The 72,089-nt window shown below is 42.5% G+C and overlaps 4 protein-coding genes across 5 annotated transcripts; 1 reads left to right on the top strand and 3 right to left on the bottom strand.

The window, feature by feature from the left end:
* Window positions 1-45,348: 45,348 nt before the first annotated feature.
* On the bottom strand, window positions 45,349-46,585 carry LOC124667350. Its single transcript, XM_047204642.1, has 3 exons — window positions 46,473-46,585; window positions 45,772-46,017; window positions 45,349-45,540 (listed from the first exon to the last, which is right to left on the bottom strand). Exons 1-3 carry the CDS (start codon window positions 46,558-46,560, stop codon window positions 45,392-45,394), a joined length of 483 nt encoding a protein of 160 aa, XP_047060598.1. The 5' UTR covers window positions 46,561-46,585; the 3' UTR covers window positions 45,349-45,391.
* Window positions 46,586-46,810: 225 nt separating this feature from the next.
* On the top strand, window positions 46,811-50,279 carry LOC124660142 (pentatricopeptide repeat-containing protein DOT4, chloroplastic). The gene has a single exon (XM_047197932.1). The coding sequence runs from the start codon at window positions 46,889-46,891 to the stop codon at window positions 50,135-50,137; it is 3,249 nt and encodes a 1,082-aa protein (XP_047053888.1). The 5' UTR covers window positions 46,811-46,888; the 3' UTR covers window positions 50,138-50,279.
* A 2,000-nt stretch (window positions 50,280-52,279) lies between these two features.
* On the bottom strand, window positions 52,280-56,107 carry LOC124665041 (WD repeat-containing protein 53). 2 transcript variants are annotated; one of them, XM_047202434.1, is made up of 11 exons: window positions 55,967-56,107; window positions 55,060-55,156; window positions 54,899-54,960; window positions 54,722-54,778; window positions 54,517-54,573; window positions 54,183-54,239; window positions 53,991-54,033; window positions 53,767-53,844; window positions 53,091-53,421; window positions 52,874-53,021; window positions 52,280-52,723 (listed from the first exon to the last, which is right to left on the bottom strand). In XM_047202434.1, the coding sequence occupies exons 1-11, from the start codon at window positions 56,105-56,107 to the stop codon at window positions 52,634-52,636; spliced, it is 1,161 nt and encodes a 386-aa protein (XP_047058390.1). In that variant the 3' UTR covers window positions 52,280-52,633. The 2 variants fall into 2 exon arrangements, with proteins under 2 accessions (XP_047058390.1, XP_047058391.1); XM_047202435.1 differs by lacking the exon at window positions 52,280-52,723 and having other exon boundaries at window positions 52,893-53,010.
* Window positions 56,108-58,794: 2,687 nt separating this feature from the next.
* Window positions 58,795-61,055, bottom strand: LOC124665040 (G-type lectin S-receptor-like serine/threonine-protein kinase SD2-5). The gene is made up of 2 exons (XM_047202433.1): window positions 60,955-61,055; window positions 58,795-60,856 (listed from the first exon to the last, which is right to left on the bottom strand). The coding sequence occupies exon 2, from the start codon at window positions 60,705-60,707 to the stop codon at window positions 58,971-58,973; it is 1,737 nt and encodes a 578-aa protein (XP_047058389.1). The 5' UTR covers window positions 60,708-60,856; window positions 60,955-61,055; the 3' UTR covers window positions 58,795-58,970.
* Window positions 61,056-72,089: the final 11,034 nt, after the last annotated feature.

Raw genomic sequence — 72,089 nt, 5'->3', positions numbered from 1 at the left:
TGAGTCGGTTCACCTATTTCTCTCCACCTCAAGAAGCAAACACTTGTGTGAACTGTGCATTGATTCCTACATACTTGCATATTGCACTTATTATATTACTCTATGTTGACAATATCCATGAGATATACATGTTACAAGTTGAAAGCAACCGCTGAAACTTAATCTTCCTTTGTGTTGCTTCAATGCTTTTACTTTGAATTATTGCTTTATGAGTTAACTCTTATGCAAGACTTATTGATGCTTGTCTTGAAGTACTATTCATGAAAAGTCTTTGCTATATGATTCACTTGTTTACTCATGTCATATACATTGTTTTGATCGCTGCATTCACTACATATGCTTTACAAATAGTATGATCAAGGTTATGATGGCATGTCACTCCAGAAATTATCTTTGTTATTGATACGTCCCCGACGTATCCATAATTTCTGTTGTTCCATGCTTGTTTTATGACAATACTTACATGTTTTGCTTGCACTTTATGATGTTTTCATGCATTTTCCGGAACTAACCTATTAACAAGATGCCACAGTGCCAGTTCCTGTTTTCTGCTGTTTTTGGTTCCAGAAAGGCTGGTTCGGGCAATATTCTCGAATTGGACGAAATCAACGCCAAACCTCCTATTTTTCCCGGAAGCGTCCGTAACACCGAAGAAGAGCCGGAGAGGGGCCGGGGGCCACCACACCACATGGCGGCGCGGGCCAGGCCTAGGCCACGCCGGCCTAGGGTGTGGCGCCCCTGTGTGCCCCCTCGCGCCGCCTCTTCGCCTATAAAAGCCCTTTCGACCTAAAAACGCAGGACCAATTGACGAAACTCCGTAAAGACCTCGTGGGCGCCGCCACCGTCGCGAAACTCCAATGCGGGGGACAGAACTCTCTGTTCCGGCACCCGCCGGACGGGGAATTGCCCCCGGAGCCATCTCCACCGCCGTCTTCACCGCCATCTTCACCGCCATCGCTGCTTCCATGATGAGGAGGGAGTAATCCACCCCGAGGCCGAGGGCTCCGCCGTAGCTATGTGGTTCATCTCTCTCCCATGTACCTCAATACAATAATCTCATGAGCTGCTTTACATGATTGAGATTCATATGAGTTTTGTATCACTACTATCTATGTGCTACTCTAGCAAAGTTATTAAAGTAGTTCTATTCCTCCCGCACGTGTGTAAAGGTGACAGTGTGTGCACCGTGTTAGTACTTGGTTTACGCTATGATCATGATCTCTTGTAGATTGCGAAGTTAACTATTGCTATGATAATATTGATGTGATCTATTCCTCCTACATATGCATGAAGGTGACAGTGTGCATGCTATGCTAGTACTTGGTTTAGTCTTTTGATCTATCTTACACTAAAGGTTACTAAAATATGAGCATTATTGTGGAGCTTGTTAACTCCGGCATTGAGGGTTCGTGTAATCCTACGCAATGTGTTCATCATCCAACAAGAGTGTAGAGTATGCATTTATCTATTCCGTTATGTGATCAATGTTGAGAGTGTCCACTAGTGAAAGTGTAATCCCTAGGCCTTGTTCCTAAATATCGCTATCGCTGCTTGTTTACTGTTTTATCTGCGTTACTACTGCTGCAATACTACCACCATCAACTACACGCCAGACAAGCTATTTTCTCGGCACCGTTGCTACTGCTCATATATATTCATACCACCTGTATTTCACTATCTCTTCGCCGAACTAGTGCACCTATTAGGTGTGTTGGGGACACAAGAGACTTCTTGCTTTGTGGTTGCAGGGTTGCATGAGAGGGATATCTTTGACCTCTTCCTCCCCGAGTTCGATAAACCTTGGGTGATCCACTTAAGGGAAAACTTGTCTGCTGTTCTACAAACCTCTCGCTCTTGGAGGCCCAACACTGTCTACAGGAAAGGAGGGGGAACGTAGACATCAAGCACTTTTCTGGCGCCGTTGCCGGGGAGGAAAGGTAAAAGGCACTCATACTTCGGTTCCAGGTAAAGTACTTTTCTAGCGCCGTTGCCGGGGAGGAAAGGTAAAAGGTACTCACACTCCGTATCTCGGCTACTAAGCTATTTTCTGGCGTTGTAAGTACTCGAAGCTATTTCCTTTAGATCCTGCAATTGCAACTTTTTGTTTCTTGTTTACACTAGTAAGGCATAATGGAAAACATCTGTGAGCTTTTTATTCTATTTCCTGAGTCAAGACATGAATGGTTTAATGCGAAAATTAAAAAACCCATGGAATCTTATTTGCATGCTAGTAGCAATGATATTAGTATGAACGCTTTGAACACCATTGTTGCTAATGATATGGAAAATTCTAAGCTTGGGGAAGCTGGCTTTGATGAGCATGATATTTTTAGTCCCCCAAGCATTGAGGAGAAAATTTTCTTTGATGATACTTTGCCTCCCATATATGATGATTATAATGATAGTGGTCTTTTGGTGCCACCTACTATGGAGAGTAAATTTTGTTGTGATTATACTATGCCTCCTACACTTGATGAGAATAATAATGATAGCTACTTTGTTGAATTTGCTCCCACTACAACTAATAAAATTGATTATGCTTATGTGGAGAGTAATTATTTTATGCATGAGACTCATGATAAGAATGTTTCATTTGATAGTTATATTGTTGAGTTTGCTCATGATGCTACTGGATATTATTATGAGGGAGGAAAATATGGTTGTAGAAATTTTTATGTTACTAAAACACCTCTCTATGTGCTGAAATTTTTGAAGCTACACTTGTTTTATCTTTCTATGCTTGTTGCATTATGCTTCTTGAACTTGTTTATTTACAAGATTCCTTTTCATAGGAAGCATGTTAGACTTAAATGTGTTTTGAATTTGCCTCTTGATGCTCTCTTTTGCTCCAAATACTATTTCTTGCGAGTGCATCATTAAAACTTGCTGAGCCCATCTTAATGGCTATAAAGAAAAGAACTTCTTGGGAGATAACCCATGTGTTATTTTGCTACAGTACTTTGTTTTATATTTGTGTCTTGGAAGTTGTTTACTACTGTAGCAACCTCTCCTTACCTTAGTTTTGTGTTTTGTTGTGCCAAGTAAGGCCGTTGATAGAAAAGTAAGTACTAGATTTGGATTACTGCGCAGTTCCAGATTTCTCTGCTGTCACGAATCTGGGTCCACCTCCCTGTAGGTAGCTCAGAAAATTAAGCCAATTTATTTGCATGATCCTCAGATATGTACGCAACTTTCATTTAATTTGAGCATTTTCATTTGAGCAAGTCTGGTGCCATTTTAAAATTCGTCAATACGAACTGTTCTGTTTTTGACAGATTCTGCCTTTTATTTCGCATTGCCTCTTTTGCTATGTTGGATGAATTTCTTTGATCCACTAATGTCCAGTAGCATTATGCAATGTCCAGAAGTGTTAAGAATGATTGTGTCACCTCTGAATATGTTAATTTTTATTGTGCACTAACCCTCTAATGAGTTGTTTCGAGTTTGGTGTGGAGGAAGTTTTCAAGGGTCAAGAAAGGAGGATGATATACTATGATCAAGAAGAGTGAAAGCTCTAAGCTTGGGGATGCCCCGGTGGTTCATCCCTGCATATTTCAAGAAGACTCAAGCTGTCTAAGCTTGGGGATGCCCAAGGCATCCCCTTCTTCATCGACAAATTATCGAGTTCCTTCTCTTGAAACTATATTTTTATTCGGTCACATCTTATGTGCTTTACTTGGAGCGTCTGTATGCTTTTGTTTTTGTTTTTGTTTGAATAAATGCTTGTGTGGGAGAGAGACACGCTCCGCTGGTTCGTATGAACACATGTGTTCTTAGCTCATAATATTCATGGCGAAGGTTGAAACTTCTTCGTTAATTATTATATGGTTGGAATTGGAAAATGCTACATGTAGTAATTGGTATGATGTCTTGAATAACTTGATACTTGGCAATTGTTGTGCTCTTGTTTAAGCTCTTGCATCATATACTTTGCACCCATTAGTGAAGAAATACATAGAGCTTGTTAAAATTTGGTTTGCATGAGTGGTTTCTCTAGAGTCTAGATATTTTCTAGTAAGATGTTTGAACAACAAGGAAGACGATGTATAGTTTTATAATGCTTGTAATATGTCTTCTATGTGAGTTTTGCTGTACTATTTCATGCTTGTGTTTGCTTCAAACAACCTTGCTAGCCTAAACCTTGTATCGAGAGGGATACTTCTCATGCATCCAAATCCTTGAGCCAAACAACACTATGCCATTTGTGTCCACCATACCTACCTACTACATGGTATTTTCCGCCATTCCAAAGTAAATTGCTTGAGTGCTACCTTTAAAATTCCATCATTCACCTTTGCAATATATAGCTCATGGGACAAATAGCTTAAAAACTATTGTGGTATTGAATATGTAATTATGCACTTTATCTCTTATTAAGTTGCTTGTTGTGCGATAACCATGTTCACTGGGGACGCCATCAACTATTCATTGTTGAATTTCATGTGAGTTGCTATGCATGTCCGTCTTGTCTCGAAGTAAGAGAGATCTACCACCCTATGGTTAAGCATGCATATTGTTAGAGAAGAACATTGGGCCGCTAACTAAAGCCATGATCCATGGTGGAAGTTTCAGTTTTGGACATATATCCTCAATCTCATATGAGAAAATTATTAATTGTTGTTACATGCTTATGCATAAAAGAGGAGTCCATTATCTGTTGTCTATGTTGTCCCGGTATGGATGTCTAAGTTGAGAATAATCAATAGCGAGAAATCCAATGCGAGCTTTCTCCTTAGACCTTTGTACAGGCGGCATAGAGGTACCCCTTTGTGACACTTGGTTAAAACATGTGCATTGTGATGATCCGGTAGTCCAAGCTAATTAGGACAAGGTGCGGGCACTATTAGTATACTATGCATGAGGCTTGCAACTTGTAAGATATAATTTACATGATACATATGCTTTAGTACTACCGTTGACAAAATTGTTTCATGTTTTCAAAATAAAAGCTCTAGCACAAATATAGCAATCGATGCTTTCCTCTTTGAAGGACCATTCTTTTACTTTTATGTTGAGTCAGTTCACCTATTTCTCTCCACCTCAAGAAGCAAACACTTGTGTGAACTGTGCATTGATTCCTACATATTTGCTTATTGCACTTATTATATTACTCTATGTTGACAATATCCATGAGATATACATGTTACAAGTTGAAAGCAACCGCTGAAACTTAATCTTCTTTTATGTTGCTTCAATACCTTTACTTTGAATTATTGCTTTATGAGTTAACTCTTATGCAAGACTTATTGATGCTTGTCTCGAAAGTACTATTCATGAAAAGTCTTTGCTATATGATTCACTTGTTTACTCATTGCATTTACATTGTTTCGAATCGCTGCATTTATCTCATATGCTTTACAATGGTATGATTAAGATTATGTTGGTAGCATGTCACCTCAGAAATTATCTTTTATCATTTACCTACTCGAGGACGAGTAGGAACTAAGCTTGGGGATGCTGATACGTCCCCGACGTATCCATAATTTCTGTTGTTCCATGCTTGTTTTATGACAATACTTACATGTTTTGCTTGCACTTTATGATGTTTTCATGCATTTTCCGGAACTAACCTATTAACAAGATGCCACAGTGCCAGTTCCTGTTTTCTCGCTGTTTTTGGTTCCGAGAAAGGCTGTTCGGGCAATATTCTCGAATTGGACGAAATCAACGCCAAACCTCCTATTTTTCCCGAAGCGTCCGGAACACCGAAGAAGAGTCGGAGAGGGGCCGGGGGCCACCACACCACATGGCGGCGCGGGCCGAGGCCTAGGCCGCGCCGGCCTAGGGTGTGGCGCCCCAGGTGCCCCCTGCGCCGCCTCTTCGCCTATAAAAGCCCTTTCGACCTAAAAACGCAGGACCAATTGACGAAACTCCAGAAAGACTCCAGGGGCGCCGCCACCGTCGCGAAACTCCAATTCGGGGGACAGAACTCTCGTTCCGGCACCCCGCCGGACGGGGAATTGCCCCGGAGCCATCTCCACCGCCGTCTTCACCGCCATCTTCACCGCCATCGCTGCTTCCATGATGAGGAGGGAGTAATCCACCCCCGAGGCTCGAGGGCTCCGCTGTAGCTATGTGGTTCATCTCTCTCCCATGTACCTCAATACAATAATCTCATGAGCTGCTTTACATGATTGAGATTCATATGAGTTTTGTATCACTACTATCTATGTGCTACTCTAGCAAAGTTATTAAAGTAGTTCTATTCCTCCTGCACGTGTGTAAAGGTGACAGATGTGTGCACCGTGTTAGTACTTGGTTTACGCTATGATCATGATCTCTTGTAGATTGCGAAGTTAACTATTGCTATGATAATATTGATGTGATCTATTCCTCCTACATATGCATGAAGGTGACAAGTGTGCATGCTATGCTAGTACTTGGTTTAGTCTTTTGATCTATCTTACACTAAAGGTTACTAAAATATGAGCATTATTGTGGAGCTTGTTAACTCCGGCATTGAGGGTTCGTGTAATCCTACGCAATGTGTTCATCATCCAACAAGAGTGTAGAGTATGCATTTATCTATTCCGTTATGTGATCAATGTTGAGAGTGTCCACTAGTGAAAGTGTAATCCCTAGGCCTTGTTCCTAAATATCGCTATCGCTGCTTGTTTACTCGTTTTACCGCGTTACTACTGCTCGCAATACTACCACCATCAACTACACGCCAGCAAGCTATTTTCTCGGCACCGTTGCTACTGCTCATATATATTCATACCACCTGTATTTCACTATCTCTTCGCCGAACTAGTGCACCTATTAGGTGTGTTGGGGACACAAGAGACTTCTTGCTTTGTGGTTGCAGGGTTGCATGAGAGGGATATCTTTGACCTCTTCCTCCCCGAGTTCGATAAACCTTGGGTGATCCACTTAAGGGAAAACTTGCTGCTGTTCTACAAACCTCTGCTCTTGGGGGCCCAACACTGTCTACAGGAAAGGAGGGGGAACGTAGACATCAGGGACGAGCAGAACTAAGCTTGGGGATGCTGATACGTCTCCGACGTATCGATAATTTCTTATGTTCCATGCCACATTATTGATGATATCTACATGTTTTATGCACACTTTATGTCATATTCGTGCATTTTCCGGAACTAACCTATTAACAAGATGCCGAAGTGCCAGTTCCTGTTTTCTGCTGTTTTTGGTTTCAGAAATCCTAGTAACGAAATATTGTCGGAATTGGACGAAATCAACGCCCAGGTTCCTATTCGGAAGCATCCAGAACACACGAGAACCGCCAGAGGAGGGGCACAGGCCCACCAAACCCTAGGCCGGCGCGGCCAGGGGGGGGGCCGCGCCCCCTATAGTGTGGGCACCCCTTCGACCTCCTGACGCCGCCTCTTCCGCCTATTTAAAGCCTCCGTCGCGAAAACCCTGATACGTTCGACGAAACCCACAGAAACCTTCCAGAGCCGCCGCCATCGCGAAGCCAAGATCCGGGGACAGGAGTCTCCGTTCCGGCACGCCGCCGAACGGGGAAGTGCCCGGAAGGCTCCTCCATCGACACCGATGCCATCTCCACCGCCATCTTCATCACCGCTGCTGCTCCCATGAGGAGGGAGTAGTTCTCCATCGAGGCTCGGGGCTGTACCGGTAGCTATGTGGTTCATCTCTCTCCTATGTACTTCAATACAATAATCTCATGAGCTGCCTCACATGATTGAGATTCATATGATGATACTTGTAATCTAGATGTCGTTATGCTAGTCAAGTGAATTTTACTTATGTGATCTCCGGAGACTCCTTGTCCCACGTGTGTAAAGGTGACGAGTGTGTGCACCGTGTGGGTCTCTTAGGCTATATTTCACGGAATACTTATTCACTCGTTATGAATGGCATAGTGAAGTGCTTATTTATATCTCTTTATGATTGCAATGTGTTTTGTATCACAATTTATCTATGTGCTACTCTAGCAATGTTATTAAAGTAGTTTTATTCCTCCCGCACGGTGTAATGGTGACGAGTGTGTGCATCCGTGTTAGTACTTTGCGTAGGCTATGATTATGATCTCTTGTAGATTATGAAGTTAACTATTGCTATGATAGTATTGATGTGATCTATTCCTCCTTTCTTAGCATGAAGGTGACAAGTGTGCATGCTATGTTAGTACTTGGTTTAGTCTTATTGATCTTTCATGCACTCTAAGGTTATTTAAATATGAACATTGAATTGTGGAGCTTGTTAACTCCGGCATTGAGGGTTCGTGTAATCCTACGCAATGTGTTCATCATCCAACAAGAGTGTAGAGTATGCATTTATCTATTCTGTTATGTGATCAAAGTTGAGAGTGTCCACTAGTGAAAGTCTAATCCCTAGGCCTTATTCCTAAATACTGCTATTGCTGCTTGTTTACTGTTTTACTGCGTTACTACTCGCTGCGTTACTATCGCTTGTTTACTCGTCCCGGGCAAAGCACTTTTCTCGGTGCCGTTGCCACTGCTCATATATATTCATACCACCTGTATTTCACCATCTCTTCGCCGAACTAGTACACCTATTAGGTTTGTTGGGGACACAAGAGACTTCTTGCTTTGTGGTTGCAGGGTTGCATGAGAGGGATATCTTTGACCCTTTCCTCCCTGAGTTCGATAAACCTTGGGTGATCCACTTAAGGGAAAACTTGCTGCTGTTCTACAAACCTCTGCTCTTGGAGGCCCAACGACCGTCTACGAGGAAAAGGAGGGGCGTAGACATCAAGCTATTTTCACGGCGCCGTTGTCGGGGAGGAAAGGTAAAAGGTACTCACACTCCGGATCTCGGCTACTAAGCTATTTTCCGGCGCATTGTAAGTACTCGAAGCTATTTCCTTTAGATCCTGCAATTGCATCTTTTTGTTTCTTGTTTACACTAGTTTGGCATAATGGACAACCATGAGCTTTTTATTCTATTTCCTGAGTTAAGACATGGATGGTTTGATCCGAAAATTAAAAAGCCCATGGAACATATTAGCATGAACACATTGAATACCATTGTTGCTAATGATATGGAAAATTCTAAGCTTGGGGAAGCTGGTTTTGATGAGCATGATCTTTTTAGTCCACCAAGCATTGAGGAGAAAATTTTCTTTGATGATACTTTGCCTCCTATTTATGATGATGATAGTAGTCTTTTGTTACCGCTGTTATAGAGAGTAAATTTGATTATGATTACAATATGCCTCCTATATTTGATAATGAAAATAATAATGATAGCTACTTTGTTGAATTTGCTCCCACTATTACTAATAAAATTGATTATGCTTATGTGGAGAGTAATAATTCTATGCATGAGACTCATGATAAGAATGCTTTATGTGATAGTTATATTGTTGAGTTTGCTCATGTTGCTACTGAAAGTTATTATGAGAGAGGAAAATATGGTTGTAGAAATTTTCATGTTACTAAAATGCCTCTCTATGTGCTGAAATTTTTGAAGCTGCACTTGTTTTATCTTTATATGCTCGTTGCATTATGCTTCTTGAACTTGTTTATTTACAAGATTCCTTTGCATAGGAAGCATGTTAGGCTTAAATGTGTTTTGAATTTGCCTCTTGATGCTCTCTTTTGCTTCAAATACTATTTCTTGCGAGTGCATCATTAAAACTCGCTGAGCCCATCTTAATGGCTATGAAGAAAGAACTTCTTGGAAGATAACCCATGTATTATTTTGCTACAGTACTTTGTTTTATATTTGTGTCTTGGAAGTTGTTTACTACTGTAGCAACCTCTCCTTATCTTAGTTTTGTGTTTTGTTGTGCCAAGTGAAGCCTCTAATCGAAGGTTGATACTAGATTTGGATTTCTGCGCAGAAACAGATTTCTATCTGTCACGAATCTGGGCAGTTTTCTCTGTAGAAAAATCAGAAAAATATGCCAATTTACGTGCGTGTTCCACAGATATTTACGCAACTTTCATTAGTTTTGAGTTTTCTGATCTGAGCAACGGAAGTATTTATTAAAAATTCGTCTTTACGGACTGTTCTGTTTTGACAGATTCTGCCTTTTATTTCGCATTGCTTCTTTCGCTGTGTTGGGTGGATTTCTTTGTTCCATTACCTTCCAGTAGCTTTGAGCAATGTCCAGAAGTGTTAAGAATGATTGTGTCACCTCTGAACATGTGAGGTTTTGATTATGTACTAACCCCTCAAATGAAGTTTATGAGAAGTTTGGTGTGAAGGAAGTTTTCAAGGGTCAAGAGAGGAAGATGATATACTATGATCAAGAAGAGTGAAAGCTCTAAGCTTGGGGATGCCCCGGTGGTTCACCCCTGCATATATCAAGAAGACTCAAGCTGTCTAAGCTTGGGGATGCCCAAGGCATCCCCTTCTTCATCGACAACATTATCAGGTTCCTCCCCTGAAACTATATTTTTATTCCATCACATCTTATGTGCTTTTCTTGGAGCGTCTGTGTGTTTTTGTTTTCTGTTTTTGTTTGAATAAATGCTTGTGTGGGAGGGAGACACGCTCCGCTGGTTCATATGAACACATGTGTTCTTAGCTTTTAGTATTCATGGCGAAGTTTCTTCTTCGTTAATTTGTTATATGGTTGGAATTGGAAAATGATACATGTAGTAATTGCTAAAATGTCTTGGATAATGTGATACTTGGCAATTTTTGTGCTCATGTTTAAGCTCTTGCATCATATACTTTGCACCTATTAATGAAGAAATACATAGAGCATGCTAAAATTTGGTTTGCATATTTGGTCTCTCTAAGGTCAAGACGAGTCATCCGACGATCTAAATCCTTTATCGTGGTCAAGGAAGAGCTGTACAAACGAAGCACATCACAAGTATTGCAAAGGTGCGTTACACCTGAGGAAGGAAGAGTTATACTGAATGATGTACACAAGGGAATATGCGGCCACAATGCAAGCAGTCGAGCAATAGAAGACAAAATTTTCAGGGCAAGTTTTTATTGGTTAACAACAGTAGAAGACGCAAAAGACATAGTGCGCACCTGTGATGCGTGCCAAAGATTTACCTCATTCTCCGGCAGCAGAGCTGATGCCAATACCATTGGCTTGGCCCTTCGCACAATGGGGTCTTTACATGGTGGGAAAACAACACAAGGCCTGGCTAGGAGGATACGTGTATTTGCTCGTGGCTGTCGACAAGTTCATCAAGTGGATCAAAGCAGTACTAGTAACTTCGGCAGATGCAGCATCGGTAGTGAGCTTCATCAAGGGCATAGTCTTTCGATTTGGTGTCCCTAACTGTAGGCATTCGTAGCATAGAAAACAAAAATTTTCCTACCGCGAGAACGCAATCGAAGCCAAGATGCAATCTAGAAGATGGTAGCAACGAGGGGATGAACGAGACTAACCCTTGAAGATTTCCAAAGCCTACGAGATTAGATCTCGTTGTTGCAGAAGATGATCACTTGCTGCTTTCAAAAGCACGTAGAAGATCTTGACGGTGCCACAATCGGGCAGCACCTCCGTACTCGGTCACACGTTCGGTGTTGATGAAGACGACGTCCTTCTCCCCGTTCCAGCGGGCAGCGGAAGTAGTAGATCCTCCTCGAAATCCCGGCAGCATGACGGCGTGGTGGCGGTGTCGATGGAGAACTCCGGAAGGGCTTCGCCTATGCGCTGCGGGAGTAGTATGTGGAGGAGGGGCGCTAGGGTTTAGGGAGAGAGAGGGGGTAGGGCGCCGGCCATGGGGGACCTAGGTGGTGCGGCCAAGAGTGGGAAGACCCCTCCCTCTCCTCCTCATTATATAGGTGGAAATCCCCAAGTGTTGGTATCCAAGTCTTCGAATAAGACCCGAAACCAAAACCTACAAAAGGGACAAAACCTACCCAAGGGGGGAATCCCACTCAAGGTGGGACTCCCACCCCTTCCTTGGGGGGGTTGGCCGGCCACCTATGGTGGAGCCCACCTAGGACTCCTCCCCTTAGGGTTTGGCCGGCCATGCAAGGTAGAGTCCCTCCGGGACTCCACTTTCCATGGTGATTTCTTCCGAACTTTTCTAGAACCTTCTAGAACCTGCCATAAATGCACCGGATCATTTCCAAACTTGGAATATGACTTCCTATATATGAATCTTATTCTCCGGACCATTCCGGACCTGCTCGTGATGTACTGGATCCCATCCGAGACTCCGAACAAAACTTCGAACTCCATTCCTTATTCCATATCTACTTAAACGACATCAAACATTAAGTGTGTCACCCTACGGTTCGCGAACTATGCAGACATGGTTGAGACTTCTCTCCGACCAATAACCAATAGCGGGACATGGAGATCCATAATGGCTCCCACATATTCAATGATGACTTAGTGATCGACTGAACCATTCACATACGATACCGATTCCCTTTGTCACGCGATATTTTACTTGTCCGAGGTTTGATCATCGGTATCTCTATACCTTGTTCAACCTCGTCTCCTGACAAGTACTCTTTACTCGTACCGTGGTATGTGGTCTCTTATGAACCATTCATATGCTTGCAAGCTAATTAGACGACATTCCACCAAGAGGGCCCAGAGTATATCTATCCGTCATCGGGATGGACAAATCCCACTGTTGATCCATATGACTCAACTCATACTTTCCGAATACCTAATCCCACCTTTATAACCACCCATTTACGCAGTGGCGTTTGATGTAATCAAAGCACCCTTCCAGCATAAGTGATTTACATGATCTCATGGTCGAAAGGACTAGGTAACTATGTATCGAAAGCTTATAGGAAATAGAACTTAATGACGTGATCATATGCTATGCTTAATTGGGTGTGTCCGTTACATCATTCATATAATGACATAACCTTGTTATTAATAACATCCAATGTTCATGATCATGAAACTATGATCATCTATTAATCAACAAGCTAGTTATACAAGAGGCTTACTAGGGACTCCTTGTTGTTTACATAACACACATGTATCAATGTTTCGGTTAATACAATTTATAGCATGGTATGCAAACATTATCATAAACACAAAGATATATTATAATAACCATTTTATTATTGCCTCTTGGGCATATCTCCAACAGTCTCCCACTTGCACTAGAGTCAATAATCTTGTTTACATTTGTAAAGATATAACACCTTGGCCTTCCGGTATTTTATCATGTTTTGCTCACGGGAGAGGTTTTAGTCAACGGATCTAACATGCTCAGAAACGTATGTATTTTGCAATTCATCTGCGTCTCAACGCACCACTCATTTTCCAAATGAGTCGGCATAATCATATATGTTTAGTCCTCTGGTGGAACCTTAATTCCACGGTCTGAAATATGTCACTAATATTGTCATACACAATATAGCTTCAAAGTTCTGACACTATCGGAACTACACCAAGTTCTCAAAGAACTCTTCAACTTTAAACATACTCAGTCATTGTTAAAACAATGACATACTCTGCCTTCGTTTGTATAATCCGTCACAATATTTAGAACTCATCTAAATCTAGCATAGACAATTTCTAGCTCAACTATTTGTAAAGCATATGTAGTGAATGCAGTGATCAAAACAATGTATATGACATGAGTAAACAAGTGAATCATAAAGCAAAGACTTTTCATGAATAGCACTTCAAGACAAGCATCAATTAAGTCTTGCATAAGAGTTAACTCATAAAGCAATAATTCAAAGTAAAGGCATTGAAGCAACACAAAAGAAGATTAAGTTTCAGCGGTTGCTTTCAACTTGTAACATGTATATCTCATGGATATTGTCAACATAGAGTAATATAATAAGTGCAATAAGCAAGTATGTAGGAATCAATGCACAGTTCACACAAGTGTTTGCTTCTTGAGGTGGAGAGAAATAGGTGAACCGACTCAACATTGAAAGTAAAAGAATTGTCCTCCATAGAGGAAAAGCATCGATTGCTATATTTGTGCTAGAGCTTTGATTTTGAAAACATGAAACAATTTTGTCAACGGTAGTAATAAAGCATATGCATCATGTAAATTATATCTTATAAGTTGCAAGCCTCATGCATAGTGTACTAATAGTGCCCGCACCTTGTCCTAATTAGCTTGGACTACCGGATCATCACAATGCACATGTTTTTACCAAGTGTCACAAAGGGGTACCTCTATGCCGCCCGTACAAAGGTCTAAGGAGAAAGCTCGCATTGGATTTCTCGCTATTGATTATTCTTCAACTTAGACATCCATACCGGGACAACATAGACAACGAGATAATGGACTCCTCTTTTATGCATAAGCATGTAACAACAATTAATAATTTTCTCATTTGAGATTGAGGATATATGTCCAAAACTGAAACTTCCACCATGGATCATGGCTTTAGTTAGCGGCCCAATGTTCTTCTCTAACATTATGCATGCTTAACCATAGGGTGGTAGATCGCTCTTACTTCAGACAAGACAAACATGCATAGCAACTCACATGAAATTCAACAATGAATAGTTGATGGCGTCCCCAGTGAACATGGTTATCGCACAACAAGCAACTTAATAAGAGATAAAGTGCATAATTACATATTCAATACCACAATAGTTTTTAAGCTATTTGTCCCATGAGCTATATATTGCAAAGGTGAATGATGGAATTTTAAAGGTAGCACTCAAGCAATTTACTTTGGAATGGCGGAAAATACCATGTAGTAGGTAGGTATGGTGGACACAAATGGCATAGTGGTTGGCTCAAGTATTTTGGATGTATGAGAAGTATTCCCTCTCGATACAAGGTTTAGGCTAGCAAGGCTTATTTGAAACAAACACAAGGATGAACCGGTGCAGCAAAACTCACATAAAAGACATATTGAAAACATTATAAGACTCTACACCGTCTTCCTTGTTGTTCAAACTCAATACTAGAAATTATCTAGACCTTAGAGAAACCAAATATGCAAACCAAATTTTAGCATGCTCTATGTATTTCTTCATTAATGGGTGCAAAGCATATGATGCAAGAGCTTAATCATGAGCACAACAATTGCCAAGTATCACATTACCCAAGACATTAATAGCAATTACTACATGTATCATTTTCCAATTCCAACCATATAACAATTTAACGAAGAAGAAACTTCGCTATGAATACTATGAGTAGAAACCAAGGACATACTTGTCCATATGCTACAGCGGAGCGTGTCTCTCTCCCATAAAGTGAATGCTAGGATCCATTTTATTCAAACAAAACAAAAAACAAAAACAAACCGACGCTCCAAGAAAAAGCACATAAGATGTGATGGAATAAAAATATAGTTTCAGGGAGGAACTCGATAATGTTGTCGATGAAGAAGGGGATGCCTTGGGCATCCCCAAGCTTAGACGCTTGAGTCTTCTTGATATATGTAGGGGTGAACCACCGGGGCATCCCCAAGCTTAGAGCTTTCACTCTCCTTGATCATGTTGCATCATACTCCTCTCTTGATCCTTGAAAACTTCCTCCACACCAAACTTAGAACAACTCATTAGAGGGTTAGCGACAATAAAAATTAACATGTTCAAAGGTGACACAATCATTCTTAACACTTCTGGACATTGCATAAAGCTACTGGACATTAATGGATCAAAGAAATTCATCCAACATAGCAAAAGAGGCAATGCGAAATAAAAGGCAGAATCTGTCAAAACAGAACAGTTCATATTGACGAATTTTAAAATGGCACCAGACTTGCTCAAATGAAAATGCTCAAATTGAATGAAAGTTGCGTACATATCTGAGGATCATGCACGTAAATTGGCTTAATTTTCTGAGCTACTTACAGGGAGGTGGACCCAGATTCGTGACAGCAAAGAAATCTGGAACTGCGCAGTAATCCAAATCTAGTACTTACTTTTCTATCAACGGCTTAACTTGGCACAACAAAACACAAAACTAAGATAAGGAGAGGTTGCTACAGTAGTAAACAACTTCCAAGACACAAAATAAAAACAAAGTACTGTAGGTAAAAACATGGGTTGTCTCCCATAAGCGCTTTACTTTAACTTCTTTCAGCTAGGCGCAGAAAGTGTGTATCAAGTATTATCAAGAGACGAAGTGTCAACATCATAATTTGTTCTCATAATAGAATCAAAAGGTACCTTCATTCTCTTTCTAGGGAAGTGTTCCATACCTTTCTTGAGAGGAAATTGATATTTTATATTACCTTCCTTCATATCAATAATAGCACCAACAGTTCGAAGAAAAGGTCTTCCCAATATAATGGGACAAGATGCATTGCATTCAATATCCAAGACAACAAAATCAACGGGGACAAGGTTATTGTTAACGGTAATGCGAACATTATCAACTTTCCCCAAAGGTTTCTTTGTAGAATGATCAGCAAGATTAACATCCAAATAACAATTTTTCAGTGGTGGCAAGTCAAGCATATTATAAATTTTCTTAGGCATAACGGAAATACTTGCACCAAGATCACATAAAGCATTACAATCAAAATCTTTAACCTTCATCTTAATGATGGGCTCCCAACCATCCTCTAGCTTTTTAGGAATAGAGGCTTTGCGCTCTAGTTTCTCTTCTCTAGCTTTTATGAGAGCATTTGTAATATGATGCGTGAAAGCCAAATTTATAGCACTAGCATTAGGACTTTTAGCAAGTTTTTGCAAGAACTTTATAACTTCAGAGATGTGGCAATCATCAAAATTCAAACCATTATAATCTAAAGCAATGGGATTATCATCCCCAATGTTGGAAAAAATTTCAGCAGCTTTATCACAAGCAGTTTCAGCAGTTTTAGCAGTTTCAGGCAGTTTTTCGCGCTTTGCATTAGAAGTGGAAACATTGCTAACACCAATTCTTTTATTAGTATTAGTAGGAGGTGCAGCAACATGTGTAGCATTAGCATTACTAGTGGTGGTAATAGTCCAAACTTTAGCTACATTCTTCTCTTTAGCTAGTTTTTCATTTTCTTCTCTATCCCACCTAGCACACAGTTCAGCCATTAATCCTATATTCTCATTAATTCTAACTTGAATGGCATTTGCTGTAGTAGTAATTTTATCATCTAAATCCTCAGGTTTAGCTGCCATTTTATTAATTAAAGAAGATTGTGATGCAGACATGTATGAGATTCGGGTTTCAGCATTAGCAAGTTTAGTTTGCAACCCCGAGATCTCCCTATTTAGATTTTCAAGTTGATTCCCTATATTCTTCAACAAGGTAGATTGCTCATTCATAGTTTTAGTAAACAATTTATTTTGCTCATATTGTGATTGCATAAAGCTCTTGGTGGATCTTTCAATTTCTAGCATCTTTTCTTCATTAGGTGAAGCATATCTACCATAAGAATTACCATTAGCAGGGTATGGCCTAGAATCATTGTGATTGTTATTTTTAATGAAATTTACATCAACATATTCTTTTTGAGCAACTAATGACGCTAACGGAACATTATTAGAATTAACATTAGGCCTACCATTCACAAGCATAGACATAATAGCATCAATCTTATCACTCAAGGAAGAGGTTTCTTCGACTGTAATTTACCTTCTTACCTTGTGGAGCTCTTTCCGTGTGCCATTCAGAGTAATTGATCATCATATTATCAAGAAGCTTTGTTGCTTCACCAAGAGTGATGGACATAAAGGTACCTCCAGCAACTGAATCCAATAAATTCCGTGAAGAAAAATTTAGTCCCGCATTGAAGGTTTGGATGATCATCCAAGTAGTCGATCCATGGGTTGGGCAATTTTTAACCAGAGATTTCATTCTTTCCCAAGCTTGAGCAACATGTTCAGTATCTACTTGTTTAAAATTCATTATGCTACTCCTCAAAGATATAATTTTAGCAGGGGGATAATATCTACCAATAAAAGCATCCTTGCATTTAGTCCATGAATCAATACTATTCTTAGGCAGAGATAGCAACCAATCTTTAGCTCTTCCTCTTAATGAGAAAGGGAACAACTTTAGTTTAATAATATCACCATCTACATCTTTATATTTTTGCATTTCACATAGTTCAACAAAATTATTAAGATGGGCAAGCAAGCATCATCGGAACTAACACTGCAAAATTGCTCTCGCATAACAAGATTCAAGAAAGCGGGTTTAATTTCAAAGAATTCTGCCGTAGTAGCAGGTGGAGCAATAGGTGTGCATAAGAAATCATTATTATTTGTGGTTGTGAAGTCACACAACTTAGTATTTTCAGCGTTGGCCATTTTAGCAACAGTAAATAAAGCAAACTAGATAAAGTAAATGCAAGTAACTAATTTTTTTGTGTTTTTGATATAGCGAACAAGATAGCAAATAAAGTAAAACTAGCAACTAATTTTTTTGTATTTTGATTTAGTGCAGCAAACAAAGTAGTAAATAAAACTAAGCAAGACAAAAACAAAGTAAAGAGATTGAGAAGTGGAGACTCCTCTTGCAGCGTGTCTTGATCTCCCCGGCAACGGCGCCAGAAATTTAGCTTGATGACGCGTAAAGCACACGCTCGTTGGGAACCCCAAGTGGAAGGTGTGATGCATACAGCAGCAAGTTTCCCTCAGTAAGAAACCAAGGTTTATCGAACCAGTAGGAGTCAAGAAGCACGTTGAAGGTTGACGGCGGCGAGATGTAGTGCGGCGCAACACCAGGGATTCCGGCGCCAACGTGGAACCCGCACAACACAACCAAAGTACTTTGCCCCAACGAAACAAGTGAGGTTGTCAATCTCACCGGCTTGCTGTAACAAAGGATTAACCGTATTGTGTGGAAGATGATTGTTTGCAGTAAAACGAGTAGAACAAGTATTGCAGTAGATTGTATTTCAAGAAAGAGAATTGGACCGGGGTCCACAGCTCACTAGAGGTGTCTCTCCCATAAGATAAACAAGCATGTTGGGTGAACAAATTACAGTTGGGCAATTGACAAATAAAGAGAGCATGACCATGCACATACATATTATGATGAGTATAGTGAGATTTAATTGGGCATTACGACAAAGTACATAGACCGCCATCCAACTGCATCTATGCCTAAAAAGTCCACCTTCAGGGTATCATCCGAACCCCCCCGATATTAAGTTGCTAACAACGGACAATTGCATTAAGTATTGCGCGTAATGTAACTAGTGACTACATCCTTGAACATAGCACCAATGTTTTATCCCTAGTGGCAACAAAGACATCCGTAATCTTAGTGGTTCTTGTCACTCCTCCGCATTCACGGAGACATGAACCCACTATCGAGCATAAATACTCACTCTTGGAGTTACTAGCATCAACTTGGCCGGAGCATCTACTAATAACGGAGAGCATGCAAGATCATAAACAACACATAGACATAGCTTTGATAATCAACATAACAAGTATTCTCTATTCATCGGATCCCAACAAACGCAACATATAGAATTACGGATAGATGATCTTGATCATGTTAGGCAGCTCACAAGATCCGACAATGATAGCACAATGGGGAGAAGACAACCATCTAGCTACTGCTATGGACCCATAGTCCAGGGGTAGACTACTCACACATCACACCGGAGGCGACCATGGCGGCGTAGAGTCCTCCGGGAGATGATTCCCCTCTCCGGCAGGGTGCCGGAGGCGATCTCCCGGATCCCCCGAGATGGGATCGGCGGCGGCGGCGTCTCCGGAAGGTTTTCCGTATCGTGGCTCTCGGTACTGGGGGTTTCGTCACGGAGGCTTTAAGTAGGCGGAAGGGTAAGTCAGGGGGCCACACGAGGGCCCCAGATGACAGGGCCGCGCGGCCAAACCCTAGGCCGCGCCGCCCTGTAGTCTGGGCGCCTCGTGGCCCCACTTCGTTTCGTCTTCGGACTTCTGGAAGCTTCGTGGAAAAATAGGCCCCTGGGCGTTGATTTCGTCCAATTCCGAGAATATTTCCTTACTAGGATTTCTGAAACCAAAAACAGCAGAAAACAGCAGAATCGGCACTTCAGCATCTTGTTAATAGGTTAGTTCCAGAAAATGCACGAATATGACATAAAGTGTGCATAAAACATGTAGATAACATCAATAATGTGGCATGGAACATAAGAAATTATCGATACGTCGGAGACGTATCAATGCTTCGAAACTACGAGCCTTAGCAACGGTGCATACTAAGGACGATCACTTCATGGATATGCGAATATCATTAGTGCCCCAATAGTTGGAGGATTGGGACGCCTGACGTCTTCAACCTTCATACATTCCCATAAAACTTATGAGTTTATGTAGTCTCACCAAATTATATTCTAACATCTTGTAACAAGGTCTTAGATATCACATATATCTCATACCTCGCTTATTTCTGAAAACAAAATTTTCATCTCCTTTCTTTTCAAACAGATTTGAACTTCAAGTTTCACGGAGACAAGATGACTTTAGGTACTAATTGAAACCATAGCTCTTTGAATCAAAAATGTGAGGTTTACTAAAAGTTTGCAATAGGACTTAATCATTTCTTGATTCTTTAACAATACGGCACCAGTCCGTAAAGTTTCTTGTCAGACTTAACAATATTTCTATCTCAATCACAAGACTAGCGCATGGTAGAAAACGGATGCCAATACTACAAATTAATTCAAAATACTACTTAGACTATGTTTATGATAATTAGTTCATGTTTTAATCTAATTACTAATGAACTCCCACTTAATACAACATCCCTCATAGTTGTTAAGTGGTACACGATCCAAATCCACTACACCAAAACCGATCATCACGTGAGATGATGTAGCTTCAATGGTGAATATCAACATGTTGATCATATCATCCATATGACTCGTGTTCAATGATACGTCTCCAACGTATCTTTAATTTCTAATGTTCCATGCTTGTTTTATGACAATACCTACATGTTTTACTCACACTTTATGATGATTTTATGCGTTTTCTGAAACTAACCTATTGACGAGATGCCGAAGTGCCAGTTCCTGTTTTCTGCTGTTTTTGGTTTCAGAAATCCTACAAAGGAAATATTCTCGGAATCGGACGAAATCAACGCCCAACATCTTATTTTTCCCGGAAGCTTCCAGAGCACCGAAGAGGGGCCAGAGGGGAGCCAGGGGGCCCCACCCCACAGGGCGGCGCGTCCAAGGGGGGAGCCCCCTAGTGTGTGGGACCCCCGTGGCCCCTCCGACTCCGCCTCTTCTCCTATAAGACTCCTCGTGACCTAAATCTTCGACACCGATTGACGAAACTCCAGAAAACCTTCCAGAGCCGCCGCCATCGCGAAACTCCAATTCGGGGGACAGAAGTCTCTGCTCCGGCACCCTGCCGGGACGGGGAATTGCCCCCGGAGTCATCTCCATCGACTCCACCGCCATCTTCATCGCCATCGCTGCTGACTCCCATGATGAGGAGGGAGTAGTTCTCCCCCGAGGCTGAGGGCTCTACCGTAGCTATGTGGTTCATCTATCTCTTTGTGATCTAGTTGAATATCATCTATGTGCTACTCTAGTGATGTTATTAAAGTAGTCTATTCCTCCTCCATGATGTAATGTTGACGAGTGTGTGCATCATGTAGTACTTGGTATAAGCTATGATTGTGATCTCTTGTAGATTATGAAGTTAACTATTACTATGATAGTATTGATGTGATCTATTCCCCCTTTCATAGCCTGACGGTGACAGTGTGCATGCTAAGTTAGTACTCGGTATAATTGCAATGATCTATCATGCACTCTAAGGTTACTTAAATATGAACATCGAATGTTGTGGAGCTTGTTAACTCCGGCATTGAGGTGCTCTTGTAGCCCTACACAATTAATGGTGTTTGTCATCCAACAAGAGAGTGTAGAGTAGTTTCAGTTATGTGATCAATGTTGAGAGTGTCCACTAGTGAAGGTAGGATCCCTAGGCCTTGTTTCCGAACATCGAATCTCCGTTTATTTATCGTTCCACCGCAAGTTTACTCGCTGCCATATTTTATTCAGATTGCTATTACCACTCATATTCATCCATATTACTTGTATTTCACTATCTCTTCGCCGAACTAGTGCACCTATACATCTGACAAGTGTATTGGGTGTGTTGGGGACACAAGAGACTTCTTGCATCGTGATTGCAGGGTTGCTTGAGAGGGATATCTGTGACCTCTTCCTCCCTGAGTTCGATGAACCTTGGGTGATTCACTTAATGGAAACTTGCTGCTATTCTACAAACCTCTGCTCTTGGAGGCCCAACACTGTCTACAGGAATAGAAGCGTGCGTAGACATCAAGCTATTTTCTGGCGCCGTTGCCGGGGAGGTAAGGTAAAAGGTATTCACATCCTCCGACTACTAAGCTATTTCCTAGCACTGTTGCCGGTGTGTGAGTGCTCGAAGCTATTTCCTTTAGATCCTGCAATTGCATCTTTTTGTTTCTTGTTTTTATTTTTCACTAGTTAGGCATAATGGAAAACAACAGTGAGTTTTTTAATCTATTTCCTGAAATAAGACATGAATTGTGTGATGCGAAAATTAAAAAACCTATGGAACCTTATTTGCATGCTAGTAGCAATGTTATTAGTATGAACGCAATTACTGCTAATGCTATGGAGAAGTCTAAGCTTGGGGAAGCTAGTTTTTATGATCTTTTTAGCTTCCCATCTTTAGGGGAGAAAATTTGCTCTGATAATACTTTATCTCCCATATGCGATAACTCTAATGATGCTTGTGATATTTTAAATCCACCTACTGAAAGTATTCCTTTCAAGATACCTATGAAAATTATTGAACGTGTTATGGATAACCACTATGAAGGGGATGGAACTGTCCATCCTGGAGATCATTTACTGTTTTTGCATGAATTATGCGGGTTATTCAAGTGTGCAGGTATCCCTATGGATGAGGTGAGGAAGAAACTATTCTCAATATCGTTGTCTGGTAAAGCGGCGCATTGGTACAAATTGCTGAAGAATGGGGATTTTCTTGATTGGAAGGATATTGTGCCTCTATTTTATTCTAAATTCTATCCTCCAAGCGAAATTCACAAAGACCGGAACCGCATATATAATTTCTGGCCTCATGATGGAGAGAGTATTGCCCAAGCATGGGGAAGATTGAAGTCTTTAATGCTCAAATGCCCCATTCATGAGCTTCCTGATAATATCATCATTGATAATTTCTATGCAAGACTTTCTTTTCAAGATAAAACCTTGCTGGATACTACTTGTTCTAGATCATTCACGCGCAAAAAAGAAGATTTTAAAAGGGAACTTCTTGATCGGATTGAGGAGAACGCTGAAGATTGGGAGAACGACAAAGGTAGAGAGTCAGGTATAAATTATGATTATGAATGCATTGAAACTTTTATGGATACTGATAAAATTCGAAATATGAGTGCTACTTATGGTCTTGACTCTCAAGTTGTTGCAAATCTTTATAAAGCTTTTGCCTCTCATTTTGAATTGCCTAGGAAGAATTTTGATAAGTATCATGAACCTTTTAAAGATGCTTGCATGAAGGATGAAATTGTTGTTAATAATTGCAATAAACATGCCCAAACTTCTGAAAATGCTATTTCTTATAAGCATGTTAATTTTTGTGGAATGCATAGACCTTGTGGAATTAATCAAATCGAAGATGAATATTGTATCCATCATAGGAATGAAAAAACTAGAAAGTGGTTTAGGGCTCTATATGATCTTGGTAAAAAAGTTTGTGCCCTCTATCCTTTTATTTGTGAACTTTGCCATAGAGTGGGTCATTTTAATTTTCAATGCTCCTCCAATGATAATTCGAACCCCATGAGTGCTGCAAATTTGTATTGTGATGATGAAATCCTTCTTAATCAGCATGATGAACTTACTTTATTTTTGTGGTGTGAAGAGTTATCAAGAAAAATTTATTTGTTACATATGAGTGATCTTGATATTGATGATGTCCTGCATGGGTGTCTTTCTTATTGCATTAATAATTGCCATACAAATACTTACATACAGAATATTTTAGAATATGACACTTTGCCAAAATATGATAGGACCGCTGTGTGTTTTGAACTTATTAATGAAAAGGAGGAATCCTCCCAAGTTTCTTCTATTGTTTCTGGAAATAAAACAGGTTATATGGAGAAGCCTCTCATCAAGCCTCTCCCTCCTAAAGAAGGGAACGAGGAGAATGAGAAGAAGAAGAAGGGAACGAAGAAGAAGAAGAGGGGGAATAAAAAGAAAGAGGTAACAGCATATCCCCGCGTGTATGAGATAACGATAGGTAACCGTAAGTATGTTGCTCCTAATGATTATTATAATAATGAATCTGATTACAATGATCTTCCTATGCCCTTTACCTACATTAGTGATCATGATTTAGAAGAGCACACTACTTTTGATATTAATAATCTCTGGGAAACTAATTCTGAAAATGATGATGTTAATAATTGCCATAGTATCAGTACTATCCATGCTTCCTCCCATAATGATATAGAAAGCTCTAAGCTTGGGGATGAGGTGTTTGAAAATCCTTTTGCTACTGATCATTATATGTTTGATACATCTCCTTCTAGTAACAATGATGGTATGGTCACAGATGAACATACTGTGAAAGATAACTATTCTATATCTTATGATGACACTATGCCTCCAATCTTTGATGATTATTATAAAGAATGCTATGATATAGGTTATAATTATCCTTATGAAACTTGTCATAGTTATGATTGGATTGCCAAAAACAATTCCCTTAGTATGCAACTTGTTTACCATGTTCAAATTCTTGATAATGATCCTGCTCCAATTACTATTAATGAGAAGAATTCTTCTTATGCCAAAATTAATGATACTTTTATGCATATGAACCATGATAAGAATGTTTTAAGTGATGGTTATATTGTGGATTTCCTCAATGATGCTACTGAAAGTTATTATGAGAAAGGGAAACATGGTTATATGCATCTTAATAATGTTAAGTTTCCCCTCTTTATGTTGAGAATCTTGAAGTTACTCGTGTTTTATCTTCCTATGGTTGTCACTCTGCTCTTCATGAATTTGTTTAATTACAAGGTTCCTTTTCATAGGAAGTGGGTTAGACTTAAATGTGTTTTGAATTTGCTTCTCGATGCTCTCTTTTGCTTCAACTCTTATTTCTTGCGAGTGCATCATTAAAATTGCTGAGCCCATCTTAATGGCTATAAAGAAAGAACTTCTTGGGAGATAACCCATGTCTTTATTTTGCTACTGTTTTGTTGTGTCTTGGAAGTTGTTACTACTGTATCAACCTCTCCTTATCTTACTTTATTGCATTGTTGTGCCAAGTTAAGTCTTTGATAGTAGGGTTGATACTAGATTTGGATTACTGCGCAGAAACAGATTTCTTGCTGTCACGAATTTGGGCAGGGTTCTCTCGTAGGTAACTCGAAAAATCTGCCGCGTTTACGTGCGTGATCCTCAGATATGTACGCAACTTTCATTAAATTTGAGCATTTTCATCTGAGCAAGTTATGTGCCTCTAAAAAATTCGTCTTTACGGACTGTTCTGTTTTGACAGATTCTGCCTTTTATTTCGCATTGCCTCTTTTGCTATGTTGGATGAATTTCGTTGTTCCATTAACTTTCAGTAGCTTTGGGAAATGTCCAGAAGTGTTAAGAATGATTGTGTCACCTCTGAACATGTGAATTTTTGATTATGCACTAACCCTCTAATGAGTTTGTTTTGAGTTTGGTGTGAAGGAAGTTTTCAAGGGTCAAGAGAGGAGGATGATATATGATCAAGAAGAGTGAAAAGTCTAAGCTTGGGGATGCCCCGTGGTTCATCCCTGCATATTTCAAGAAGACTCAAGCGTCTAAGCTTGGGGATGCCCAAGGCATCCCCTTCTTCATCAACAATTTTTCAGGTTTCTTCTATTGCAACTATATTTTTATTCCATCACATCTTATGTGCTTTACTTGGAGCGTCTTTATATTCTTGTTTTTGTTTTTGTTTGAATAAATTCATGCTTGTGTGGGAGAGAGACACGCTCCGCTGTTGCATATGAACACATGTGTTCTTAGCTTTACTTTTAGTGTTCATGGCTTCGTTCATCATTATTTTGGTTGGTTCAGGAAATGTTGCATGTGGTAGTGGTATAATGAAATACTTGCATAATCTTGTAGATCATTGAGCTTTGATAACTTGATTCTTAGCAAGCGTTTGAGGTATTTAGATGGTAAGGCTTGTTGTTTAAGTAAGTTAAAATTAGTAGTGGATTGTTGTCTTTAAGCTTGTGCCGTACTACAAACTCTACTTAAATAGTTGAAGGTGTAGTTGGACTTGATAGCTTTCCATGTCTAAGAGTTCATCGTAATAACTAAGTTGTTCTGAAGGTCAAGGGAGCTAGCGGGGTACTTGTGCCACCGTGAACGGCCCTCCTTGGAGTAAATTTTAATCATGCTCTTAATGTTGAACCTGCTAGTTGTTTGCAATAAGCTTGTGAGTTCTTTTTGACTAATGTTAAGCTACGGTTTTTGGCACTTCCACCATCCAAATTTGCTAGCCTCTTCGGTACTCGTGCATTGCCTTTTGCTCACATTGAGAATTGTGCATACTTCGCCAGTACATCCAAACCCGTGGGAGGACTTTCTCTTGTTCTCCTACACATAAGCCCATATATCTTCCTCAAAACAGCCACTATACCTACCTACCACAACATTTCCATAGCTGTTCCGAGATATATTGCCATGCAACTTCCATTTTACATTACATGACTTGTTCTCATTTATTATTTATATATTGCTTTGCATGATTCTATACAGCTGATGTGTGGTTTACCCATGTTACGCTAGATCATTGCACATCCTGCTACACTGGCAGAGGCATACAGTTTTATACATCATATTTTATTCATTATGAGTTATTTGTACCAAAAAGTGTGTTGTCATATTACGATATTGCCCCTAAAAGTGAAAAGAGCCATGGAGGCCATCAAAAAGAGAAAAAGAAAAGAAAGAAAAAAATAGAAAAGAAAAGAAAAAGAAAAAAAAGAAAAAAGAAAAAAGGGGGCAGCATTACTATCTTTTATCCACACTTGTGCTCATGTTTTAGCACTTGCAATATTCATAGTCATCATTTGTGCTCATGTTTAGCACCTACACTTCATATGAGAGAGTTTTCGGGATATTCACTTTGGCTCATAGGAGCATTTGCTCCCGTTATGTGAATCTACATTTCGAAGTGTCAAAAAATTCTAAAATATTTTTTTTCATGTACATCTACACATTTTATGCTCGTACACAAGTTTTCAAAAAAAAACAAAAAAATATTATGGCTCCTGTAAAAAAGACAATTTTTTATGCTATAACATGACTACGTACAGGATATTTTTTTTGTCTTTTTGGTACACGCCACATAAAATGTTATTTCTCCACGAAAACTTATGCATTAACATAAGAGGTCACGATGTACACCAAAAAATTTATGTCAGATTTTTTTAACATTTTTATAATTATATTTTAATTATTTTGTATAATGGGAGCATTTGCTCCTATGAGCCAAAACGCCTCCTCGAGAGTTTTCATGTTTTACTAGTATAACTATGTGGGGAATTTACACTATAGAACTTGGGTTGTATATTCCAATGATGATCTTCCTCAAAAGTGCTCTAGGTCTTCGTGAGCAACCAAGTTGGATGCACCCCCACTAGTTCCATTGGAGAGCTTTCATACACATATAGCTCTATGTGCATCCGTTGTATGGCAATCACTACTCCTTGCATAGCTTCGATTATAAGACTTCCTCTTGTCTAATAATCACTTATAGCTTTGTAATACTTTCTTCCATTTGGCCTTCCAAACCCCCATTAACGTTCTTTATGCCATAACATCCTGGTGCCAATACCAAATGCTTGCGCTCACCGGTTGAGTAGACTTCAAAACAGTTGATTCATGACGTTCATGTTTATTTTTACTTGACTGAATCTTTCTTATGTTGTGAAAATCTACTTGATGCTTGGAATGAAGGATAGAACTTCTATGCTGGATACTTAAAACATCTTTAATGAACTTTGTACGGTTTCATGTATTTAAAGCAATAGTTCATGAAAACTTCTAGCTTGTTTAACTCTTGCATTATCATCTCTTATATCAACTATAGACATTTGCTTTGAATGATTTGATCTCAGTTCACATGCTTTACATCATTATTGGATCAAGACCATGTAAGTAGCATGTCACTTTAGAAATTATCTTTGTTATCGTTTACCTACTCGAGGGCGAGTAGGAACTAAGATTGGGGATGCTGATACGTCTCCAACGTATCTATAATTTCTGATGTTCCATGCTTGTTTTATGACAATACCTAAATGTTTTACTCACACTTTATGATGATTTTATGCATTTTCCGGAACTAACCTATTGACGAGATGCCGAAGTGCCAGTTCCTGTTTTCTGCTATTTTTGGTTTCAGAAATCCTACAAAGGAAATATTCTCGGAATTGGACGAAATTAACGCCCAATATCTTATTTTTCCTGGAAGCTTCCAGAGCACCGAAGTGGGGCCAGAGGGAAGCCAAGGGGGCCCCACCCCACAGGGCGGCGCGGCCAAGGGGGGGCGCGCCCCCTAGTGTGTGGGACCCCCGTGGCCCCTCCGACTCCGCCTCTTCGCCTATAAGACTCCTCGTGACCTAAATCTTCGACACCGATTGACGAAACTCCAGAAAACCTTCCAGAGCCGCCGCCATCGCGAAACTCCAATTCGGGGGACGGAAGTCTCTGTTCCGGCACCCTGCCGGGACGGGGAATTGCCCCCGGAGTCATCTCCATCGACTCCACCGCCATCTTCACCGCCATCGCTGCTGACTCCCATGATGAGGAGGGAGTAGTTCTCCCCCGAGGCTGAGGGCTCTACCGTAGCTATGTGGTTCATCTCTCTCTTTGTGATCTAGTTGAATATCATCTATGTGCTACTCTAGTGATGTTATTAAAGTAGTCTATTCCTCCTCCATGATGTAATGTTGACAAGTGTGTGCATCATGTAGTACTTGGTATAAGCTATGATTGTGATCTCTTGTAGATTATGAAGTTAACTATTACTATGATAGTATTGATGTGATCTATTCCCCCTTTCATAGCCGTCGAGTGACGAGTGTGCATGCTAAGTTAGTACTCGGTATAATTGCAATGATCTATCATGCACTCTAAGGTTACTTAAATATGAACATCGAATGTTGTGGAGCTTGTTAACTCCGACATTGAGGTGCTCTTGTAGCCCTACACAATTAATGGTGTTTGTCATCCAACAAGAGAGTGTAGAGTAGTTTCAGTTATGTGATCAATGTTGAGAGTGTCCACTAGTGAAGGTAGGATCCCTAGGCCTTGTTTCCGAACATCGAATCTCCGTTTATTTACTGTTCCACTGCAAGTTTACTCGCTGCCATATTTTATTCAGATTGCTATTACCACTCATATTCATCCATATTACTTGTATTTCACTATCTCTTTGCCGAACTAGTGCACCTATACATCTGACAAGTGTATTGGGTGTGTTGGGGACACAAGAGACTTCTTGTATCGTGATTGCAGGGTTGCTTGAGAGGGATATCTTTGACCTCTTCCTCCCTGAGTTTGATAAACCTTGGGTGATCCCCACTTAAGGGAAACTTGATGCTGTTCTACAAACCTCTGCTCTTGGAGGCCCGACACTGTCTACAGGAATAGAAGCGTGCGTAGACATCATTCAACCTTTCGGTTTCTGTTGTCCCGAGGCCATTTCTGTACATGCTAGGCTCGTCAAGCAAACCCAAGTATTTCGCGTGTGCAACATTGCTTACACCCGTTGTATGTGAACGTTGAGTCTGTCACATCCGATCATCACGAGATGCTTCGAAACGACGAACTATATCAACGGTGCATACGAGGGGAGAACACTTTATTATCTTGATATTAATGTGAGGGATCATCTTATAATGCTACCGTCGCGTTCTAAGCAAAATAAGATGCATAAAGGATTAACATCACATGCAATTCATATGTGATATGATATGGCCCTTTAGTCTTTGCGCCTTCGATCTTCATCTCCAAAGCACGGACATCATCTCCATCATCAACGGGCATGATCTCCATCATCGTCGGCGTAGCGTCAAGGTCCATGGCGCCGTCTTCATGGTTGTTCACCTCATGTAGCAACTATTACAACTACTTTGAAATACTACTCAACATGAAATTTAAAGACAACCATAAGGCTCCCGCCGGTTGCCACAATACAATAATGATCATCTCATACATATTCATCATCACATCATGGCCATATCACATCACCAAACCCCGCAAAAACAAGTTAGACGTCTCTAATTTGGTTTGCATATTTTACGTGGTTTAGGGTTTTCGAGTGAGATCCAATCTACCTACGAACATGAACCACAACGGTGATACTAGTGTTTTCAATAGAAAGAGTAAATTGAATCTTCACTATGGTGGGAGAGACAGACACCCGCGAAGCCACTTATGCAATACAAGTTGCATGTCGAGCGTGGAGCAAGTCTCATGAACGCGGTCATGTAAAGTTAGCCCGAGCCGCTTCATCCCACCATGCCACAAAGATGCAAAGTACTCGAACTAAAGACAACAAAGCATCAACGCCCACAAAACAATTGTGTTCTACTCGTGCAACCAATCTATGCATAGACACGGCTCTGATACCACTGATGGGATTCGTAGCATAGAAAACAAAAATTCCTACCGCGAGAACGCAATCCAAGCCAAGATGCAATCTAGAAGATGGTAGCAACGAGGGGATGAACGAGACTAACCCATGAATATTTCCAAAGCCTACGAGATTAGATCTCGTTGTTGCAGAAGATGATCACTTGCCGCTTTCAAAAGCGCGTAGAAGATCTTGACGATGCCACAATCGGGCAGCACCTCCGTACTCGGTCACACGTTCGATGTTGATGAAGACGACATCCTTCTCCCCGTTCCAGCGGGCAGCGGAAGTAGTAGATCCTCCTCGGAATCCCGGCAACATGACGGCGTGGTGGCGGTGTCGATGGAGAACTCCGGCAGGGCTTCGCCTATGCGCTGCGGGAGTAGTATGTGGAGGAGGGGCGCTAGGGTTTAGGGAGAGAGAGAGAGAGGGGGTAGGGCGCCGGCCATGGGGGCCCTAGGTGGGCAGCCCCCTCCCTCTCCTCCTCATTATATAGGTGGAAATCCCCAAGTGTTGACTGATACGTCTCCGACGTATCGATAATTTCTTATGTTCCATGCCACATTATTGATGTTATCTACATGTTTTATGCACACTTTATGTCATATTCGTGCATTTTCTGGAACTAACCTATTAACAAGATGCCGAAGTGCCGCTTGTCTGTTTTCTCGCTGTTTTTGGTTTCGAAATCCTAGTAAGGAAATATTCTCGGAATTGGACGAAATCAACGCCCGGGGGCCTATTTTTCCACGAAGCTTCCGAAGTCCGAAGACGAAACGAAGTGGGGCCACGGGGAGCCCAAACCCTAGGGCGGCGCGGCCCCCCCTTGGTCGCGCCGCCCTGTCATCTGGGGCCGCTGTGCCCCCTCTTGACTTGCCCTTCCGCCTACTTAAAGCCTCCGTGACGAAACCCCCAGTACCGAGAACCATGATACGGAAAACCTTCCAGAGACGCCGCCAACGCCGATCCCATCTCGGGGGATCCAGGAGATCGCCTCCGGCACCCTGCCTGAGAGGGGAATCATCTCCCGGAGGACTCTACGCCGCCATGGTCGCCTCCGGTGTGATGTGTGAGTAGTCTACCCCTGGACTATGGGTCCATAGCAGTAGCTAGATGGTTGTCTTCTCCCCATTGTGCTATCATTGTCGGATCTTGTGAGCTGCCTAACATGATCAAGATCATCTATTTGTAATTCTATATGTTGCGTTTGTTGGGATCCGATGAATAGAGAATACTTGTTATGTTGATTATCAAAGTTATATCTAAGTGTTATTTATGATCTTGCATGCTTTCCGTTACTAGTAGATGCTCTGGCCAAGTAGATGCTTGTAACTCCAAGAGGGAGTACTTATGCTCGATAGTGGGTTCATGCCTGCATTGACACCGGGACGAGTGACGTAAAGTTCTAAGGTTGTGTTGTGCTGTTGCCACTAGGGATAAAACATTGATGCTATGTCTAAGGATGTAGTTGTTGATTACATTACGCACCATACTTAATGCAATTGTCCGTTGCTTTGCAACTTAATACCGGAGGGGTTCGGATGATAACCTGAAGGTGGACTTTTTAGGCATAGATGCGGTTGGATGGCGGTCTATGTACTTTGTCGTAATGCCCAATTAAATCTCACTATACTCATCATGATATGTATGTGCATGGTCATGCCCTCTTTATTTGTCAATTGCCCAACCGTAATTTGTTCACCCAACATGCTGCTTGTCTTATGGGAGAGACACCTCTAGTGAACTCGTGGACCTCGGTCCAATTCTCTTTACTCGAAATACAATCTACTGCAATACTTGTTCTACTCGTTTTCCGCAAACAATCATCTTCCACACAATACGGTTAATCCTTTGTTACAGCAAGCCGGTGAGATTGACAACCTCCCTGTTTCGTTGGGGCAAAGTACTTTGGTTGTGTTGTGCAGGTTCCACGTTGGCGCCGGAATCCCTGGTGTTGCGCCGCACTACATCCCGCCGCCATCAACCTTCAACGTGCTTCTTGGCTCCTCCTGGTTCGATAAACCTTGGTTTCTTTCTGAGGGAAAACTTGCTGCTGTGCGCATCATACCTTCCTCTTGGGGTTCCCAACGAACGTGTGAGTTACACGCCATCAAGCATATTTTCTGGCGCCGTTGCCGGGGAGATCAAGACACGCTGCAAAGGGAGTCTCCACTTCTCAATCTCTTTACTTTGTTTTTGTCTTGCTTAGTTTTATTTACTACTTTGTTTGCTGCACTAAATCAAAATACAAAAAAATTAGTTGCTAATTTTACTTTATTTGCTATCTTGTTTGCTATATCTAAAACACAAAAAAAATTTGTTACTTGCATTTACTTTACTTATTTCATTATGTTTCCTTTTAATTTTACCACAAAAGACATACCGGTAGGACATGGGTCTATAGTTGGGAGAAATAATATAGAAGAATTTTTCAACCATGTTAGTATACCATTGAAAATTTTGAAGATAGACACTTGGTAGACCTTGCGCCTACTTATGAAATTGCTGCTGCGCATTTAGTTCGCCTGTTGGAAACTAAATTTGTTAATCTTAATCCTATAATCCAACACATGTTTCTCACACTTGGTGATATGGAAGAAGGGGAAAAGAAAGATTTTGTTTTAGAAACCCTTCTTAGAGAATTTGGTGGTCTAGCAAGAGAAGCTAGAAAGGTCTTTGCTAAATTTAATATGCTTGGTTCTCATACTAATTTTGTTAGTCTCCTTGAAAAGATGGACATGGATAGAATAAGATACACTAATAATATTGATGATGGTGGGGAGATCAAAGCACCAATACCATGTAAACTCTTAGCTATGAATGATGCACTAGAAAATAACTATGCTTGGCTTGTTCCTGAAAATTTGTTTGATGAGAGTAGCACGCCTAAGACTAATGAAAAGGGAGATGCTAAAACTTATGTATCTAATATATTATGCCTGGTTGAGAAAACTCCACACCCCGCTGAGAATGCACCACCCTTTGATAATACTTGATACACACTTTCTGCGCCTAGCTGAAAGGCGTTAAAGAAAAGCGCTTATGGGAGACAACCCATGTTTTTACCTACAGTACTTTGTTTTTATTTTGTGTCTTGGAAGTTGTTTACTACTGTAGCAACCTCTACTTATCTTAGTTTTGTGTTTTGTTGTACCAAGTAAAGCCGTTGATAGAAAAGTAAGTACTAGATTTGGATTACTGCGCAGTTCCAGATTTCTTTGCTGTCACGAATCTGGGTCTACCTCCCTGTAGGTAGCTCAGAAAATTAAGCCAATTTACGTGCATGATCCTCAGATATGTACGCAACTTTCATTCAATTTGAGCATTTTCATCTGAGCAAGTCTGGTGCCATTTTAAAATTCGTCAATACGAACTGTTCTGTTTTGACAGATTCTGCCTTTTATTTCGCATTGCCTCTTTTGCTATGTTGGATGAATTTCTTTGATCCACTAATGTCCAGTAGCATTATGCAATGTCCAGAAGTGTTAAGAATGATTGTGTCACCTCTGAATATGTCAATTTATATTGTGCACTAACCCTCTAATGAGTTGTTTCGAGTTTGGTGTGGAGGAAGTTTTCAAGGATCAAGAGAGGAGTATGATGCAACATGATCAAGGAGAGTGAAAGCTCTAAGCTTGGGGATGCCCCGGTGGTTCACCCCTGCATAAATCAAGAAGACTCAAGCGTCTAAGCTTGGGGATGCCCAAGGCATCCCCTTCTTCATCGACAACATTATCAGGTTCCTCCCCTGAAACTATATTTTTATTCCATCACATCTTATGTGCTTTTTCTTGGAGCGTCGGTTTGTTTTTGTTTTTTGTTTTGTTTGAATAAAATGGATCCTAGCATTCACTTTATGGGAGAGAGACATGCTCCGCTGTAGCATATGGACAAGTATGTCCTTGGTTTCTACTCATAGTATTCATGGCGAAGTTTCTCCTTCGTTAAATTGTTATATGGTTGGAATTGGAAAATGATACATGTAGTAATTGCTATAAATTTCTTGGGTAATGTGATACTTGGCAATTGTTGTGCTCATGATTAAGCTCTTGCATCATATGCTTTGCACCCATTAATGAAGAAATACATAGAGCATGCTAAAATTTGGTTTGCATATTTGGTTTCTCTAAGGTCTAGATAATTTCTAGTATTGAGTTTGAACAACAAGGAAGACGGTGTAGAGTCTTATAATGTTTTCAATATGTCTTTTATGTGAGTTTTGCTGCACCGGTTCATCCTTGTGTTTGTTTCAAATAAGCCTTGCTAGCCTAAACCTTGTATCGAGAGGGAATACTTCTCATGCATCCAAAATACTTGAGCCAACCACTATGCCATTTGTGTCCACCATACCTACCCACTACATGGTATTTTCCGCCATTCCAAAGTAAATTGCTTGAGTGCTACCTTTAAAATTCCATCATTCATCTTTGCAATATATAGCTCATGGGACAAATAGCTTAAAAACTATTGTGGTATTGAATATGTAATTATGCACTTTATCTCTTATTAAGTTGCTTGTTGTGCGATAACCATGTTCACTGGGGACGCCATCAATTATTCATTGTTGAATTTCATGTGAGTTGCTATGCATGTCCATCTTGTCTGAAGTAAGAGAGATCTACCACCATATGGTTAAGCATGCATATGTTAGAGAAGAACATTGGGCCGCTAACTAAAGCCATGATCCATGGTGGAAGTTTCAGTTTTGGACATATATCCTCAAATCTCAAATGAGAAAATTATTAATTGTTGTTACATGCTTATGCATAAAAGAGGAGTCCATTATCTGTTGTCTATGTTGTCCCGGTATGGATGTCTAAGTTGAAGAATAATCAATAGCGAGAAACCCAATGCGAGCTTTCTCCTTAGACCTTTGTACAGGCGGCATAGAGGTACCCCTTTGTGACACTTGGTAAAAACAATGCATTGTGATGATCCGGTAGTCCAAGCTAATTAGGACAATGTGCGGGCACTATTAGTACACTATGCATGAGGCTTGCAACTTATAAGATATAATTTACATGATGCATATGCTTTATTACTACCGTTGACAAAATTGTTTCATATTTTCAAAATCAAAGCTCTAGCACAAATATAGCAATCGATGTTTTTCCTCTATGGAGGACCATTCTTTTACTTTCAATGTTGAGTCAGTTCACCTATTTCTCTCCACCTCAAGAAGCAAACACTTGTGTGAACTGTGCATTGATTCCTACATACTTGCTTATTGCACTTATTATATTACTCTATGTTGACAATATCCATGAGATATACATGTTACAAGTTGAAAGCAACCGCTGAAACTTAATCTTCTTTTGTGTTGCTTCAATACCTTTACTTTGAATTATTGCTTTATGAGTTAACTCTTATGCAAGACTTAATTGATGCTTGTCTTGAAGTGCTATTCATGAAAAGTCTTTGCTTTATGATTCACTTGTTTACTCATGTCATATACATTGTTTTGATCGCTGCATTCACTACATATGCTTTACAAATAGTATGATCAAGATTATGATGGCATGTCACTCCGTAAATTATCCGTGTTATCGTTTTACCTCGCTCGGGACGAGCAGAACTAAGCTTGGGGATGCTGATACGTCTCCGACGTATCGATAATTTCTTATGTTCCATGCCACATTATTGATGTTATCTACATGTTTTATGCACACTTTATGTCATATTCGTGCATTTTCCGGAACTAACCTATTAACAAGATGCCGAAGTGCCGCTTGCTGTTTTCTGCTGTTTTTGGTTTCAGAAATCCTAGTAAGGAAATATTCTCGGAATTGGACGAAATCAACGCCCCGGGGCCTATTTTTCCACGAAGCTTCCAGAAGTCCGAAGACGAAACGAAGTGGGGCCACAGGGAGCCCAAACCCTAGAGCGGCGCGGCCCCCCCCTTGGCCGCGCCGCCCTGTCATCTGGGGCCCCTGTGCCCCCTCTTGACTTGCCCTTCCGCCTACTTAAAGCCTCCGTGACGAAACCCCCAGTACCGAGAACCACGATACGGAAAACCTTCCAGAGACGCCGCCAACGTCGATCCCATCTCGGGGGATCCAGGAGATCGCCTCCGGCACCCTGCCGGAGAGGGGAATCATCTCCCGGAGGACTCTACGCCGCCATGGTCGCCTCCGGAGTGATGAGTGAGTAGTCTACCCCTGGACTATGGGTCCATAGCAGTAGCTAGATGGTTGTCTTCTCCCCATTGTGCTATCATTGTCGGATCTTGTGAGCTGCCTAACATGATCAAGATCATCTATCTGTAATTCTATATGTTGCGTTTGTTGGGATCCGATGAATAGAGAATACTTGTTATGTTGATTATCAAAGTTATATCTAAGTGTTATTTATGATCTTGCATGCTTTCCGTTACTAGTAGATGCTCTGGCCAAGTAGATGCTTGTAACTCCAAAACTCCAAGAGGGAGTACTTATGCTCGATAGTGGGTTCATGCCTGCATTGACACCGGGACAATGGATGAAAGTTCTAAGGTTGTGTTGTGCTGTTGCCACTAGGGATAAAACATTGATGCTATGTCTAAGGATGTAGTTGTTGATTACATTACGCACCATACTTAATGCAATTGTCTCGTTGCTTTGCAACTTAATACTGGAGGGGGTTCGGATGATAACCTCGAAGGTGGACTTTTAGGCATAGATGCAGCTTGGATGGCGGTCTATGTACTTTGTCGTAATGCCCAATTAAATCTCACTATACTCATCATGATATGTATGTGCATGGTCATGCCCTCTTTATTTGTCAATTGCCCAACTGTAATTTGTTCACCCAACATGCTCGCTTGTCTTATGGGAGAGACACCTCTAGTGAACTGTGGACCCCGGTCCAATTCTCTTTATCGAAATACAATCTACTGCAATACTTGTTCTACTCGTTTTCTCGCAAACAATCATCTTCCACACAATACGGTTAATCCTTTGTTACAGCAAGCCGGTGAGATTGACAACCTCACTCGTTTCGTTGGGGCAAAGTACTTTGGTTGTGTTGTGCAGGTTCCACGTTGGCGCCGGAATCCCCGGTGTTGCGCCGCACTACATCCCGCCGCCATCAACCTTCAACGTGCTTCTTGGCTCCTCCTGGTTCGATAAACCTTGGTTTCTTTCTGAGGGAAAACTTGCTGCTGTGCGCATCATACCTTCCTCTTGGGGTTCCCAACGAACGTGTGAGTTACACGCCATCATTGACCCGAAACCAAAACCTACCAAAGGGACAAAACCTACCCAAGGGGGGAATCCCACTGAAGGTGGGACTCCCACCCCTTCCTTGGGGGGGGGGGGGGGTTGGCCGGCCACCTATGGTGGAGCCCACCTGGGACTCCTCCCCTTAGGGTTTGGCCGGCCATGCAAGGTGGAGTCCCTCCGGGACTCCACTTTCCATGGTGATTTCTTCCGGACTTTTCTAGAACCTTCTAGAACCTGCCATAAATGCACCGGATCATTTCCAAACTTGGAATATGACTTCCTATATATGAATCTTATTCTCCGGACCATTCCAGACCTCCTCGTGATGTCCTGGATCCCATCCGAGACTCTGAACAAAACTTCTTACTCCATTCCTTATTCCATATCTACTTAAACGACATCAAACCTTAAGTGTGTCACCCTACGGTTCGCGAACTATGCAGACATGTTTGAGACTTCTCTCTGACCAATAACCAATAGCGGGATCTGGAGATCCATAATGGCTCCCACATACTCAACGATGACTTAGTGATCGACTGAACCATTCACATACGATACCGATTCCCTTTGTCACGCGATATTTTACTTGTCCGAGGTTTGATCATCAGTATCTCTATACCTTGTTCAACCTCGTCTCCTGATAAGTACTCTTTACTCGTACCGTGGTATGTGGTCTCTTATGAACCATTCATATGCTTGCAAGCTAATTAGACGATATTCCACCGAGAGGGCCCAGAGTATATCTATCCGTCATCGGGATGGACAAATCCCACTGTTGATCCATATGCCTCAACTTATACTTTCCGAATACCTAATCCCATCTTTATAACCACCCATTTATGCAGTGGCGTTTGATGTAATCAAAGTACCCTTCCGACATAAGTGATTTACATGATCTCATGGTCGAAAGGACTAGGTAACTATATATCGAAAGCTTATAGCAAATAGAACTTAATGACGTGATCATATGCTACGCTTAATTGGGTGTGTCCATTACATCATTCATATAATGACATAACCTTGTTATTAATAACATCCAATGTTCATGATCATGAAACTATGATCATCTATTAATCAACAAGCTAGTTATACAAGAGGCTTACTAGGGACTCCTTGTTGTTTACATAACACACATGTATCAATGTTTCGGTTAATACAATTTATAGCATGGTATGCAAACATTATCATAAACACAAAGATATATTATAATAACCATTTTATTATTGCCTCTTGGGCATATATCCAACACTAACAACATAGTTACAGATAATGGCAAAAATTTTACCTCCAAATAATTCAAGGCATACTGTGTAGAGGTACGCATCAAACTACACTTCGCATCGGTGGCGCACCCGCAAACCAATGGCCAAGTCGAAAAAGCGAACGACATCATCTGCAACGGTATCAAGAAACGGTTGTTAACACCATTCGAGAAAGCTCGCACCGTTGGATGAAAGGATAATGAATCTTACGCCTTACGCGTGTCAACAAGGGTATAATCGACTTTTCGGTGAGAAGTTACTGGACAGAAGTTACTTGAGCATTGGCTTGCCCTGCAAACCTCAACATTGCTTGAAAATTTTGACAGTCCTTCTGCAGATGTCCTGACTGCCTCTTCCCATTATTGTCGAGATAGAAATGCATCTGACATGGTTCGTTCATCATATCCTCGGGAGATATATATGGTCTTTGGAACCTTGGTCCACTATTTTGTCTGTTGTTACGGGAGTCATCTCTATTGTCGCCTCGCTGCTCGCTACTCTTTTGATATTCATCTATGTTGTTTCCTCCAGTGTTTCCTCGAAAACCAGCCGATATTTGGCCAGGAGCATCATAACTCGAGAACTGCCGAGGAAATCGTCGTCTATTTTGAAAATTTCGACTGCGGTCCTCCTCTGGTGACCGATGTCGCTTGTTCTGAACAACATCTTCTCCATCTGCCCACCTATTTGCTATTTCCATTAATGCTGATATTGTCCTTGGGTTGGTTCTTCCCAAATCTTCGACAAAATCTCTCTCGTCAGATATGTTTTCTACCGAGTTTTTAATGATGTTCCACCTCTGGATGTACTTTCTCATTGATTCATCATGCTTTTGTCTGCACGACCTCAACTCCTCTAGTGATGCGGGTTTTTTGCAGGTGGATCGGAAATTCTTGACGAATACATCCTCAAAACTGTCCCAGTTGTCGATAGAACCTGGGGGCAGCTTCTTTATCCAGGATCGTGCGGCTCCACTCAGATGTACTTGAATGCTTTGCATGGCTGTTGCTCTGGTTCCACCTATCAGTTTCACCGTCTCGAGATAATCAACTAGCCAATCTTCAGGATCTTGTAAACCATCGAATTTTTTGAAATTATCGGGTATCTTAAATCCTGACGGGACTCGAGTTTTTCGGACTCGTCTCGTAAAGCACGGAAGTCCACACATATCTTCTTCATTGACTTATGGTGAATGTCGACGTTCCCTTCTGTTCTGTCGCGCTCTATCCACCCTTGCCTGAGTCGCTGCATCTCTTGCCCCACTCGCTCTTGGGGGATCTTGAACTGCTGCAGTAGGTCGTGGACTATTTTGCCTTGCAGATCCTTTGGGAGGTGTAGTTATGAATGCTGTTCCCATGGCTCCAACTCCTGCCATGGCCATGTTATACAATGCTTCTCTTGGATCTTCGGGAGGTGGCCTGGATGCGAGGATGAAGGCTTGTGTCGCCATGTACCTAGCTTCTGGTGTTTTGGGAATAATGTTTCCCCTCGTGTCTATTGACATAAAGGACATGTCGAGGTTTTGAACTAAATTTTCTCTGTCAGCCTCAGGTATGTTTTGCAGCGGAGATCTTGCTCTGTTGTGAGCTTCTCTGTGACTATCTCCCGAAGTTCCTGATTGTCGGCTTAACTCCGCCCTTCGCCTACTTGACGCGGAAGCTGCCTCCCTTCTTTTATTCAGAGCAGCTGTCTGTTTTTCCAATTCTGTTCCAACGCGGGCGAGTCTATATTGGTATGATTGCAATTCTTCCGACGTAGCAGTTGTAGTCATTGGTTCTGTACCATCCATAGCTCTTGCGGCTCTATCCCACGCTTCTTGCGGAAGTTGAACCCTTAAACGCGGTGTAGGCCCGACATATTTAGTGCCTAAACCTCGCCTAAGGTCAGCGGGATCGACGTATGGGTTTCCCACATCGTCGAAAGCCTCTGATGTCTCCGGCTCTGCTCGGCTTGTATCTCCAATTGCATATATTTGATGGTACTTCGGACATTGATATTTTTCTGGATTTGTGACACCATCGTTTAGATCGGTGAAGACCTTCCCAACAATAATGGATCTGTCGATGAAGTTGAGACTGTCGACGCTATCTGAATTGCTGCTTATATCAGAGTCCGCAGACGACTCGAAGGACATGCCGCCAAAGATCTTGGCAAGTTTTTCGCTAGCCACAATGTTGATGAAGCGTGGCGGCGAAATCTCCTCATCGCCTGACTCGATTGATGACATTGAATCCGAAAAGTCAGGATCGACCGCTGATAATCCCGATGAGATTGGAATTTCAAGACGATACGATCCTTCCTTCTCGACACGGAAGTGGAACTTTCCAAGCATCATCTCCATGGGCTCCTCCAGGTGCGCATATGCAGCCAAACGGGAGGGTGGGTGAGGAACAAAATCGACTAGATCAGTTTCGATCCGTTTACCTCTATCCATCGTGTTGCTTGCTACCGACGAAGTCGACGATTCTGAACATGCCATCGAGATCAGCTCCTTGTCGCCTCTAATTCCCACAGACGGCGCCAATTGACAAGGATTAACTTATCAATGCCTACGTATTGTAGACTAGGGTTTAGTTGGAAGTAGAGGGCAAGTAGATCTCGAAGGTTTCAGCCGAAAAGTACTCGACGATTATGAAAACTAGGGTTGCGTGAAACAATGAGTCGATGCCTTCTTTGTCCCTCGACTCCCCCTTATATAGGAGGCGGAGCCGAGGGATTCGTAATACACAGGTTACAGAGTCCGGGAGGGTTTCTAACCCGTCCCGTAATAATTACAAGTCTATATTTCCTAATACAATTCAAACTTTCCTTAGTACTAACTGGGCCTCCGATCTTCATATTTTTCGACTCGTGGGCCTTCAATAAACCCCGGGTACCATCTTTGGCAGGCCCATTTGGGGATGCCTATGTCAGCGCGCGTGCCGGTAATTGCGGAGGACGTGTGTCCCCCCACTTGCGCAACGTGTCGACCGTGCAGAACTTTGGACCCACAGTTCAGAGACGTGACAGGAGTCGTGGTTTTCAAGGAGGTGGTCGTGGCTATCGTCAGCAATGATATCATCCTGAAGAAAAGCATCGAGTGTTTCTATCAAATATAGCGACAAAGAAAACCACGAGTGAGCTAAGCAGAAAAATATCGAGAGCTTATGATCAAATACAAAGCATTTGGTCATACGCTCGGGGGCTACTCTTATCAGAAATATGCAAATAAAATATTGAGTTGATACAAGATAGAAAAAATTGAGCCTACAATCAAGTACAAGTACTTGCCTGTAGCCTCGGGGGCTACTCCCATCGGGAGCGCTGGTCGTGCACCGATAAAAATAAAAAAGATGGGAAGCTGACAAAATAGCGACAAAGACAAAAAAAGGTGAGCCTACAACCAAGTACAAGCACTTAGTTGTAGCCTCGGGGGCTACTCCCATCGGAAGCGCTGGTCGCGCACCCGATGAAATATTAGGAGTAATATTGTGCATCTTTGAGTTAAAACATAACTCTTCATATACTCCCATCGGGAGGTCAAGATAGTAAGTCATCATATGACTCGGATAAATATGCCATTCCAGTAGCCGAAAAATGCACTCGACAATATATTCTCAGAGCGCGTCCGTCGCGAATAAATCTCTGAATGCCGTAATATTTTATGAAGGTAAGACTCCGGGATCCGTCCTGTGTGGCGTGGTATCGCACATGAATGCGCTCTGCTACTTTTTTCCATATCAACAGATGCGAAGAAAATTCTAACGGACGCGTTAGGTACCCGATAAAATATGACTGGAATTCGATCATGGTAAGACCTTAAGCGGCACATGTCAAATTACGCCAGTATACCGGGGTCGAGTCCAGGGACTTGACCTTGAAGTAGGTTTTTGCGGGATTGCCACAAGAGCAGTTAACTGGTACCTGATCCGTCAGATGAACCAGCCCCATTTACCATTATCCCTGCATAATATATGACTGTTCTATGAAAATTATTTAGTGACTCGAAGAAATTATGAGTTAATTGTAATGATGGAGATTTTACTCGATTCTACGATTCAAGAAAAATCTCGGGGGCTACTGACATAGGCATCCCCAATAGGCCTGCCGAAGAAGGTACTCGGAGTTTACAGAAGGCCCAAGACCTGAAGATTAAAAAGCCCGGAAGCCCAATAAGACGTCGATATGGAAGATAGAGATATATTAGGAATAGAGACTTATAATTATACGGGACGAACTCAAATAGTCTCCCGATGTTTGTAACTTGTACATTACGAAACCCTCGGCTCCACCTCCTATATAAGGGAGAGTCGAGGAAGAAAGAAATGATCGATTCATTGTCAACACAACCCTAGTTTTTAGCAGTCGAGCACCTTTTCGACTGAAACCTTCAAGATCTACTTGCACTTTACTTTCCATGAAACCCTAGTCTACAACTTGTATGCATTGACAAGTTAATACCTTATCACTAACGCTATGAAGTTTAAGCGCAATATAGCATGCTATTTCGCAAATAGCGCCACAACGAGCACGAACCCTCTAGATATACTATAGCGCGCTATTAGCGAAAAAATAGGGTGCTATTTTAAACCTTAGGTACATCATCCAAAAGAGCTTGTCGTAAAAAGCTAGGCGAATCATAACAAGATCTAGCTATTACATGAGCTGGATTGCTCATCTCTCTTGGGCAATTTTTATTTCCTTTACTCTTGCGAAGAGACGTGAAACTCATCCAAGTGATTGATTGATTAACCAATTAGTTGACACAAAATTAAAACAAAAAGAAGAAGCCATTAGTAATAACACGTGCAACCATCATCCGGTTTGTGTTGCAGCTACATACACAGTTTTGATCACCGTAGCGAGATCTTTAATTTATCTTTTATCTTCTGTTTTTTTTTGTATATTAGAGTTGTGTGCATCCGTAATGTCTTTAGTATATTTCGTTATTGGAGAGGCTAGAGGTAATTGGTATCTTTACAATATTAACATATTCCCTTTGTTGAAAAAAATAGCCTTGCAACAATGCTTCCCTTTTGCATAAATATCTATCCGAGCTCTCTATGAAGGAGAAGAACAATTCATAGGAAGAGCTGGTTGCAAACAAAACTACCTAATTTCGTCATAAGCTTTTCTCAAAGTTAGTTTTAAAAGATGAAGCCATATAATTTTTGTGTGTGATGTTCATGGATAGTCTCATGAAAAATAACAATATCCTCCATAATTAGCGTCGTTACGTATTCGATGGTACTCCGGTGAGAGGAGCCTCACAGAGGAGAGAGAGAGAGGGGGGCCATCGGGCGAGGAGTCACCGGGTCGGGACACCCGAGCTACCCAAATCCGGAAACCTCATGCCCTACTACAATGAGTTGAGTTCTCTCTCAAGGCCTCCGAGGATCCATCCTATAAAGCATGGTTTTAAATAGCTGGCTACGGGTTATAGCCGCGGCCTTCCAAAACAGTTATAACCAGACTATAGCCTATAGTCGGCTATTTAATGACTTTAGCACCTTTAGCCGGGTTATAGCAGTTAGCTGCATCATGCGGAAAGGCTATAGCTGGGTATTTAAAACAGAGCTATAAAGGCTTTGAATCTAGGGTTATAAGGGTAGAGATCCTACCGGATACGACTAAGTCCATAGTACATTGAGTATTCCTTGTCGTCGTGCACGTCACGGATCTGACCGGCCTTCATTATGGACCTGATCTGGCAACTTGTCTCCGGAGCGGATCCATCCTTAACTGATTTCTGACAACTAGGCCGCCCTCACCACCATATGTGGGCCACCTGGGCTTACCGGAATCCAAGGCCCTACCGTGGTATACCTAGTTAGCATATCCGCGGCAATTAGTGATCTAACATGTGTTTTTTGTATACTCCACAAGTAGTCTCATGAATATGCTCCCAGATGCACAATAAATTCGGAAAAATGTAAAATAAAATTTTAAACTAAATTTCTATATAGTGCTTCTTTGTGTTTATGTGGCATGTGTTCATGCAGATTTGTATGCGAAAATTCATATGTATATATGTTCTCATTAAGAAAGCAAACAAAGTTCAGTGCTCTATACAAGCACCAAATTTGATAATTTACCTTTGTGACACACAATATTTATGTTTTCTACATAAAAATTTGCAGACAACCAAGAGACATGAAGAATATTTACATGTCTAATTTTGGAGCCGAGTTGCATATCCACAGAAATGGGCAAACAATAAGATGGATCGACAAAAGAGATTACCACAGTCTACCTTAAAGACAAATATGATCTTAAATAACTGACCCACAAAAAATAATCTTAATTAACTGAATCGAGGAGCTTCTGCCTCACCATGCAATTGAACTGACCAAGTAAGCTCCCACGGAGTAAAATGAAGATATCACCAAAGTGTGCGGAAAACAGAAGACGGGACGGAACATCCGCTACAAAAATCGATTCTAACTAGACCAATTAGGTCAGTACAGTTGTCACTGACGTCTGCCTGTTCCGATCATAGGAGGACCAAATTATGAGACCAAACCCCGCTTCAAACGGTCAATCAGCTCACCCTTCTTCAACTTGGAGTAACCTCTCATCTGTCTCGCTTTCGCCATCTCCCTCAGCTCGGCCACCTTCATGTCCTCCAGATTTGGCTGCCCATCTTGGTACACTTCCTCTGGAAAAACAAGACAGTACGTCTTAATTGTCATGATGAACCGATGGGTTGCGGCATTGCAAGCAGATGATCCACGACAAAAAGAAACAAAGAAACAAAATTTGTTTTAATCTTGATGTATTCTTTTTATTACAATCAGAACGAACCGTTATTGATCTGCAAGTGCAAATGCAGAAACAGAAGAAAGATGATTTGAATTTTGAATAATTGAATCCCGTGTTTTTCAGTTACCGTAAGATTGCTTGCCGGCGTCTTCGAACAGGTCGGCCGGCGCTGGCTTCCTAGTTCTCCTGGACGCCTTGGGCGAGTCCCTGGCAATGGCGGCCTGGATGCCTCTGAAGAATTCGATGAGCTCTTCTTTGCTGTGCTTCTTTACCACCGTTCCTGGCGGTAGAGACCCGTTGGCTTCCGATCTGACGATCATGGAAGATGAGCACCGAACGAATCCTTGCAGCGGAGCACAAAGGAGAACGATATCTGTAGATGCAAACTAAGTTCAGCGACGACTTCACCAAATACTGTGCTTTAAGTTTTGTCTGATTGAATGAGCTGATGAAATGTGCAATTAGTAAATGCAGTTTTTGATCAGTAATTACATTTCCTGTTCTCCTTTTTGGATGTAAAACTTTCTCAGAAAATGATAAATATGGATTAGTGAGCTACCATCTGGTCAAACCGGAACAATTGAATTTGAAAGGAACCAAAGACTGAAACTAAGAGAGGGTGCTGTTACAGAGTCTACTCCGAATGGCTGTATTTGTACTCCGTATGTCATAAGAAATACAGTAGTACACTAATGGGACCCCGAGCATGAAGCTTCGTATGTGGACAGAACGATGCCATGAACCGATAAACACAAAGGAATGAGCTCAAACATAAATAATGTAAATGTTTCTACGAAATGGGAGATAACTAAGATCTTTCAGAATCACCTCTTTGGGAAGCAAATGACCCGGGGAATCCAGCTTTTCTCAGAGGATTGGGAGAGATTTGGTGGTGCTGAATGAGAATTCCTCCCATTTCTTCTCTCTTCTTCCTTTACCGAAGAAGAACCTCCTTGCTGTTCTCTAATGGAGTGACAGTGCGCAGTGCTCTCTTCTTCCTTTACTCCGGGTGTGCTCTATCCTCTTTCTTAGCCACATGCAGATGGTGAATGATACATGCCGTGAAACTTTACATAGACACCCTCGTTGCAAAATGAATTTTCTGAAATACGAGGGAGCAAATGGCTAAAGAGGCAACGTAATCCAGAAGGCTATCCCCTGCAAACTGCAATCAGCTAGACCAAACCACGCCGACAACGCAAGATTTCGCGGCAAAAAATTGAACTCCTCTGCCTCCGGCTCCCATGGCGACGCCCCCAGCCGCCTCCATTTCCAGCCACCTCCGAGCCCCGCCGCCATGGCCGCCTCCCAGAAGTACCAGCCAGAGAGCAAGGGTCAGGTGCAGCGTCCTCGCGCCGTCCGGCCATGTTCTGGAGGCAGCCGCGTCTCCGAGGGACACCGAGAAATCGCCACACTGGGTCCCGAGGTCCGACGTGAACCTGCAGATTCAGAGGCTGTGCCGGTCGGGCGAGTTGACGGAGGCTTTGAGGTTGCTCGGCTCGGACGGGGTCGACGACCGGAGCTATGGGGCCGTCCTCCAGCTCTGCTCCGAGGTGAGATCGTTGGAGGGCGGTAAGAGAGCCCATTTCCTGGTCCGTGCATCTGGCCTTGGCAGAGACGGAATGGACAGCGTTGTCGGACAGAAATTGGTGCTGATGTATCTAAAGTGCGGGGACTTGGCGAGTGCAAGAAGGGTGTTCGATGAAATACCTCAAGTAAGCGATGTGCGTGTTTGGACCGCTCTGATGAGTGGTTATGCGAAGGCTGGCGATTTACGAGAAGGAGTATCTCTGTTCAGGAAGATGCACAGCTGTGGGGTTCAACCGGATGCATACACCATTTCGTGCGTCTTGAAGTGCGTTGCTGGTTTGGGCAGTATTGAGGATGGTGAGGTGGTTCATGGGTACCTTGAGAAGCTGGGTTTTGGCTCGCAGTGTGCAGTCGGGAACGCATTGATGGCTTTGTACTCGAGGTGTGGCCGTAACGAGGATGCTCTGCAGGTGTTCGAAGGGATGCCGCAGCGGGATGCTATTTCTTGGAACTCTGTGATCAGTGGATGCTTTTCAAATGGATGGCATGATAGGGCCGTTGAGCATTTTAGTGAAATGTGGTTTGAAGGTGTGGAGATCGATTCAGTGACGATGCTCAGTGTTTTGCCTGCATGTGCTGAATTAGGTTACGAGCTTGTTGGAAGAGTGATTCATGGATACTCTGTGAAAACTGGATTACTTTGGGAGCTTGAATCTTTGGAGAGGGGAGTAGAGGAAGATCTAGGATCCAAATTGGTATTCATGTATGTGAAATGTGGTGAGCTGGGCTATGCACAGAAGGTGTTTGATGCCATGTCATCGAAAAGTAACATACATGTATGGAATCTGCTGATAGGAGGATATGCAAAGGCTGGTGAATTTCAAGAAAGCCTATTTCTTTTTGAGCAAATGCGTGATAATGGAATTACCCCAGATGAACACACCATTTCATGCCTGGTAAAGTGCGCCAGTAGTTTGTATGGTGGTAGGGATGGCCTGGTGGTGCATGGGTATCTTGTGAAGTTGGGTTTTGGGGCACAGTGTGCAGTTTGCAATGCACTGATATCGTTCTATGCGAAATCCAACAGGATTGAGGATGCGATCTTGTTGTTTGATGGAATGCCTCATCGAGATGTCATTTCTTGGAATTCTATCATCAATGGTTGCACTTTCAATGGATTGCACGAAAAAGCTATTGAGCTGTTTGTAAGAATGTGGTTACAAGGACATGAGTTAGACTCTGCCACATTACTAGGTGTTTTGCCTGCTTGTGCACAATTGCGCCATTGGTTTCTAGGGAGACTAGTCCATGGGTATTCTGTGAAAACTGGCTTGATCCGTGAGACATCTCTCAGTAATGTTCTTCTTGATATGTACTCAAATTGCTCAGATTGGCGTAGCACCAATAAGATATTCAGGAATATGGATCAGAAAAGTGTTGTTTCGTGGACAGCAATAATCACGAGTTATACCAGGGCTGGTCTTTTTGACAAAGTGGCTGGGTTATTTCAGGAAATGGGGTTAGAAGGTATCAGACCAGATACCTTTGCAATCACCAGTGCTCTTCATGCTTTTGCTGGTAATGAATCGCTGAAACATGGCAAATCTGTCCATGGATATGCCATCAGAAATGGAATGGAGGAAGTTCTTGCTGTTACCAACGCGCTAATGGAAATGTACACGAAATGTGGAAATATGGAAGAAGCAAGGTTGATTTTTGATGGTGTGATGAGAAAGGATATGATATCATGGAATACAATGATAGGAGGTTACTCCAGGAATAATCTTGCCAATGAAGCATTCAGTTTGTTCGCTGAAATGCTCCCCCAGTTCAGACCTAATGCTGTGACCATGACCTGCATCCTTCCTGCCGCCGCAAGTCTATCATCCCTGGAGAGAGGCAGGGAGATGCACGCCTATGCCTTACGAAGAGGGTACTTGGAAGACGATTTCGTAGCCAACGCCCTCATGGACATGTATGTTAAGTGTGGCGCGTTACTACTAGCCCGGCGGCTGTTTGACAGGTTGAGCAACAAGAACCTCATCTCATGGACCATCATGGTAGCTGGATATGGCATGCATGGCCGTGGCAGGGAAGCCATTGCCCTCTTCGAGCAGATGAGGTTATGTGGCATTGAGCCAGATGCGGCCTCTTTTAGTGCCATACTGTATGCTTGCAGCCATTCAGGTCTGAGAGATGAGGGATGGAGATTCTTCGATGCGATGCGTCATGAACACAAAATAGAGCCCAGGCTGAAGCATTACAACTGCATGGTTGACCTACTAATCAACACCGGAAATCTGAATGAAGCTTATGAGTTCATCGACTCAATGCCAATCGAGCCAGATTCAAGCATATGGGTCTCATTGCTTCGGGGATGTAGAATTCACAGGGATATCAAGCTTGCAGAGGAGGTGGCAGAGAGGGTCTTTGAGCTGGAACCTGAAAACACCGGATACTATGTTCTTCTTGCCAACATATATGCTGAAGCTGAGAGATGGGAGGCTGTAAGGAAGCTCAGGAGCAAGATTGGTGGCCGAGGACTCCGGGAGAAAACTGGCTGTAGCTGGATTGAGGCCAGGGGCAAGGTTCAGGTCTTTGTCGCTGACAGCCGGTATCATCCACAGGGGGCGAGGATTGCAGAGTTCCTGGATGAAGTTGCCACAAGAATGCAGGAAGGAGGCCACGATCCAAAGAAAAACTATGCTCTGATGGGTGCCGACGATGCAGTGAAAGGCGAAGCACTCTGTGGGCACAGCTCAAAGCTCGCTGTCGCATTCGGCGTGCTGAATTTGTCAGGAGGGCGTCCGATCCGTGTGACAAAGAGCTCAAGACTTTGCACTCACTGCCACGAGGCTGCCAAGTTCATATCCAAGATGTGCAGCAGAGAGATCATATTGAGGGATTCAAACAGGTTTCACCATTTTGAACAAGGCAGGTGTTCTTGCAGAGGTTACTGGTGAGAAAACAGTAATTACTAATTTGTGAATTAGCTGACCAGCTGCAGTGTGTTTAGAGCAGCGGACATGTGTTGCTAGAAATATCAGCGTGTATACTTTGTACCATGCTGATTTGCTTGTTACAATATGAAGAGGGTGCCATCAAGTTCACAGCCATGATGGATTTTTTTTTTTTTTTGAAACGGAGGCAAAAGCTTTGCCTCATCCATTAATTAAGTAGAAAGTGCATAGTTTTTAGGAGAAAACCATGCGAAAACCATACAAAGACACCACGGGGCCAAGCCTACACTTGCCACGCCACAAGAACAAACCCACTCAAGCCCACTGCTGATACAAGCGGACGACGACACACTCGCCAAGACTAGCTTATCATCCAACCAAACCGGAGAAAAAGTGTCGTGCCTACCAGACACGGGACACTCCAACATAGCTGCAGAAGATAAACCTCTCAGCGACCTTGTCACCCTCGCGACACAAAGTCGATGTCCTCAACACTGTCAAGATGACGAACATTCGGAGCCGCCACTCCGACATACCGCTGCTCCGTCGCGCCCTGCACGTCCACCAAGACCACCACCTTCCGGGGCCGCCGCCCCGACCTCGTACCACCGCTCGGTTTCGAGCTGCAACGCCGCACGAACCATCCATTCGCAACCCAAGCTGCACAGGGCAAACAACCGCAGACCACGGGCATCACACCAACTCATCCGGAGCCGCCAGCCCGACATAACGTCCGACCGTCCCCACCAGGACGCATCCGACCGAGCCGACTGCCTTGCCACCACACGGCCAGGGTCGCCACCCAAGCCGTGGCAAGCCACATCCCCGCACCATAGAGATGTTGCTGCACCGCCTTCCGGGGCCGCCGCCCCGGCTCACAGCCACCTATCCGAGGAAGCCGCCTCGGCATCCTCCAACGCAGACGGCAAGGCAATGCAGCCGGCAAACAAGCCACCCTCGCCAAGTGAAGGTCATGCACTCCAAAGACGACGCCTCCAAGAAGGGAAGCGACGAGATCGCCGCCGTCACCTGCTTCGGCTGAGGCACGAGCTTGGGTTTTCACCTGGAGAGCACGAAGCCTTGAAACTAGGAGAGGTAGGAGCTCCACAACGATGCCTTCAAGAAGGGGAACGACGCCTCGTGGTGTCGCCATCGCCGGCACCGACCTAGTCGGGCTGAGCTTTCACCCGGAGCAAGCCCCCCGTCGAGGCCTCCTACACCGGCAGGATAGCCATAGGCCAGCCCGCAAACCATTGTCGTAGACCACCTCGCCCACCAATGCTCCGCCGCTGCCCGGGGCAGCCGCCCCGGCACCCCACCAGAACACCCAGCACCACCGCGCCACACAGGGCCGCACAGCGCCCGCCCTAACCACCCGAGCAGCAGCGCGCTTCCAACCGGCAACATCAACTGCCACCGCGCCCACCCTCCGCTGCACCGCCTCCTAGCTCCCCGCTCGCCGGACAACCCACCACGGCCCAGATCGGGCCCGGGTCGGCCCGTCCGCCGCCACCTGCTGCCGCGCCATGGCCACGCCGCCGCGGCCCGCAGCGCCCAACCGCACCACCCGCCGCTGCAGCAGACGGGGCCCCAGGGCCGCCGCCCGGGCTTCCTTCCTCCCAGCCGGCGACGCCCCACACTGGCCGGCCACCCTCGACGGAGAAGATCTCGGACCCACCTCCCCTTTGAAGATGAGGTCCGCCACCACCGCGGCAAGGGCCAGCGGCAGGGGGTGCGGCGTAGGCCAGCTGCTGGCGGCGCGGCAGGGTGGGCTCCCAGCGTCGCGTGGGGTGCGACCCGAGGAGCAGGGGTCTGATAAATCTACGTATTGTATTGTGGCCGCGTTGATGAAAATATGACTTTGTAAGAAACAGCTACTCCCTCTGTCCCATGAAAGTTATCTTAACTTTTTCAAAATTTGGATGTATCTAGTTACTATTTAGGTCTAGATACATCCAAATTAAGACATAGTTAAGAAATGTTTCATGGGACGAATGTGAGTATTACAAATCTACAGAAGCAGGAGAAAATCAAAAGATTTAAGCACATTTCACCATCTTACAAACCTGATCATTCCATTCCGAAACCATGAATTGGCAACACCATACAACAAAGATACCTATCTACTCTAGCAGCATATGGAAGCACATAAGTCTACTACAACATAAATTTGGTATTGTTACAAAATATAATAATGTCAGCAGAGCCCCTAAGTCCCATACATGTTGTCCCAAAAGGAGAACCCGCTATTTGAGCTGTCATTTCACAAGTCTAGCTGTCGCTGGCTTCGATCCATATGAAGAGGCAGGAGCTAAGGCCGTTAACATGGCACTGATGACCAGGGAACATATTGTGTTTCTCGATCAGGAAACCTTTTGTAGAATGATGCCACACATTTCTCCATCTACAGAGCCACCAACATGGCACTGATGACCAGGGAACATATTGTGTTACCCGGTCAGGAAACTGTTTGTAGAATGATGCCACACATTTCTCCAACTACGGGAAATTATACACTTTGACCACTTTGGATGTGTCGCACACAATCAGGTTATCTGAATCAGTTGGAGCAGTACACAACCAATTTACCTGCCAAGATATGGATAAGTATTATCGATTATACCTTAAAATTTCAATTGCATAATAGCTACAAAGTTTTCTATATGTGTATCAGTGTTGTTAAGCGATGATTTCTAGCAAAATAAATTAATTTAAACAAACTGAAGGTCTAGTTATAACCTTTTTCTTCACATCAATATCCAACAGCAATTCACTAGTGCTGTTTGTTTCAGAAGAAAATCCTTTGGACCAATCCCATAGTTTCACTGATGCATCATTACCACCCGAAACAAGGAACTTTCCCTTCTCACCAAATGCTGAAAATGCTCTGTTAAGCAGCTAATTAGTGAAACGATTACCTATTTAACAAACACAGAAAGAGCTTGAAGGGACTTACACACATGACACTGCTGCAGTATGTCCACCCATTGTGTAATCAATATGGATCCTTTTCCCTTGACTTTGGTTACTGCTTCCATCTCCAAGATCGGTTCTTTTTGAGCTCATGGTCGAGGCCCCTGCCCGAGAAGGACCTTTTGATTTTGCAGGGGCCAGTTCATATTCTAGATCAATTACGTCAACAGCACCGTCCCCCCTTGCAGCAGCACAAACTTTGTACAACCCTCCTAAAATGCCCTCTTCAGAAACTGCTACTGAGTGAACGAAAGCAGGGTTGAAACATTGACCTGCACTACCAGAAGAACTGCCATTTTGCAATTCAGGTGATCCTGAAATTCAACAGAAATGCGTTTAGCTATCCACATTGGAGAAAGGCAAAGTGAAAAATAGCAGAGGTTATTACTCCCTCCACCCCGAAAAGGATATCGCGGATTTGTCTGTAGAGGGAGTACTTTTTAATGAATCAACAGACCTTTTCCTGCTATGTATACTGACTAATGTGACCCTTGTTTCTAAGACACATAAGAGCTGCATTTTAACATGCCTAAAGCAAGTTATATGAGATTTACTAGGAACTGTTAGGATGCATCATTATCAGGGCAAGGCAAGTATCACTCTGGAGAAGTGCAAGTAATGTAAGCCATGTAGTAGATTTTGATGGAACAATGAGGTACCATAATCAATAGAAAATAGTGTTCGCCCTTTGGAGAAATCCCATACAGCAAGCTTTGAGTCAAGGCCACCAGTAATTACTGCCAAATGAAGAAGATAATACATATTTAAAATGACAGACCCAAAATATATTGATACTATTTCCTCTCTTATCAGTTGAGAGAAAATCGAAGAAGCGGGAGCAAACAGAAGTGTAAAAAAAAGGAGTAGCAAACAATGCAAGAACCTGTCCAAGGTCTCCAAGGAATGAATTGTACAGTACTGCAAATCTGTCGAGAGATTGCTAAGGCACAACTTCCATACACAGGTTGTAGGGCAATGGAATCATTAAACTGGGGATTAATAATACACAAAACATAAAGTAAACGCTGTCATTTGATGAAAAATGTATGAAAACATCCAGAACACATAAGGATACACTTGTGTGGGCTTCCCTCAATCTTTTGTACAAGCATTTTTGAGTCGTGTTGACAATCTGTGAAAGGAACAGTAGAGCTTTTCAAGAGTGAAATAATTGACAAGTTATCATGCCAAAGATTTAAGAATCTATTGCACACAAGTTTCTTCAACTTGATTCTAGGACACCCTACATGCCTAGACCTAAATTCTAAGGTCATCCAACAGTCCCCTTGCAACTCAAAATATATGTTTTAATCCATCATGGTTCCTACGCAAGCAGAACTACATGTATAAAACAGAAAGTCTGAACCTAGAATGACTTAACTCTATTACTTCGAAAATATTTTCTATACCTTAACATCCCCGCTGTCATCTGCAGCGGCAAGAAAGCCTTTAGAGCTGACAGCAATCTGCATAAAATACGGAACACTTAGATTTGATTTCAGTTAAGCCTAAGATCCAATAACAAGATAAAATTCGCACTCTAATGTCTGCCACAGCATAGTTGCACACTGTAATAAAGGACTATATGGAGTTGCATTGCAAATAGCACACCACCTGGTTGATTTCATCTCTATTGTAGTTATATGTCTCAAGTGGCTTTGATTGAGAACCCTGCAAGAAAAGCACTCTAATCATATTACCAATAAGAACCAACCGCAAGAAGCATAATAGTAATCTGGAACATACATGTTCGAACTAGGAATAGAAATATTAATTGGGCGCTCAACTTACCATACGAACATCAAAGGCCAGAATTTCATTTCCAGCAGATGCATATATAAAATCTTCATTCCCTATGAAACGAAAACAGCGGGCACTAAAGATTATGATGTTTGCATGTCATCCAAAAAAACGTGATGAACTTCGTGAGATGTTTGGAGGGAATTACCGACCTGCTTTAAAACAGATAGACGAAATAGGTTTATTCGCCGCCTCAATGGTCAAAATAACATCTTTGGTGCGCAAATCAAACCAGCACAGACATCCATCCTAAGGAGATACAATGAGCTATTAGAAGTTCAGAACATGAGAGAGTTAACCCAAAGGACAGAAACAACAGAAAGATCAAGTAGTACGGAATTAGATGCTTGAGATATGGAAATAACCAAAAACGATCAGCAGCTGATCATTTGTGATGTTTACATAAAAATTGGAGAGAGACCTACACAACCTACTGTCCTAGGAAGCATACCCCTAAGGGTTTCACAGTGTTGCGTGCCATTACTCATCTCAGGTTCGTGGTACTTTCTACTTAGCATAAATCCTTGATACTACCTCCGTTTCAAACTATAAGCCTTTTTAGAAAGCTAGTTATTTATGTCAGGCAAATGCCTAGAAATTCACTGTGGAGTGTCGAACTAAAATGCCACCATGTACTTATACTATACTACCATTAAGACTGAAATAGGCCATATTGGATATTCAGAAACTTATTCAGCACTTCACAAAGGCGTTGCGTACAGATACAGTACAGCTGTAGTGGAATCCACAAGACGCAGCTCGATGCCCACCCAGAGAAGCAAGAAAGTCACTGGCTGCACTGTCTGTCTACCAATCCCAAGATTGCATATCTGCAGCAGGCGTGAGCCACGAGTTTGGCCACTACACCAGCCAGTGGCCACCAGGTGTTCGACCGGTGTCCCCAGCGAGACACACCATGCTACTACAACTATGAGCAGCGCGAAGACGTTCGCAGGCCACAAGGCGCTCACAGATAGTACCAGGTGGGACGCGAATCCACGGGACGGCGTGCGTTGCCGTTCTCTTGGGGAAAGACCGACGCCAGTAGAGGAGCGTTACCTCGCCGGAAGAGGCGACGACGCCCGGGCGGGCGGAGGAAGCGACGCAGCAGGTGACGGCGCCCTTCTTGTGCCCGCGCAGCCGCCGGGGCTTCCGCTCCGTCGGTGCCTTCGCCGCCGCCGCCGGTTCTGTGTCGGACATGACGCCTTTCTCTCTCCGCCTGTCGGCGGCGCAGAACCCTCCTAGGCTGAGAAGGCGCGGCACGGGTTCGTGGGCCGTTCGATTGAAATCTGAACGGTCTAGATCCGCTCCCGTCTGCTTGCTACTTGCCCCCGAAACGGCGCCCGTTCCATCACCCAAGTCCGGCGACTCCGCTGGCGAGTTTCCTCGTACGCAGCGCCTCCGGAGCTAGGGTTCCGTTGCCCTGGAACCAGCGGCGAAGGATGGGGGGCCATAGTGGGCGCCGCCCACATTCTGGTATGCTCTTTGGCCTCTACACAAGACGCAGGTGAGTTACGCACCTTGTATTTTCAGTAGCAGCATCAGTAGTGTATGCACGGAATCTTCCAGAGAGGTAACAGCACCCTGTTGCATTCGTTGTTGTTCTAGCGCATTCCTAAAGAAATTAAGTGGAATTCGTTTGTTCTGGAGTGAAATCCTGTGAAATTATGTCTACGAATTGCAGCACACAAGAATTTAGTTTAGCACTTTCTTTTTGACATTTTACTTTTGGAATCATAAGTACTTATGAATTCGTGCATGTAAGAAATATATATGGATCCTTTGAAGTTGTCGAACGTAGTTATTAGCTATTACAGCCTTAAATGCACCATATGTTTATATGCATGCAGTTCTTAGTTGCTCCTGAGATTACAATTATAGCGGGAGAAAAACATACCATGGAATACATTAACAACGATGAATTCACACAGAGCACGGACAGGGAAAAGGAGGAGGATCTTGTGGCATTGAATGACAGGGCAGTTCTCCCTTGACAGGACTACAAAAGCATGATTCTTCTTGCTTGGTCTCCCTGCCGAGGGAGAACAGCACTGTAATTCACAAGCCCCACACGCCTCACTGTTACCCAACTTGATCATTTTGCTCAAGCCCTTCTGGTGCTCGTACAGAGAATTTATAGTGAACAAAAGACTTAAGTGCAGAAGGATATGCTACCAACTGTAAAGGTATTCTCATGGAGCTCTTGCACAAAGCATACACATATCTTGCTCTTTGAAGTTGTAATGATAAGGTGGACCATTTTTCCACCATCTATGGTATGTCTTGTGATTCCCTTACATTTTAATTGTCGTCAGATTATGTTGAACTATTTTGCTTGTTGTTGAAAAGGTTGTCATTAATTTATCATAAATCTCTAGTGACAACAATTGTGGTTTCTTCCTTGCAAAGAAATGATTAGGCTCTGGTATTTTGGTAGGATTGCCCTATTGACTGCTGCAAAGGATTTCTTGGTGCATCGCCACAATTTTTACAGATTGGTCCAAATCTTACCTGTTACTAATTTGTGAAGGGAGCCATTCGGGCACCATACATCCTGGTGCGTTTCTCATTCTTGTTATCACTCCGTTCTTATCCATCTTGATCAACTTGGGTAGCAAGTACTCAGTAAATTTTGTGTTGAAGCTGTCATCTAAGAGAATCTTGTGAGGTTTTATATCTGGATAAGCAATTACCTGCCTGCATTCCCGACGAACATAAGATAGACCCCTGGAAATATTGGTAATGATCCACTTTGTAATGATGCTCCCTATGTATACATGTAGCTGTAAACCAGGAGCCTGAGAAACCATCTTGTGGGAATCTTCGCTAAGATTTTAAAATTTTCATTAGCCAGCTCAACCCAAGTGCTGCAACCCTTTTATTGGTTAGGAAACCCTCAGAAACTGAACTCAACATGCTGAAAAATAAATCTGCTTCCCATACGATGACTATGCTTCGGATGTAGGGGGCAGGGGAGAAGATGCTGATGCTTGTGGTGTCGAATAGCAGGACAGCTCTTCTTCGGCAAAGCAGGTTGCAGACCAGTGCTTTTCCTATCTCTGCTTGCGTACTCTGCCGAGGGAGCACTGCCCTGTTATTCACCTTGGCCACATCATTTCCATATCCTCCGCTCTTGCCTAGCTCCTCCTTGCCTCAGCTATCTGACTTTGTGCCAGATTTATAGCCGGCCGGCAACTTGCACAGTTGTGTAAGCTTATTCTGGGATGCTGATGCCTCAGGATATGCCAGAGAACAAGCTGAAGAATGAGGAGTATTCTTCTGAATCTTCTTGTTTAGATTGGACCAGCAGTATGTGCACGTTATGTCTGTATGTCAGCCTTTAAAGTCACATCTATGGACCATCCCTGTGCTAACCATAACATACATAATAATATTATTACTAGCCAGATATTTTTTGTTTTTGCTTTGCAACTGCACTTGGATAGCTGGCCTATTGACTGCATATTATAGCTGGCACCTCTTGCTTTGTTGAGAATTTCACTAACAAATCAGTACAAGTCCACTGCAGCCGTAAGCTAGATTCTTCTCTTAGTATTTATTTCTCGTTTCACAGTTAGTAGTAATTCATGACGTGTCATATTATTTTCAGTTAGTTATTTACTAAAAAATTGTGATTGTAGGAAAAACATTTCTACTGTCTCAAACATGCTCTTAGCCTTAAATTCAGGGTATGTGCGTGCGCCACCATCTTGGAATGACGACATGGTTGTGCTCTTTAGAAATAAGGAAATATATATAATATAACTAGTGCACTTCTATATGCAGTATTTAATTCTATCAGGACAAACTCTCTGCATAAGTAATTAACCTGCTTGTCATCTTCGTAAGCAAGTAATTTTTTTGCCTCTGGAAAATCTAATATAGAATGACAAGGTACAGTATAGTATCTTTTTGGCCAAATTAATAAATATTTTCATGGTCTAGGCACAGGTGTGAAACAAATTACTTTTGCCGTGCCACCAATATGAAGATTTATTCTTGGATACGAACAAAACAGCAATAACAAATATGTCACTGCATGTCACACAGTCCTTTTACAGGTTCATCTGGGGGCAGAGAGAATTGATGCTGCAGGTGGAGCTGAAGAAGTGGACCGACAAACTGGAACAGAGATTGCAGGGCTTAGGTCAAAGAAGTTGTAATCCAAGTTAGCTTCCACATCCTTCTCTCCTTCAATGACCTTCACCACCAATGACATGGCAGGCCTTCTGTTTTTGTCACTCTGCAAACACCACATTGCAAGCTTCATAACCTCAACCACTTCCTCCTTGTGTAAGCGCATGTCATCACTGTTTTCATCGATCATATCTTCCAGCTGCCCATTCTCCGCCTTCCCTTGCAGCAAGGTAATGAGCTGTACGCTGCCTTCGGGTTGAGAGTAGTCCAGATTCTTTCTTCCGCTGATAATTTCCATGACCACAACACCAAAGCTGTAGACATCAACTTTCTCAGTAATTTGAGATGTCAACCACTCAGGTGCCATATAGCCAGGTGTTCCCCTCATTCTGGTCACTACTTGACTTTCATCCCTGTCTATCAGCTTGGACAGCCCAAAATCAGACACCTTTGCATTGAAGCTGTCATCTAAGAGGATGTTCTGTGGCTTGATGTCAAGATGAGCAATTCTATGCCTACAATCCTCATGAAGGTAAGAGAGGCCCTTAGCAATGTCGGTGACAATCCTGCGTCTTGTACACCAATCAAGGGGAGCATTGTTCTGTTTGTAATAGATCCACTTTTCTAGCGACCCTCTCGACATATACTCGTAAACTAAGAGCCTATGTGATTTCTCTGCACAGAAGCCAATCAGCTTGACCAAATTGATGTGCTGGATGCAACCAATTATCTGAACTTCTGCCGAGAATTCCTTCTTTCCCTGACCAGCTCTATCCAACTGTTTTACAGCAACAGTCTCATCGCCTAACTGCCCCTTGAAAACTGAGCCAAATCCTCCTTCACCTAGTTTGTCGCTGAATTCTTTGGTTGCTACTTTCAGCTTCTCAAAGGTCAATCTCATGGGCATTCCAGGTATGTTGGCAAATTCGTCCTCATCATCTTTTTCTTGCTTTCGCCTTCTTCGTACTATCTCGAAGGAAAAAATAAGTAGGATGGATAAAGCAATTGATCCTGCAAGCAGGGGACCTAAAAGCACTCTCTTCTTGGCTGTTTGATGTGGTTGGCTCACCTGGATCTTCAGATATGCTGAATCGTTATGATATACTTGTTTGAACTGATCGACCTGCAGCGAAAGGACTTCTGTTACCAAGGAACAACCACCACCACCGTTAATATTACCATAGGAGCGAAACATGGCAGCTTTGCATGAGCAAGTGGTCAAGCAGGAGCGCTTACAGCTCTCCTCGTCACCCAGTTCTGCTTCTATGGAATAGTTGTAATAAAAGTAAGAAATATTGGGGATAGCTATGAGTTGATGATATTGCATAGATTGGCAAGAAATTGGGGTCTCCAGTGCACAACCAAGATTGGGTGTCCGGTAGTCAATCTGCCTAAAGTATGCTGCATCAGGTGCTGTCGGGCATGAGCACTGACCTCTTGAGCAAATGCCATACTCCCCACATGCAGTTGGGTAATCACAGTACTCTAACTGAAACAAATCATGTGCTACCAAGCTCATCTGCAGCCGTTCGTCTGCCACCCATTCATATACCCTGAGATGGCCGTCATACTCAAATCTGATGCACTGAAAAGACGAAGATAGCGGTAGTTTGAAATCTAGCAGTAGTTGTGGCTTCAGCGTTGACGAGGATGCATCAACCATCGCCAGACTCCCATTTACAAGAGTGAAATATCTGTTGTTTCCGATAGATGCCGCAAATGCATAGTATTGCTGAGGTTGGGCAGACCCAACAAAAGCGTATAGACCATCAGAAAGAACAGTAAAGTAAAATTGATTGCTGACAGTCCAGTCTGCAAAGGAGGAGTTAGGCCTCAGAATCATTCCTTCCAACACTGGCTGCCTAGGAAGCAAAGTATCTGTGGGGTGATCAAATGACTGCCAAACTGACCTGTTATGTTGATCGAAGAGCACCAGATTGCCGAGCTCAGTGATGGTCATCCCAGCAATAGACTGGCCTGATGTGTTGGTAGACCAAACGAGGCTGTTGTCATCATCCTGAAGAACCAAATCACCACCAGAGGTGAAATTGAGGGTAGCATTCAGCTGGACCTGGCGGTCGCGGTTTGCAGACCAGACAACTACTATTGGGTCCACAATCCAAATTGGCTGATAGTTCGGCAAAAATTCGCCTGTATGGTTTGAAAAAACAGCTACATATACTCCAAAGACGTATGAGTTACATGGTTTTGCGCAGTAGAAGCCAGCAGCGAAGATAAGACTCTGATTCCCGGGGACAGGGCATGTGATCAAAGGATCGACGGTGTAAAAACTTCCTGGTTGCTGGTTTGTACCACTTTTCCAGACAGTGGACAAGTTTGCAGAGGGACCAGGAGGGTAATCTGCACTGTAATCGCAGTGGGCTTGGATGGCTAAACCTGCGATGGCGATGAGGACGAAGAACAGAGAGTTTACAAGACCCATGCATGCAGGTTTGCAGCAGAGGGAGTTGGTGGTGGTAGGGCGTGTGGGTGGGTGGGTGGGGGTGGCGGCGTGGTGGTGAAGAGAAAACTTTTCACACTTGAAGCTGATGATACTTGTTTCGTATGTAACATATAGACAAGATGAGGCATACTGATGGGTGCTGGCACTGTTACTCCTTTGACTTGGTGAGATCAAGTATCAGACTGAATCATTTGTCTGAACGACATGGTAATGCGAAAACGAAGTAGTAGCCTATCACAATCACATGTGGATTTCTCTCTTCAATACGAAATGGCACATCTATTTCTGTGCAATGACTCTGTTTGGGATGTAGAGGGGGAGAGAACTTGTGGGGTGGCGGGGCAGCTCTCAGAAGCGTAAGACTGCTTCGTGTTCACGATATTGACGGTTCTACATTTGGTAGTCATGTTGCCTCACCATTTTCTCCTCAGGCAAACCAAACGGAGGTCCCACTTGCATTGTGACTACCTGAAGCTTTTGTGGATAGCAGACGCTTTCCAAGAACAATTGATGTAACCTATTGACCTTTGCTTTTTTTCGAAATGGGGCAAATATTGTCCCAGTCTGCATGTACACGCCTTTTTTTATTAGATTATTCACAACACCTTACAAGAGCAATACAAAAGATCAAACTCGAAGCCACCTCGCTAAACCTACAGAGGGGGATGAAGGGGGTGACAATTCACCAACTCATATCATCCAAAAACGAAATGCCTTCCCAGACCGCCCAATAGCAGATGAGAAACACATCCAGTCAAGCAGACTCTCAGTATACGCCAACGCACACGCTATAGAAGTTGCTACCGCTGTCTTCCTCGACTCCATCTTCAAGAGAGATCATCGCATTGATCATGCCAGGCCTGCCATCGATGCCGCCATGGCGCCAGACAACTCCACCATCCTGCGCGTATCCATCACATTGCATCCGTCCCGAGACACCACTGCACCATGCCGTGGCGACTCGACGACGCCGACACAGCAAAAGCACACCGCTCCACCTCAGCACCACCGCCATCCGTTGTCTGCTCCAAAAACGATACCCCCAATAGGGAGAACCGCGTTGCGCGCCGCCATCGTCCGATCCGGGAGACCCGGGTCTAGGGTTTCCCCTGGAGCAGCCCAGGCGAAGAACGCAGACTACAAAGACAATGCCTTCAACAAGGTAAAGACGAAAAGCGCCGCCATCATCCGCCATGATCGAAGTCCGGGCCGGCTTTCACCGGCAGCTGCGCCTCGCCATCGGGAGCTAGGCGATGGATCGCAAGATCCACCACTGCTAGCCACACAACTAGCCGATCTCCCCCGGCGAGAGAGAAGACCACCACCGTGGTGCCGCGGTTAGCGGCACCTGACGCCCGCCACCTGCCACCAGATCGACGCCATCACCTCCATCGCCATCCAGGGCCACCGCCCTTGATGCCTTGGTCCCAGTCCTTGAGGAGGAGAGCACGAGATCCGCCCCCATCCCCACCCGCCTGGCGATGCCGAGGCGAGGAAGGAGGAGAGGACCGCACCGCCCCCATCATCGCTAGGATCTGGGACTGCGCCGCCGCCTCCATCATCACCCGCCCGGCGAGGCCGCGGCGAGGAAACGGAGGAGAGGCCGCGCCGCCATGTCCAGAGTCGCGTCGCGCCGCCATGTCTAGGGCCGCGCCACCGCCCCCATCAACGCCCGCCCGGCGAGGCCGTGGCGAAGACGGGATGAGCGGCCACGTAGCCGTTGACCGGCAGGGAACGGGACCATCCTCCCGGCGCGGAGGCGTGCCTCCTACCGCCGCACCAGGGGACCACGCGTGGATCCCCGCCGCCCCCATCACCGGCCGCGCCAGGCTTCGCCGGCGGCAGCCTCAGGGGGCGATGAGGGGAAGGGAGGGAGGTGGGGAAGGCGGCGGCGGCGGCGGGAGGCTAGGGTTCCACCCCCCGAGTCGCCTGGAGGGGGACGACCCGAGGGGGTACCTGCTATGACCTTGGATGCTATAAGTATGCCCACTCTGTAGCTGACGATTGTTCTTCCATTATGATATTCTTGACTGGAGATTTGCACGTTTTTGACTAACAAATAGACCAGGCAAATAGTGATGGATGTGTAAATCTCTAGTGAGAGTTGGCTAGACAGCGAAGACCAAATTTATGAAGCTTCGCATTCGTGACCGGAATATTGCGTCGAAGACTTGACTTTTCCAACAGGAGCTGCCTTATGAAGAGGTGAGCTGTGAACTGAGCTGTCTATCCTTGACTTTTCGTTGAAAGAAAACTCAACTGGCTATGATTGAATCCTTGCTCTTGTTGTTTTGCTCGTGATCAGACTATTATGTGCTTGGATGTAGCAAAACTGTAGTAGGCTTTATAGTCGCTCTAGTTGAGCAGAACTCAAGCTAATCAAACGGGAAAATTGCAAAAGAACAACCACAGAGGCAACTTCATCAAAAAATCACCATGATACTTTTTTTTTCTGGCAAACCCCCACCGAGAGAGTCAACTGTTGCAGATAACACTAACGGTGTTTCTCCTCGCAAACCAAAAGAACACTAAGGCCTTGTTTGGTACTAGAGTTTTAGTGGGGATTAGTGGGGATAATTCGCTCCAAATTTTAAATCCCCACTTATCCCCAATGCATGTTTGGTGCTAGAGTATGAGAGAGTTTAATCCCCACTTTTTCCCACTTTTCCCCAAATTTTTAGTGTAATTTTTTCAATCCCCAATACTCTACCTCTACCTAGTGGATTGGGGATGGGGTTTTGTGGGATTGGGTGACAGCAGTGATTCACCCAATACTCTAGAGTATTATCCCCACTAATCCCCACTGAAACACTAGTACCAAACAAGGCCTAACAGTGTTTCTGACCGCTTGGGCCCACTGTCATGCTGATGTGGCATGACGGTAACATCAGGGTAGAGACGGCCGTTAGCTGCCACTCCTTTTGTATGTTCTTTTTTTGTTCTTTTCCACTAACAAACTAGACTTGTGGACCCACAAGTCAGAGTTATATCATTTTACAAAATACGTGTTATTAAATAGGAGGACCCACTGGTTAGAACAACTCGAACCGTTAACACTCAGTCGCAGTGCCAATAGCTCCCTTCGCGCTGCAGCGGCCCAATATAATGCGGTAATACTCCCACCTTGGTCCCATCCCATAGGACTGCCCTAGTTGTGCCGGACAGAGCCGACAAAGTGGTGGGCCATCCCTGTCATAGACACAACCAAAACCCTATTATATTTCTTCTTTTTAGCACCACTTCTTTTGGGCTACCCTAGCTAGCGATCGTTTGCTCAAAGCAAATTGAGCGATCGGTTTAGGACATAATTTTTTTTCCATTTTAGGAACATTTTGGACTGTAGTATATCCTATTTCAGGAAAGTTCTGCATGCATGTAGAAGGGAACAAATCTGATGACGTAAAACGAGAATCTTTCTCAATTTGAAAATTCAAAACATTTTATCTCACAAACGACAACTCCGATTTAAGATCTGTTTTCACCTATGAGTCGGTCTCGTCGAGATCTTCAAAACTAGCACCCATGTTTATATGTTTCGACAAACTTTTTTTCGGACTAAAAGTTATCAACTCTCTCTATCTGAATAATCAACCTCTCCGTACTTGAGTGATCAACAGTGAATATATAAAATTATCAACATGGTGCAGGCTATTGAGGGAAAGTTCTGCATGCATACACAAAATAGACGAATCTGCTGATGTCAGCGGAATCTTTTCCAAATTTGAAAATTCAAAACGTTTTATCTCACAAACGACAACTCCAAATTAAGATATGTTTTCACCTATGCGTCGGTCTCGACGAGATCTTCAAAACTAGCACCCATGTTGATATGTTTCGAGAAACTTTTTTTCGGGCTAAAAGTTATCAACCCTCTCTATCTGAATAATCAACCCCTCCGTACTTGAGTGATCAACGGTAAATATATAAAATTATCAACCTGGTGTAGGCTATTGAGGGAAAGTTACGCATGCATGCACAAATAGACGAATATGCTGATGTCAGCGGAATCTTTTCCAAATTTGTAAATTCAAAACGCTTTAACTTTCAAACGATAACTCCAAATTAAGATCCGCTTTCACCAAAAAATCCGTCTCGACGAGATCTTCAAAACTAGCACCCATGTTGATATGTTTCGAGACACTTTTTTTCGGGCTAAAAGTTATCAACCCTCTCTATCTGAATAATCAACCCATCCGTACTTGAGTGATCAACGGTAAATATATAAAATTATTAACCCCAAAGTTAATTTTATTTGAAAACAGTTTAGCGATTTTTTTAGTTTAGAAGCTATCAACCCGGTGTCCTGTTATTTATCAACAGTAAATATAAAAAACGACCAACCCTCAAAATCTAATTTTATTTTGAATATTTTGGCGACTCTTTTTAGTTTACAAGTTATCAACCCGGTGCCCCGTTATTTATCAATGGTAATTATATGTAACTACCAACCCTAAAAAGTATTCCATTTAGAATATTTTAGCGAACACTTTTTTATTTTACAAGCTATCAACCCGGTGCCTCGTTATTTATCAACGATAAATATAAAATAAATAATAACCCTAAAAAGTATTTCATTTAGAATATTTTAGCCACTCTCTTTTAGTTTAGAAGCTATCAACCCGGTGACCCGCTATTTATCAATGGTAAATATAAATAAATATCAACCCTAAAAATTTAATATAATTTAAAATATGTAGCGACACTTTTTTTTGTTTACAAGTTATCAACCCGGTGCCCCGTTATTTATCAACGATAAATATAAATACCTAGCAACCCTAAATAGTAAAATTCATTTAGAAATATTTTAGTAACTTTTGTTAGCTTACAACTTAAAACAGTACTTGAGTAGCAAGTGGTAGTTCATTTGAGTTGCAAGTGGATCTTCCCACCCGTTATTTTCCCCCTTAAATACCACTGGCCCGAAAAAGGGAATTGCAAAAGGACCCCATTAAATATGAATTACCGTATGAAAAAACCCCAAAAGGGAATTGCAAAAAGTGAATTGAGAGTCTGCCTCGTGCTGAAGGAAAAGAGTGAGATGCTATGTGTATGCATGCAACAACTTATAAAAGAGTGCTGAAAAGTTGGCTCATTAAATGCAAATCCATGAGATGCTCTGTGCATGTGCATGCATGCAGTGTGAACGCTAATGCAACTTGCAAAGTAGTAATACAAGCTGTGAAAGTGTGAACGCAATTAAAACACTACGTGATACATGTAGGATAACGTTGCATAGAAAACAAAAAATTTTCCTATCGCGAACACGCAATCCAAGCCAAGATGCAATCTAGAAGACGGTAGCAACGAGGGGATGATCAAGACTAACCCTTGAAGAGATTCCAAAGCCTATAAGAGTAGGCTCTTATTGCTGCGGTAGACGATCACTTGCCGCTTGCAAAAGCGCGTAGAAGATCTTGATCACGATCGTTTCCGGCGCCACGAACGGGCAGCACCTCCGTACTCGGTCACACGTTCGGTTGTTGATGAAGACGACGTCCACCTCCCCGTTCCAGCGGGCAGCGGAAGTAGTAGCTCCTCTTGAATCCGACAGCATGACGGCGTGGTGTCGGTGGTGGTGGAGAAATCCGGCGGAGCTTCGCTTAAGCGTGCGGGATATGGTGGAGGAGAGAGAGACCGCTAGGGTTTGGGGAGAGGGGCGCCGGCTAGGGCACCCTTGAGGGGTGCGGCCATGGTGGTGGCTTGAGTGGCCAGCCAGCCCCTCTCTCCCCCTCTTTATATAGGTGGAAGCCCCAAGGCTTAGGTCAAAGAGTCCGAATAAGACCCCAACCAAAACCTTCCAAGTGTCCAAACCTAGGGGAGTGGGACTCCCCCCTTTCCTTGGTGGGGTGGCCGGCCACCATGGTGGGGAGTCCACTTGGGACTCCTCCTCCTTTAGGTTGGCCGGCCAAGGTGGGTGGAGTCCCTTTGGGACTCCACCTTCCATCCTTATTTCTTCCGGACTTTTCTAGAACCTTCTAGAACCTTCCGTAGAACCTTCCGGATCATTTTAATTCACATAAAATGACTTCCCATATATGAATCTTATTCTCCGGACCATTCCGGAACTCCTCGTGATGTCCGGGATCTCATCCGAGACTCCGAACAAATATTCGAACTCCATTCCATATTCAAGTACTACCATTTCAACATCCAACTTTAAGTGTGTCACCCTACGGTTCGTGAACTATGCGGACATGGTTGAGTACTCACTCGACCAATAACCAATAGCGGGATCCGGAGATCCATAATGGCTCCCACATATTCAACGATGACTTTAGTGATCGAATGAACCATTCACATACAATACTAATTCCCTTTGTCTCGCGATATTTTACTTGTCCGAGATTTGATCTTCGGTATCACTCTATACCTTGTTCAACCTCGTCTCCTGACAAGTACTCTTTACTCGTATCGTGGTATGTGGTCTCTTATGAACTCATTCATATGCTTGCAAGACATTAGACGACATTCCACCGAGAGGGCCCGGAGTATATCTATCCGTCATCGGGATGGACAAATCCCATTGTTGATCCATATGCCTCAACTCATACTTTCCGGATACTTAATCCCACCTTTATAGCCACCCATTTACGCAGGTGGTGTTTGGTGTAATCAAAGTACCTTTCCGGTATAAGTGATTTACATGATCTCATGGTCATAAGGACTAGGTAACTATGTATCGAAAGCTTATAGCAAATAACTTAATGACGAGATCTTATGCTACGCTTAATTGGGTGTGTCCATTACATCATTCATACAATGACATAACCTTGTTATTAATAACATCCAATGTTCATGATTATGAAACTAACCATCCATTAATCAACAAGCTAGTTTAAGAGGCATACTAGGGACTTCTTGTTTGTCTACATATCACACATGTACTAATGTTTCGGTTAATACAATTCTAGCATGATATATAAACATTTATCATAAACATAAAGATATAAATAATAACCACTTTATTATTGCCTCTAGGGCATATCTCCTTCGAGTCTCCCACTTGCACTAGAGTCAATAATCTAGTTTACATTTGTAAAGATATAACACCTTGGCCTTATGGTGCTTTATCATGTATTGCTCACGGGAGAGGTTTTTAGTCAACGGATCTGACACGCTCAGAAACGTATGTATTTTGTAATTCATTTGCGTCTCAACGCATCACTCATTTTCAAATGAGTTGGCATTAAATATGTTTGATCTTATGGTGGAACCTTAATTCCGCGGTCTGAAATAAGTCACTAATATTGTCACATACAATATAGCTTCAAAGTTCTGACACTATCGGAACTACACCAAGTTCTCAAAGAACTTCTTGACTCAACATCCTCAGTCATTTGTCAAAACAAATGACATACTCTGCCTTCGTTTTGTAGAATCCATCACAATATTTAGAACTCTTCTAAATCTAACATAGACAACTTCTAGTTCATTGTGCTACCTTTAAAACAACACTTAGTCTAATTTGAGATTGAAATTCTATTTTGATATGTGACAAAATAAATATCGGTGTAACACCTTACAGCGATTTGTTTATCATTTCTTCATACAAAAATATATATGTATATCCTTAGTTCTTCTAAATTACTCAAGGATATTCTTACTGTCGTCCTATGATCATCTTATGAATCATTCCGGTATATGCTCATAACATTTTAGAGCACAAGATATCTGATTTTGTACATTTTATTTGTGATCTAAAATCACTCATGTATTTTTACTCATCGAGTGTCAGATACACTCAAGTCTTGTTAAACCTTCACATGACAAGAACATTTTCTTAATATTTCTATATTGAACTATTTCAATATCCATTCTATGTACTTTGACTTAAACTTATTATGTGTTTCAATCTATCTTCATAGATCTTGACACTAAATATGTTTTAGTCCATATCCTTTCATTGAAGTTAATTTTCAATGAAACCTTTTAATCAAGTATGTAATTACATTATTTATAACCAACTATATGTCTTCTACATAAGTATTATAAATATGTCTCAGCGCTCCCACTTAATTTCTTGCAAATGCAAGCCTCTTCATCGTCTCTGATGAAATCAAAAACTCTTTGACTATTTCATCCAGTGAAGATTCAAACTCCGCGATACTTACTTCATCCAATTGAAGTTCGTATACCTATCTAGTATTTCACGGACCAGCAAAACTCTTGGTTTGTATCTAGTATACACCTTTAATATACACTTCTGTTAAGTAGTGTATTTTGCCATCCTACTAACGTATCTCATAAAAGAAATATGTAGTGATTACTAGAATAATCCACATAGACTATAAGCATTGCTACGGAAGATCTAATCTTATCGTAGTCAACTCTTTGAACTTTGTCGTAAACAACTTTTCAATAAGTTGAGCTTCTTCAAGGATATTTCATCCAAGTCCATCAATTTCATAGATCCATTTACTTTCAAAAAGTATTCATCTATCTTGGATTTTATGGCGTATAGCCATTTTAACGAAGTCAGGGCCCATCATAACTTCTTTGTTTGTAGTTGGTTTATCATTGTTCAAAATCAATCCTTTGTTCACAAATCATTTATTTGATCACAAAGTAAAACATACCTACAAGGTTCAATATGTACTTCGATCTCCATGGCTAAAACACTTTGTAGTCATGGGAGCCATGATACGTCGTGGCCGCTTCCGAAACAAATTCCGATGCTGCGCTACTCTGACCATTATGCTCAGGTTCATAAACCTTGTCAAATTATATTGTCCTCCCACTCAAAAACTTCACTAGAAACAATTTCTCGGAATTTAGAAACATTGACAAACACTTTTGTCTTTGTCTCGTGGGAAGAATTCCCAATTAAATTTCTGGGATAACCAACAAAGACATTCATCCGATTTTGGTTGTAAACTATTAGACCAAAATTTAAAGAAAGACTATTAGGGTTTATACCCATACCATAACTCGTATGGTGTCATTTCAACGGATCATGATGATGCTCTATTCAGTGTAAAAGCGGTAGTCACTAAAGCATAATCCACAAAATTATAATGGCGTTATAATATTTTATCTCATCATTAATCCAACAAAGTTTGGATACATATCTCGGATACTATATCATCATTATGATACTCCAAGAAATGTGAGTTGTAGAACAATTTCATAACTCTCTTAGATGTTCGCTAAAACTCGTAATTCAAATATTTCTACCATGATCCAATCATAGATATTTGACTTTTCTATTACGATGATTTCCACTTCATGCTGAAATTTATTTGAATCCATTCAAATGTTTCAAACTTCTTCCTTATTGAATATATCCACATATATACTCAATTCATTGTTGAAAGTTTTCATGAAGTAGAAGAATCTCCCGCACACAACTATGTCCAGTGAACCACATACATCATCATGTATTTTTCCACTAATTTAGTTGCCCGTTCAACTCTTGGCCTATGAACGGTATTTTAGTCATTCTTTTTAGAAAATATTTGCAAGCGCCAAACGATTCAAAAATCAAATGACTCCAAAATCCATTTGCATGGAGTTCCTTCATGCGTTCCTTTCTAACATGACCTAAATGGCGGTTCCACAAATAAGTGGAATTCAAATCATTTGCCTTATGGCATTTTAGCGTCAGTGTTATGTATGTGTGTTTCACCATTAATATTTATAATAACTTATCCATCGTACATGGAGTAATGTCATAATTTGAACAACTTATTGTTTTCATTTGACCAGAGCAAAATAACAATTATTAAGTTCTTTATTATAAATTCTAAGGGCTAGATAGAATGCCAACGATGAACATAATAACACTTTATTTTTGTTCCAGACGTGCATTCTTATCATATTCCTTGTTAGTCACTTAGGCCATTGTATTCTTGTATTGCGTTGTTTTGTATGATACTTCATACCAACCAATATAGTACTAATACCCAAGAATTTCATATTGTGACCTAACTAGGAATACAACCATAACATGTATATCATTTATATACACCTGAGCTAGACTTTCTAGTCTTCTCTTTTCTCTGCCAAAATATCTTTTGTAGTTTCTCTTTTAGCTTTCCTCATTATTCAGAAAAACACTTCAACATCAATAACTTCTAGGTTTGTTGGTCTAATACCAATAACCTTGAGGTTCTTATTTTGAAGTTGATCATCATATGACAAGTGTTCCAAATTTCACTATTAGTAACTTTGTAATACGATGAACAATTTCACTCATAATTTTATCCATCATATCATGACGACTTACCGAGACCATGTCTGTACATGCTAGGCTCGTAAAGTTTTAACCTTGGTATTTGCATGTGCAAATCTAGCTTGCACCCGTTGTATGCACACGTAGAATCTATCACACCCGATCATCACGTGATGCTTCGAAACAACGAGTTTTAGTAACGGTGCATATTAAGGATGGTCACTTCATGGATATGCGAATATCGTTAGTGCCCCAATAGTTGGAGGATTGTGACGCCTTGCGTCTTCAACCTTCGTACATTCCCATAAAACTTATGAGTTCATGTAGTCTCACCAAATTATATTCTATCATCTTGTAATAAGGTCTTAGATATCATATATATCTCATACCTTGATTATTTCTGAAAACTA

This window comes from Lolium rigidum, chromosome 6 (genome assembly GCF_022539505.1).
Source record: "Lolium rigidum isolate FL_2022 chromosome 6, APGP_CSIRO_Lrig_0.1, whole genome shotgun sequence".
Lineage (NCBI taxonomy): Eukaryota > Viridiplantae > Streptophyta > Magnoliopsida > Poales > Poaceae > Lolium > Lolium rigidum.
The sequence above is the reverse complement of the archived record's forward strand: the minus strand, read 5'-3'. Positions and strand labels throughout refer to the sequence as shown.

Excerpts from the sequence above, each read along its gene's own strand:
- LOC124667350 (XM_047204642.1), bottom strand. The coding sequence starts at position 46,560 with ATGGGAGGAATTCTCATTCAGCACCACCAAATCTCTCCCAATCCTCTG. Across the intron at positions 46,018-46,472 it reads GTCATTTGCTTCCCAAAGAG|ATATCGTTCTCCTTTGTGCT; the intron begins GTGATTCTGAAA and ends TTGCATCTACAG. Across the intron at positions 45,541-45,771 it reads CGCCGGCAAGCAATCTTACG|AGGAAGTGTACCAAGATGGG; the intron begins GTAACTGAAAAA and ends TTGTTTTTCCAG.
- LOC124660142 (XM_047197932.1), top strand. The coding sequence starts at position 46,889 with ATGGCGACGCCCCCAGCCGCCTCCATTTCCAGCCACCTCCGAGCCCCG.
- LOC124665041 (XM_047202434.1), bottom strand. The coding sequence starts at position 56,107 with ATGTCCGACACAGAACCGGCGGCGGCGGCGAAGGCACCGACGGAGCGG. Across the intron at positions 54,574-54,721 it reads ATAGAGATGAAATCAACCAG|ATTGCTGTCAGCTCTAAAGG; the intron begins GTGGTGTGCTAT and ends TATTTTATGCAG. Across the intron at positions 54,034-54,182 it reads TGAGGGAAGCCCACACAAGT|ATTTGCAGTACTGTACAATT; the intron begins GTATCCTTATGT and ends ATCTCTCGACAG.
- LOC124665040 (XM_047202433.1), bottom strand. The coding sequence starts at position 60,707 with ATGGTTGATGCATCCTCGTCAACGCTGAAGCCACAACTACTGCTAGAT.